General features: G+C 38.3%; 2 long non-coding RNA genes across 2 annotated transcripts; one reads left to right on the top strand and one right to left on the bottom strand.

The window, feature by feature from the left end:
* The first annotated feature begins 5,825 nt into the window (after positions 1-5,825).
* Positions 5,826-11,917, top strand: LOC138127758 (uncharacterized). Its single transcript, XR_011158392.1, has 2 exons — positions 5,826-9,149; positions 9,277-11,917. It is a non-coding gene; the product is annotated as an uncharacterized lncRNA (long non-coding RNA).
* A 28,396-nt stretch (positions 11,918-40,313) lies between these two features.
* On the bottom strand, positions 40,314-45,982 carry LOC138128715 (uncharacterized). Its single transcript, XR_011158872.1, has 4 exons — positions 42,844-45,982; positions 42,584-42,791; positions 42,171-42,529; positions 40,314-42,110 (listed from the first exon to the last, which is right to left on the bottom strand). It is a non-coding gene; the product is annotated as an uncharacterized lncRNA (long non-coding RNA).
* Positions 45,983-72,089: the final 26,107 nt, after the last annotated feature.

The raw sequence follows: 72,089 nt of genomic DNA, 5'->3' as shown, positions 1-72,089 counted from the left end.
AGGAAACATTAGCTATTTATGCACCAAGGGCGTTACAACGATGATTGCGCCCGGAGAACGATGAATCCAGCTCGAGGGCTTTAGCCCGAGAGATGGATATCGTTCACTATACGTGTTCTTAAAAAAAAAATGGCATCTTTGCAGTTATGAATTGATGAGGGCGTTATGAATTCATTACGCCCGCTTATTCTTATTACGCCCGGTTATTATTCCCCGGTTGTTATGTACATGTTTACGTATTTCGTATCCTAGGAGTTATCATGCAATTACACTAAAGTGAAAAATAAAAACATTTTCTAATTATTAAGAATAATTAATTACATTAAATGTTCGAAACGCCGACCATTTGCTTGTAGACAAGCATTCATTTCGGTTGTCAATTTCGGTTTGGTAAACTACCCATTTAATATGACCCCAAAAATAAAAATCCCATGGATTGAGGTCAGAAGACTTAGGTGACCACAAAGTATCTGCCAATCCATAGATTTTCAAATTCTGATTTAAGTAAATAGTAACATCACGATAACAATGAGGAGGTGCTCCACCTTGCATATACGATACATTTCTTCGGATTTGTAAAGGCAAGTCATCTAAAATATTAGTTATTTCATTTTCTAAAAAATTCAAATAGTCATTGCCGTTCAGTCTATTCGGCAAGATTAATGGACTCATTAGACTGTTACCAAAAATTCTGACCCATACATTGAGGGAAAACAAATGTTGGTTATGAATCACCCGAATGACATGAGGATTATTGGGTGCCCAGTAATGTATGTTTCTTAAATTTACCACTCGATTACGAGAAAAATTAGCTTCAACTGCAAAAAGTATTCTTTCAATGAATGTAAAATTTTGAGCATCAATTTCTAACAACCACGTACCAAAATTGAGTCTTCGTTCATAATCCCCTGACAGTGTGTAGTGGTAAGGATGCATGTTTTCGTTATGTAAGGTTCTCCAAATGGTGGTATTTGAAGTTCCAACAATGTGATTAAGTTGATTTTCTTGGATTTTCTTGCACAAGTTACAAAATTTCTTCATCACATTCGACATGGTCGTCATTTCGATTTCTTCCTCTATCCAAATTATTGATATTTAAATGCCCAAATTCCCTTAGCTTTTGGTCAGTTCTCCTATGTGGAATTTTTCTGTTTGAAAACATCTGTTGGTATCTTCGCCTTGCCGCCAAGCTGTTTTGGTGCACTTCACCATACACTTTGCGACATCAAAAGCACTTCGCTACGCGTCGTGCTCTTAAACTCGTCCTGCGTGCTTTAAAGGGTTCCTTATAAACTTGTATCATAATATTATTTCATATGGCATTTTGCTTTATGTTCAGAATATTTCATGTTAAGCAGTTTCTGTTTTAACCTCGTAAGAGGACGGTGTAGTTATATTAGCACTGTTATAAGAAACTGATGAATTTGTATCTTGATACTGAGTGGAGCAATACATCTTTTTTCTTCTATTAGTCATCTTATTTTAGGGATTGTATACACTGGCGAGCAAAACATTTTGGTCACATTGAAATTGTAATGATTTTTGGGATTTTCTTATTTTAAGCTTATATTTTCAAATTGTAAATTATTGTACTGTATTTTGTAGGGTAAATTTAATATTTAACATTGAATCGGAAAGCATATTTTTTGGTTTTTATGATTTAATCTGAAAAAGTAACAAATTCACATTTAAAACGAAGTTCAACTGATTGTTATTAGGAATTGAAAAAAATCAAGAAATTAATCATTAGTAACGTGTATTCCCTCCTCTTTCGTTAATGACTGTTTGAAGTGACGATCCATACTTTCAATTAAATTAAGGATAACATTATGGTCGATGTTATTCCACTCCTGCAATAGCAACTCTCTCAGCTCCTGGGCAATTCTTGGTGTTGGTGCGTGCCGTCGAATACGTCGTCCCAACTCATCCCAGACATGTTCGATGGGACCCATGTCTGGACTGAGTGCTGGCCAGTCAAATCGCCGAATTCCCACCTCATTCAGATATTCTCTGACAACACTAGCTGCATGAGGTCTAGCATTATCGTGCATTAAAATGCCATGTTCACCCATGTTCCGCAAACTTGCGGATCACCCGGATCCTGGTCTTCTTGATATCAGGCCAGTCTCCACATAGCCCCGGTACACATTTTGTGCAGCACAAAGGCTTTTACCAAAAATTCTTCCAGTTTCATGTTGTCCTCGACCATCTTGTATCAACGCTACAATTCTTGCCACAATAATAGGGTCTAAAGGCATCGCGACATGTAAAATAAGCACTGCAAACACTACACCGTGAGACCTATAGGTTTTACAATGGGTTTTTTGAGGGACTACTCTACTACTACTGCTACTGCTCCTGCTCCTGCTGTTGTTACTGCTACTACAGCTACTGCTACTCCTATTACTACTACTACTTTTTTCGCTGTCATAATGACAAAAACACCGCTGCTTATGGGATTTTTAGTGTATGAATTTAATTGTCTTCGAAAAAAATCAGGTTTAGTATGAAAACCAATGCTAAACACAATAACAATACCTTTTGAAGATTAAAAAAAAATAAAATATGAGAACGTGTAATAAATATTGCGTTTAGGATTGTTTCCCCATAGTATACCTGATATTTTCGAAGACAATTTAATTCATGTATAAAAAATCTCATAAGGCGCTGTGATTTTGTCACTTTGACAGCGGATAAAAGTTTGCCCTAACTTTTATCCGGCAAAAACACTCAGGTAACTTATACCTTTAGTTGCTAGGCATCTAATACCTTTAATACCAAATAAAGAAATTAAATTTGCATTGTTCATTCATTAAATTGTCTCGCCGAATTACACTCGAGGTTTCATTTAGTCAGGAAAAATATTTATTTGCAACTCAAACTAATTGCTTGACAATTAGACTCGAAAAATTGGCACGATAAAATCAACTCCGGCCTACGGCCGTCGTGCTTTTATCGTACCAATTTTTCTCGTCTAATTGCTAAGCAATACGTTTTCGTTGCAAAAAATATTTTTCCGACTAAATGAAACCTCTTGTGTAATTACAGTCGAAAAAATTTCCAATAATGCTATATTATTTATTTATTTTCGCGGTTACTGTTAATTGCATTCTAACATGTAGCATATCGTTGTATTCAGAAAATTAATCTCTTTCAAAATCGGAATAAAAAATATACCAAGCTATTTGAAAAAACAAAGTTGACTATCATCTGACCTTGAATGACTTTTTGAAAAAAAATTAATCTATGTTGTGCTTATAGTGTTCTTAAAGTGATTTATTCCAGTTTTTGTTTTATTTAAATCGAACCATAAATAACGGAGATATGGCTTGCGGCGTTTTTTAGGACACACCCTGTATTATAATATGATATTTTTTCGATATGTTTAGGACCATGCTGTCCAGTTTAACGGGTGTTACGTTCACAGTATTTACGCATATTTTGGGGCTATTAAACATTGTTTTACATGGAAATGAAAAAATTAACCAGAGTGATAAGTTATTAGTTATTACTATATTTAATGAGAATGAAGCTGGGTATTTCCTACTCTGCATTGGGGTTGTTATTTGGTGTCCATAGATCTACTGTTCAACGGATATTCAACTTAACATTGGAAGAACTATCACAGAAAATGCAAAAGTATGTTTTTTGGCCTGACAGACGAACTGTCTCACACAGTATGCCAGAATCGTTTAAGATAAATTACCCCAAATGTCGGGTCATCATTGACTGTTCGGAAATACGAATTCAGCAACCAGGATCTGTTGACAATCCCATTTTTACATATTCTCATTACAAAGGAACTTTCACTGCGAAGTTTTTGATTGGCATTGCCCCTTGCGGATTTGTGTCATTTATTTCTAAATGTTATGGTGGTCGTTCAAGTGACGGTTTTATAACTAACAATTGTGGAATATTAACGCTTTTGGAAAAAGACGATGTATGTTTAGCCGACAAAGGTTTCCCAGGGGTTAAATGTGAAGATGCTATAATTGTTATGCCGCCGTTTGTCCATGATGGACGACTAACTGAGGAGGAAGTGGAAAAAACTTACAGTGTTGCAAGTGTAATAATACATGTTGAGAGAGCGATTCAGCGAGTAAAAATACATGGTATTTTAAATAATTTTTCCAATGATATGTTACCTATCATTGATGATGTACTTTTTATGTGTTGTGTTCTTGCTAATCTTCAAACACCAATAATTAAAAATGTGAATATAGATTAACACATACATTAATGTCAAAGAAGTGTAACATTAATTTTCTCAACCAGTGCCATCATGTATCTAAATCAATTTTTTTTGTTTTTTTTTGTTTGTTGCCTTTCCCCTTTTACCCCTACGGGCCTATTGGGTACCTTGCCGTCGGCTTTTCTCATTTTTTCTCCCTTGAGGGTGCGGCGGGGCTCCGGGGTACTTTCACCGGCCACCCACGTCCACCCTCTCTATCTAAATCAATTATTACAAAATAAAACAATTAATAAAAAAGCTCTACCGGAACAAATTTCATTTATTTATTTTTTTCATTTTTTCATATATAGTACTTATCATTTTTGAAAAAAAGACATAAGAGAGCTTTGTTTCAAGTTTTTTAAAAAATTCAGAATCCTTTCCAATTTTGATAATTCTAAATGATTTATCTGCAGAGCAATACAACATGAAACTGCAAGTTTTCAAACCTAAAATAAATAAATTCATTTGTACTTGGGCATAGTACATATGTCTCTTTCTCAAAATATAATCGCCATTTGTTTGTTTCTTTATGTACTGTGGGCATTTTTTTTTCAAGTATCTCTGCTATTGACATTGAACGGCCTATAAAACAAAAAATATTACAGTGGTATTTATTAAGAAAAACAGCATTCTTACCAAGATGCGGATATTTTATTTCTAATAAAGTTTCTGGTGTGCCATCAGTATTAATAATTACGCCATCGGGTGAAGCAGCCAGCCAAGGCCTGGACTGATCTACGACAAGTCCCACCTGAAAAACTTTCACTTTGTGAACAACTTCAAATACAGTTCTGGCTTCTGCTTCAAATTTGAGTCCATGTTTGGTAGCTGGGTTTTCAAAAGGACGAGGATTTATAAAATTGTTCATTTTGTTACACCATTCCTGTTCACTCCTTTCTTTATTTTGCCCATATGTAAATAGGGCGTAGCACCTAAAGATATTGTTTAAAATATAATATGTCTACATTATTACTGACATCACCTAGAAGCTCTAATTCTGAACTTCCGTTCCTCCTTCCACAAAGTTTTATTTTTTCCCGTTTTCAAACACAGGTCACGTCCATCACATATGAAAACTTTTTTAAAGGTTTGCTCGCAACAATCAGAGGGAAATGTCAACTCAGGTTCCAAAAGTTCTGTATTAGATTTTTGCAATTCAAATATTTGGTTTATCAGGTCTTCAAGTTTTATATTGTGATCACTAAAAACAAAACAAAAAAGCAGCACAAACGAAAAAAAAAATTGCAAATACTTGACATCTTATATAAAATTGCTGGACATTGATATAATGTGGTCATAAATATTATTAATGTATACAACCTGTCATCAGAAACATTCTCATTTTCCACCGTGTTCCTGCGCCTTCAAAATAATTTGGAGCGCTGAGTTGGGGATGCTCTGCCTTGGTGGTAATTCCAGTGCCTGGTAAACGTTCTTCCTTGTGACAGGTGGATACATATCAGCAATTCTTTTGCCTTTCTTATATTTTGCACTACTTGCCTTTTTTGTCGATGCAACAGCCCCTTTCCATGCATTTTCATGGCTTGTTTTACTCAGAGTCATTATTGACAAATAAAACAAGGGCACTAATATGCTTGCATCCACCTGTCACACCGGCAATACAATTACATGTAGCTTTTACTACATTCCTCTCTCCCTTTATCTACAAAGATAGATCTTATTTTTTGACGTTATGTTGTTCGACAGACGACGTACTTCAATCTCTACCGAATAAGGAGGCACACTAACACTTGTCTGCCTTACAACACTACCCTGGAGAAAAGAAGAATCACCCACTTTTCTTTCAATTACGTTAAGAACATGACCTGCAGCTACCAAAGCTTCACCCTTTTTTTCGGATGCTGCTGACCGATGATCAAAATTGATACGTTCGTAACCAAAACGTATTTCTATTTCCATTGTTCACCGTGATAACAAATCCACAAAACACAAACATTTCTTATAATAGGGGAACATGGGGGAATTCTGCGCACCTAAGGAAAAAATACTCAAAAAAATATTTATAGCTGAACACAAACTTTGATATTTGTACTGCTTAATCTCGAAGGTATCGGGCACCTATTTAGCATAAAGAAATTGTCTAAAAAAGTACGATTTAAAATATACAGAGATATATTAAAATATTGTCTTTGCGCGGAATTTCCCCACGTATTGGGTAATACCGCGCGGACTATGGTGTAATTCTGCGCAGGGCTTAAAACAAACTCCAGAAGCTTGATATTTCTTATAAAGACTTTAATGCAGAAAAACATAATAATAACAAAAGAGATCTTCCCCAAGATATTAAAAAAAATCAGATTTTACATTCTGTTGGTTCATTTTTTTTGTATTTTGACACACATATCGCAGGTGTAACCAACTGGTGAATCCCAACCGCTACAATCTTCATGTGCCCATTTGGAACATATTACGCAACGGTACCAAATTTCATTGTCCTGACCGAATTCCCCACACACCAAGCACAGCTCACTGTCTTCAGTTATATCTACATCATCCAATTCATCGTCATCACATAACTGACTCTCATCCCAACTTTCCGACTCAGAATCATCTAGATGCAAGTGTCTGATCTTTGACTTCTTACTTAAATAACGTTTTTTTGCTTTAGCAGATGCTTGCTCTACTTTTTGTGCCTTTCTCTTTCCGGGCTTGACTCCAGATTTTTTCAAATTTTCATCTTGTTTTTTGCGGTTTCTTTTTTCTTCTCTTATTTCTAGTTCAGCCTTTATTGAAGTGGATGTGTAAATTTCGGAGTGTTGTTTTGGACGTGATTTAGTAGTCTTCGTTACAGCTGGACCTGGCAGCGGAGCTAATTTTTCAATAGACACTTTGGATGAAAACGAGGCCTGGTAAGGCACAGGTTCAGCACTTCTTGAAGTTCCAGGTTGTGGTTCAGCTCGCTGATTTGATTGTGATTCAGAATTTCTGGGAGGAGTTCTATGTCCGGCCTCAGTACATCTCGCAGATCCTGGTTCTTGTTCGGTCATTCCGTTTGATTTTTGCTTAGTATTGGTGGAATAATTCTTGTGTTTGATTTCATCAGTATTGATTCCAGTGCTATCATCGACGACATCTGTTAGACTGAAATCATTGTCAGAAAATTTATTTGGGTCTATGGGCCATATTCCAGCAGCGCGAAATCCAGAAATTCTCTTATCCATTGTTGCAGTCCTTTGATAAGCTTTATTAAAGAGCGAAGCAAGTTCATAATGGGTGATTTTTTCATGAGAGGTCCAAAAAAAGTCAAATCGAGCGGCTGTAATTTATGTGAGGTATGCGGAGGAAATGACACCATAACAATTCCGTGCCACCTGCAGTACATATAAATTTCCAAAGAAATGTGGCTCCCATGATTGTCTAATATCAGAAGAACTGGATCCTCCTCCGAAGATTTTACATGTTTTTGAAAATGTTTCAACCATTCAAAAAACAACACTTCGTTTATCCAGCCGTTTTTAGAACATCTGTATATCGCTCCAACTGGTCCGTCTCTCATTAATTGCGAATTCATACGTGCCCTTGGAAATATAAACATAGGGGAGATGAATTGTCCTACAGCACTAACTGCACATACTACAGTAACATTTTTTCCTCTTTCCCAAGATATTACTGATCCTACTTGTTTCTGCCCTTTTGGCGCTAAAATTTTTGCTGGTTTTTGAACCGTAGAGATGCCCGTTTCATCCACATTAAAGATTCGACTTTCAGGGAATTTGTTCTTTTCAATAACTGTGAGAAGATTGTTAAAAAATCTATCCACCTCTGTTTTATTGAATGCAGAAATACGGTTCTGGCTGGTACCTTCTGGCTTTCGGAGACTAATTTCTGGGTGACGCTTTAAAAACAGTTCCAGCCAATCATGACCAGCCATGTTCAATTCTTTGTCGAAACGGTGTTTAATATTATTTGCTTCAGCAAACTGGTATGCCAAGCGTCGAAGTTCAATTGGTGTGATGCCGAAAAACATATTCGCCAATTTAATAACATGACTTTTGATGACAGCCTCCTGCTCATTACTAAACACTGGCTTTCTTCCCAATTTTACTTTGGTATTAATATTGGTTTTTAGTTTATCACGTAAGGTGGCTTCTGGAATGTTGTAAGATCGACCTACTTCTCGAATTTTTCTCCCAGATTGTATGGCAGCGATTACAGTTTTTAAGTCCTCTTCTGTCCATTTAGACTTTTCGGTCTTCCGAATATAAGTACGGGGCATTTTGAATTCTGAAAGAAACGGCAAATAAATTTGTAGCAAAGATTTTCTCACGGGGAAATACCGCGCAGCGCGAAATTACCCCGTCAAAACTGCGCGCTATTCCCCCAAATTCAATCAGCTGACCTAAGTATTTCTTGGCTATGAACGACGTAGAATAATTAAATAACTATGTAAGGTAAATGACGTGCATATATGACGCAAAACACTCATGCATTAGTTTTGCTGCAAGTTAGTAAATAGATGTACTTACCACCTTTTCAAGATTGCACAAAAACTACATGAACATGTGGAAAAACAAACAATGGCCTATCACGTCTGACTCAATGCTACCACTGTGCTCAAATTCAGAGCGGATGTTACCAAGACTACTACGAGAGGGCGCCTTATACTTATATCTTGCAAGGCCATCTGAATCAAAAAGCTACGCTTATAAGGCCGTTTCAATTTTCGATTTTTCCATATAAACTTTGTTTCTGTGACATTTCGGGCGGCAGAACCTTTTTGCGCTCCATCTACCGACACTTTTTCCACTTTTTACTTTGAGGTTAAGTGCTTAAAACGTCAATTAAACATGAATGCAATAAAATATCCAAGATCCGAGCTTATTTTGGATACATTCTGGACTAGCAAAATACTAATAAATTCGAATTGCAAAAAAACATGAAATCACAACACAAGGTAGGTTAGAACAATTTATAACTTTAATATTTTTCTGCAAAGGATTTTGTTGTTCTGGATTGCACATTTCCTCTTTAATAAATCTGTTTTTTCTTGACAAATATGTATTATCTAAAACTGGTTTCAGCGTTGCAGTTGTTATCAGCTTGCAGTTCTGATTTTTATGTACTAGACAAGATGAAAGTACTGGATTTTCTAGCAAATGAGGGCCCATTATCTCAACCATTTGGTGGCATATACTGCGCAGAAATACTATTTACATACTTGAATTGATTTGGATGTCATTGGAACAGTTGGAATGATGAAAGACTCTACAGGACTTTGGGGTACAGAAATTTCAACCGGAGTTTCAGTGGGAAAAGCCTAAAAAACAAAAACATTAATAAGATGGCAGTAATTATGATTATGACTGTGAAAACTAATAAGTAATTAATCGAAAAATGAGAAGAGGAAGCTCATTTTGTTTTCTCATATGTCGTGGTTGACTTCGCTTCTACGTATATTTCATGTAGCAATAAACACCACAAGTCTTTTTTAATTATAGGTACTTACAAAAATAGAAGGACAAGGAACAGCATCTTTACATAAGCGTCGTCTTTTGGGGGTTGTAATGTAATTATAGAGACTTGTTGAAAATGCTGCTCACAAATTTCTGAGTAATCCGTAATTGTTGTAGTCTTTTATATTACAAATACAAATTAAAAGGTTGTGCTTATCATTGTCTCCATAAATTTGCTTACCGCAAAACGTTTCAAAAGCTTCGAACCATTTTCGTCTTTGTTTCATATTGCTGCGAATTTCAAATAAGCGAACATCTTTTGCCCCACAAATGAAACACGCTTTTACCATTTCATGTAAAATAGAAGGGTAATATTTTAAATTGCCGCCAATATTGTAGCTTTGATTCGTTAATCGGCCACCGAGGGCGCGCAATAAGGTTCTGTCTTCTTTTGTTTTATGGCCACTCTGCAGAAACAATTATTATGTACATTGAAACGGCCTTATAAGCGTAGCTTTTTGATTCAGATGGCCTTGATATCTTGTGATAATTTACAGTGACTTTACAACAACAATGCGCAATATTACCCCGTGCGCGGAATTCCCCCGTCCTCCCCTATACCAAAAATTGCGCCTGTCAACTGACTCGATTATAGACTGATTATATGCGAATAGTTTAATGGTCGTTGCTAGGGGGCGCTGTATTTAAAATATGCGCGTTGCCTATTCAAAGAAATATCTAAAAAGTTAAAATGTTTTATGGCATTATAATGGTTTTAGCCAAATTTTATGCTACCTTCTGTTTCCATCAAATTAATTTCTACGGTAGATTCCGAAACATCAGGATGCCCATTGATGAGAGTTGGACACATTAATTCTACAATAGTTGTCTCCACTGGCTCTAGTTGTTCTTCAGATGCTGCGCCACCACCAGTACCTTTCATATGCCTAGTAATTCTGGCGGACTTGGCTTTTACATTTTTTTTTTAATCTTGCCATGTTTACAATAGAAAAGTTTTACAATAGTACTTCGACTTTTCTTATCCAGTTACCTACTTTGCGCCACTGGTCCCAGCTTTTATTGTGACCGTTAAGAATTTCGTTCAACTGATACGCAATTTCCTCCCACAACTGTTTGGGCTTTCGATGGGTAAACGTTGAGGTGAATTTGCCCTTTAATAAATGAGAGTGATTTTGGAAAAAATTCTACCAATAATTCCTTTTGCCGCTTATTGATATTAGAGCCACGTTTTGTTTTCTTGTCTGTTTCTGCAAAATAGATGTAGACGGTGAATAAATGGTACAACATATTATGTAAATTAATATAGACAAATTAAAGTACTTAATTATTTTTTACTTACCCATTATAATATGAATAAACGCAGTTAAAATAAAATCAATTGTTTTTCACTTTTGACAGATGTCAATTATTTAATTTTTTTACCACGATTTTGTCCATGGAACATTCGATCACAAAAATTATCCCTGTGATTAGCTCATCGCATAAATTTACATATGGCAGCATCGAACACGGATTCTCTTATTTAGTTCACATCACAACTTTTCGAGAATGCGGAATTTTTGAACGTTAGAAAAAATATGAGATCGGATCATTCGCTCGCCTGATCTGAGGACGTTCCCATCGTGTGATTCAAGCATAAGCGTGCTGGTTAGCCCTGTCTCCTTTTCCTTCCAGAGGCCGGCTCTCTCCGTCGCCAGGAGATCCACGGGTGGAGCTCCCGCGATTACTTGTGCTGTCTCAGCCGAGATGGTCCTGTAGGCGGCGATCACCCTGATCAGCGCCGTCCTTTGTACCCCTATCAGGGTTCGCACGTCTTTTGCGTATTTGAGCTCGTCTGCTCATATCTCCGCTCCGTAAAGCAACATAGAGGTAGTGACCGTTTTTAGTTATAGATTGTCTAGAGCTCGAAGAGTTGTGGAAAACGCATTTGGCATTTTGGTTAATCGTTTCAGAGTTTTGCTAAATCCGATTTCGTTGGCTGTCGATAAAGTGCAACAAATAACACTAACATGTGTTTTACTGCACAACTACTTAGCCACGGAGAATGGTCAAACCTATACCGATATTTCAGCAGATTATCAGGAGCTACCGAAAGTTGGTGTGCAGGGCGGCAACAGGTACACAAACACCGCCAAAAACATACGTGAACAGTTCAGAACATTTTTTGTATCAACATTTGGATTTGTTTCATTGCAGGAAGAAGCAATTCGTAGATTCAATCATTAAATAAACAGTGTTTGTTAGGAAATGCCTTTTATTTATTTTGCTCCCTATCCTTTACAATACTTTGAAATATTAATTTATTTTTCCAGTTCCAAATCTTAGCCTGATATCTCTATCTGTAATTTGCTTCAGTTTGCTGACGATGTACTTAGCAAAAATTTCGTCGTCACTTTCATTTGGCGGTGGTGCAGCATGTTTCTGGGGTGTCTTCAATTTTGTTGCAATGCTCTTCAGCACACTTGTCGCCTCCTGTACAATGGTGTCATCCTCACGCCCCTTCTTTGCCCTTGGGTTTACATTTCTGTAGTGGGAAACAGAAGGTGTTGAGGTGGAGTTAGTGACACTGACTGGGACTGGGCTGAGGATTCCCTCCTCCAAAACATTAAACTCCTCAATCAAGTCACCTTAAGTTTGAATGGAGTCAAATTGAGACTCCATTTCTAATTCGGTCTCCTCTATGTGTCCGCTTGATGAGGACGACTGTGAGTCCTGCGAAGTAGTGGGCCTTCCTTTCGTTTGCTGGGACAAGGAGTCAAAGCCTTCCCGCACTTCAGCATGTTCCACGAGAAACAAAAGCCTTTCAAAGTACCAAAGAGTTGGCTTATACAGGGTGTTTTCGAAGTTGAGGTGTTCCTTTTAACTTGTGATAGTATGCGTTGTTCTAAAGAGTTTTAGCCAAAGTCACCTTAGTAAAATGTGTACGGCAATGAAGATACAATAAGTTAATTTTTTGGAAATTTTTGAAACCGGCTCAAATTTGCGCTGATTTGTTAGAAATTAGAATTGACAAAAAAAAATCAAATAAGCATGGACGTTAATCAAAAATACTATCAGAGTTGTCATCTAATTAGTCGGAATGGCTTTATCATTACGAAAATAATGAGCTCACAGATATGTTGCTAATGCATGGGCAATGTTATCACGTTATCAGAATGCAGCTGCGGTGTCCAGAGAGTATGCAGAGCGATTTCCAGAAAGACACCATCCTGGGCCACGTCAGTTATTAATCTAGGACAGCGGAGAAATAGACAGGACCGGACTCAAAATTTTAGAAAACAATAAAAATATACAATCAATTATCTCCCTTAATACAAACATTTTACTAAGAAGATTTAGGCTAAAATTCTTAAGAATAATGTATAGTATCTCGTGTTACAAGGAACCCCTCAACTTCGGAAACACCCTGTATATCTGCAAAATTTCACAGTCACATAATGTACCTTATTTTTTAACATTACTACTTTACCTCACTCTCTCCTGCTCCACTTACTTTGCTGTTTCTAACCTTTCTGCGTTCATTAAAAAAATTGTTTCGTAACCCGTTCCACTTTATTTTTATATCATGTTGTGATATAAAAGCCTCGAAGCCTCGATTGCTTCGAGTGATTTCTGGCGGACGTGTTTATTTTTATAATGCGGTGATTTCACTGCATATAAACACGGGTGCTTTTGATACTCATCTATGAGCATTTGGACCTGCTCTCTGGACCACGACATACTCGTAATTTTGTGCGAAATGTACTACACTGTAGGTGTGGGACTAGGTTATGTTATGTTGCCACAGAAAACCACTAGAACACACTAATATCGGTGTTACCACTACACACAAAAGTTACTAACTTAACCATCGCAGGTTTGTTAGCAAAAATTATATAAAATTTGTCACCATGTCATATACGCATTTAATTTCAAACAAAATAATGTGCAGAGGAATTTTGTACAAAAATTCATCATCGTCTGGTGCCGAAAAGTAATCAAAATCGGAATCGTTTTCATCTTCCAAAATCTGCAATAACTCATCGTCGGTGAGTGCTTTTCTTTCCCATCTTCTGTTTTTAGGTTTTGAAGACCCTGGAATTGCACCATCGTCCGCCATATTCTACTGGAGCCCACAAGAAACGTGCGAGAAAAAAAGCCCGAACCGCACCGTTAAAAATGTAAAACAATACGTCTGCTAAGTGCCTACACAACCACACGTATCAAACTTGTGTGCCCCACTACGTTATCTCTGGCCACACCAGTGTTGCCAACCTAGTAAAGCGACTTACCCCTAACAGAACTTTCAAAACCCCCTAAATTCCCCCAAAATTTTATTGGGAAATTTAAACAAACAAACAAAATTAACAAATATATATATTTAAGGGCGAGTTTCATAATACACTGTGGTCAATATCTTTGAAATCGTACATACGAACATTGAATTTTTTCAACATTTCTTCAGTTGGTTTAAAATTGACACAATTGATGGCATCAATTTTTAAGTAGTACCGAGTCATAAGAACTGCTTGGGTCATTTCTAGGGATAACTTGCCTATTAAATAAATAATTTTGAAAACGACTAAAAATAGAGCGAATGTCCCGAAAAAAACCCTAAAACATTTCCCCCCCTAAACGCTTGAAATACCCCTAAATCCGGGGGGAAAACCCCAAGGTTGGCAACACTGGGCCACACTGAAAAATTCCATCACAGTTCATAGCAACAGCGACTCTTAAAAGCGCCGGCGGCACATGCGCAAGTATCACTCCGGCTCTTATAAGCGCCAGTGGCAGTCAACGTGTTAAGCTTGTAACAGTAGGGCTCTTGGAACAGCGCAAGGTCAATATCCTTATTCTGGATTAAGTAGAGTTTCTGCTGTGACTGATTTTGAACGCTGCAGATTGGCTTGAATTATTTTTAGGTTAGTCTTCAAAGGAAATAGAGCTCAAATATTCCTAGAGTTTTCTTTTATAAATTGGACATCTCTCTGAATTTGTGTGATGGTTGTGTTCCCTGAATTTAGCCCTGATACAGTTAATACAACTGTGCTTTGGCGGATGGTTTTTGTGTGGACAGTCTTTCGTGTCATGCAGAAACCGCAGGATTCCTCCGAGTCGCAGTATTTTGCGACGTGCCCGTAACGCTGGCATTTAAAACATTTGGTCAATTTAACAAAGTTTTCCACTCGGCAGGAGTGCCAATCAATGTAAATATGTCCGTCGCTTGTCAGATTTTTCCAGACCGTTGGATGTACCTCTAAGACTCAACTGGTGTCTGGTGTTCTTTTGGTACTTATCGGGCCTGCATAGGCGCACCAGTTCTCTGGGAGCCTGATTTTCTTCTGTACTTGCTCTTCAATGCGTTCTCCTAGTTCTTCGGCGCTAACCGGGTTTGGGACATTGTGTATTACAAGTTTAGGCCATAAAGTCTTTGGTTTTCTAGCTTCAAGTCCAGCTTTCTTTAATGCCTCGTCTCCTATGAGCTTGTTTACTTCGTTTGTGGCGGACTCGATCATTACTCCATTGTTACGTATTTTTATTACCCGGTCCGGTTTTATACAGAGGTATTTAAGGTTGACAGCTTTTGTCAGGATTTCCTTTGTTTTTATTGAAGAGTCAATATTCTTTGCATCCTTGGCCGGGAAAATTAGTACTTTATGTCTTTTTGTAGTGCCGCTTGGTTGTCTGGTGACACGTCCGCCCGACTGGGAAGCGATATTTGCATATGTAGGTTTAGCGACAGGATTGTTTAAGGCCGTTTCAACGGAGTCTCTGACCGAATTCTGGACCTGTGTCAACATTTCTTCCTCGGTGTTACGGATACACACGTTTTTTGTGTACAGTCTGGACAGATCATTTAAGGCATTGTGCAGATTGCAGACCTCGGTGCAGGCTTGAGTACGCTTGAAAACCGGTTCCTTAGTAGAGCATACAAACTCTATAAATACTGTTACCGACTTGTTAACAGTATCTAAAATTCGTCGACAGGCTTTTTAACTGTTCTTCGGCCATTCTCCCGTGTTTGGGCGACAGAGGGCCCCGTCCCCCTTATCTGGAACTCCGGGAGAATTATATATGCACAGGATTGAAGCTTAACCCTTTGATGGCGCCAGATTTGATTTGGGGAACGTCGTATCGGAACAGTAAAAATATATATAAATCAGATTTTTCGTACTCACGACAATTCTTTGTGGCTTGTAGACAAAAGACTCACACAGGAATACTCACAGGGTTACCCAAGACAGGTCCTAACTGTTTTCCCGCGTGGATTGGATGGGCGAGTATAATCCCAACCGAAGATCTCCACGTGGTCGCGTCCAATTAAATTTTCTGTGACAGGGCTCGGGGCCGGGAAGGGAAAATATCCTGGCAGAAGTCACCAGGGGGACTTCACGAAGCTGCCCCAGAAGTTTCAACGTCAGATGTTGTCCGATGGGCCTCCTAAGATAATATCTAGGACCGAGTTGGCATCACCACACCCAATCACCGTACAACAAGTCACTACACAGGAAATAGTGCCAGTTACTCCATAGGCTGATAACTTTGAATTCACCACTTCCGAGCAAAAACACTCTGACAACCAATTATTAGTTAATAATAATGTTTTTTGAATGACCGTTGGTTGGATAAACTGGCAATGAATTGGATGCAACATTTACAAGGCAAATTAAAATGTGCCTCTTGCTGTTTTTTTCAATACCTTTGACTCAGAAAGGGGGCATTTTCCTGTTCGGTTTTCAGGGACCGTGCCAGTGGCTTTCAAGCCTCTGTTTTCAAGTTCACTCAAAAGAGGAAGTGAGGTGAAAAAATTGTCAAAATACAGATGAAATGGCATATTTTCCCAGCGACTCTGTAAAATATCTGCATATTGTACTTGATCCTAAACCCATATTTCATATTTATCGGGTAAAGTGGCAGACGCCCCTTGATAGAGATCGAACCAGATTATGTACCCTAAACGAGTAGTTGCAGTCCAAAATATACAGCCCCATTTTATGGGTTTTCGACGTATAAACTGCTTGCAGCTAGTTCTTCCACAATATGGAATCATAGACTCATCAATACTATGGTATTCTTCTAGCGGTGCAAATTCCATAAATTTCTTATTCATGCGGTTCATCAACGGTCGTACTTTCGCAGATTTGTCAGCTTTGTCAAGTTTGCTGTTATCACAACAATGTAAGTTTTTATTTTAAAATTGAAACGATCGCGTGAAATTGCAGATGTTATATGTTTGTTGTTTGAATCGGATACATTCTCCCAAAACATATGCCGTCCGTCGTGGTAGAACCACATATCCACTGAGAACCAACACTCTAATGAAACATCTAATTTCATCCATATTTATCACCATCATCATCATTCTTTTGAGCAGCATACATATTGGAATAATTCTGTATCAACGACAAAGTTGTTTCATCAAAGAGATGTTCAAATAATTGTAAAGGGGTTAGATTATTTGTTGGTCCAGAATTTTACGAAATTCTTGAAAGTTCTTTGGGCCAAGGTCTTGCATTTTCCACGAGATGGGTTTTTGTTTGGATTTTGTCACTTTTCAATCCACTTTTAATTTAAATTGATCTATTTAAAATGTCTTTAAGAAAATCTTTTTAAGATATCTGAAGGGGCTGAGCACTACTCATTTTTAATGTCTCATACTTCCACTCTGTGTCCTGCTCTGGCATTTTTTCGTTAAAATCTGTTTAAGTTTATTAAGGGCCATCTACTTACTGGTTTCAATGCCGGTATATAATATTAACCTGTAGATACCATATTTTAAGTAAAATATTCAAGACTAGTTTACTTTCCTTCATTGCGAAACCCGATTAGAGATTTCTCAAAAATGACAATTATCGTACATTATAACCTTTTAAAAATACACATAACCTGAATGTGAGACATTGCATTTACAATAAGAAAAAGTTGTATCCTATTACACCACAAAAGTTACTAAAATCACAAGATTTAGTAGTGTATATTGAAAATAGATGAACTGTAATATAAAACTGAATAAAAAAAATAAATAAAATCAATGACACATAAGCGTTTTAATGACAAACCCCTGAACTGGGAACTGGTACAAATTATAATCTAATCATTTTGATTGTGACCACTCCCTAGTAACTTTTCAGTTGCTATGTTACGGATAGGGAATTTTAGATAACACTAAATCCAGTCGCAGTTGGCAACTCTCGGAGGCGCCATTTTGACAGAAACGTCACGCACACAGAAGACAGAACGGAGAACGACTTGCGCAAACGTTTTTCGACGTACACTGTGCGCATATCTATAAAATTGAGTTTTGGTACAAAATTTTAGAATTCAAAAAGAAAATGCCACGTCGTCTTCTCAAAGTTGGGATCAAAGGGTTAATATTGACTTGTTTCGAGACATTTATTGAAGCCAACGGGAAAATAACTCATAAAGACTAACATCACTAATAAAGTTAACTCTATTTGTGCTTTTTTGTTGTACATTTTGGCTAATAAGTGTTGTAGTTTGATACCTTCTGCCTTTTCATCCCCTGTAAATCATTTTTTTGTACTTTCTGTTTGATTAGTTTTTATCTGAAAATATTTGTATTAATCAATGTTAGTTGAAAGTTCTGATTACTTTTAGTAGGTAATCCCCAGGCATTTTTCGCGTTTGTTTTACTGCCAAATGACCAATGACCATTTCCTTCGTTCTTCATTAATATCGAGAATTGCATGAGGTGATTTCGAAGTTTTTACGCTAAATAATCTGTACCTGGATATAACCCCACTTTTCTACAGACGTGATCATAGAATTAGACAGACGTTTTTAGTTTCTCCTACTTCAAATATTGATTTCCGTTATTAATATTGATAAATACATTAAAATCATTGCTTTACTACCATGGTCAAGTTTTGACAATTTTGACATTTTCACATCATGTTCGCACCACACAAATATTTAGTATAAAACGTATGCAGCACACAGCTAAACAGCGCCTACTATGTTTTTCGTTGTGGTCACAATCAAAGTGAATAGATATTAAAAACAAATCTGGCATATGACGTGGTTTAGTTAGTATTACTGTAAATTCATTTTTGTAATGACGAACTAGCTTTAACTTTTTTTTTGTTAGATTTTTTTTTAATATAATAATGATGAATTTTCAAAATGGAGTAGAGCATCAATAAGCAGGCAGACGAAGCAGCACATTTTAAAGGCAAAATAAAAGAAATTACTCATGGAGATAATGGAAACGTAATGAAAAAGTACAAAATTGTAGAAGCAAATGACGTGACCCATAACCTACTTTTTAAAAGCCCAAATTTGCGGTAAAAAGGTGTTCACAAAACAAAAGTTAGTAAATTTAGTAACTAGTTCGTCATTACAAAAATGAATTTACTATATCTACTTAGCAGATTTGACGTGTGACATAACAATAAGGTGACCAGATTTTTGAGATGCCAAAGCAGTACATTATAAATAATGCCAATATCACTACGAGTGAATAATTCTAGGGGGTCTATAAAAAACATTTACTAAAATTTAAATTTAATAACAATACATAATTACTTCAAAAACGAATATTTTTCATTTGAATGATTTTTTTTTGTTAATACTTCGTGGATGTCTCCAGGGCACATATATGAATCGATTGTTGACAATAAGCCTACCCAGTAGCGGCTCGTGACTTTAGGACTTGGCAGTGCTGCAATTAAAGAGTACGGCGCAAGATGAAAATTTTCTATACTTCTTGCTGGAATAAATACACTGAGTTCAGTTTTCAATCTTTGTTTTTCTAGCATTGGATAACACTTGGTTGTTTCTTTAAAGTAGGTAGTCTTGGGGAAAAGTCAAATCGTACCATTCAAATTTTTCGCAAATGAATAAATTTGCCGCATTTAGCTGTTTAGTATATTGAAAACGGTCGTCCGCGACGTTATTATCACATGACACACTTCAACTGCTGATGCTTTCCAATGTTCTTTATTTAGTCTTCTTCTTTTTGACTTCAACAGTCTTGGCTTCTGTCATAATATCATAAATTTTCCTGTTTCTAATAATAATTGTAACATTTTCTCTAAATTTTTCCAAACACCTTCTTATTTCTACTGAATCTATTACGCGCTTTTGAAGTTCGTTAAAAAGAATATCTACATGAGGCATAATGTGGTGAAATAGTGTAAGCCAAAACACAAATTAATTCTCCTGGAGCAATCTTCTAATACCACCTGTCTGGTTCTTTGTCGTCGTATTTATACCAGGGCTTTCCTCAATTTCCTCCATGCACTCAATTAGTTCTTCCCTATACTCATAAACAACATTGACGGTACGACTTTTAAAATTCCATCTTGTCGGAGCGGAATTTGCGGAACTTTGCGGCCGAGAACTCTATCAAGAAAAGAAACGCGTTGACTTGAATTGGAAAAAAATATTGGTATTTCCGACAGGTTACCAAAAAGAGGCGAACATCGTTATTTTGGGAAGCTGCCTGGGCCATTATCAAATTTAATTTATGTGCGTAACAGTGAACGAAATGAGCTAACGGATATTTTTCTTAGCCTGAACTCCCCCACTCATGACTGCTGCACCGTCATAAGACTGCAATTAATTTATTTGGTTTTGTCCCCACTAAGGGCTCCAGTTCTGTTAAAACTGAGAGCTTCAGCTGTTTGTTGAGTACTTGTAAAAAAAAACCAAAAACGTTCAACTGGTTTACCATCTTTAACATACCGGAACGCAAGGACAGTTTGTAGCTTTGAAGAAACGTCGGTTGTTTCATCTGCTATGACCCCCAGGAAATCAGCATTGTTTATTTCTACAGACACTACGTCCTGGTAAACCCCAAAAATACAATCTAGTAGGTCTTTTTGAATTTCTTTCGAAGTTCCCTTAAAAACAGTTGTAGATTGTAAATGTTCTTTTAAGGCACTATCAAGTTCAGGGGTGTAATTAACAAGACCTTGAAATATTCCTGGATTTTCAGAATTCTCACTTTCATCGTGTCCTCTAAGTGCCAGTTCAAATTTTCCACAAAATATTACAGCGTCTATACGTTTTGAAAGTATCAATCTGTTTTTCGCTACTTTTTCGTTGTGAGCGGCGATGTTACGCCAATACGCACTGTCAAATTGTTCCTGTATGTTTATCTTACCCAACAAAGTAAATTGCATTTCGTTCATTAGATGTTGCTTGGAGTTTCCATGGAATTTGGCTTTCTTACTTAAATGCACTAAGTCATTAATACCACTATTTGTCCAATGTAAATCACCCCCATAAAGTATGCAAGTAAAGCAAAATAAGCTTTTTTTAAATTCACAGCCACAAATCGATTTGTATTTGTTGTAGATGTTCATGTTAAATTTTCGGACGTAAGTTTTTCCGCGACTTTTTGAGGAGCATTCGATAATTAACTCAGGTTTAGGACCTCCATTTCGTTTTATTTACAGTTTTTCGTCAAAACTTAGACGGGAAAAGTTTTGATATTTAGATAAAATATCCATTTTTATTATTTAATCCACTGTAAATTAGGAAGCGGCGCAAAATCAATCCTAAATAAACGAGCCGTTGACTTGTTCATTTACTAATACGCGTCACACTATCTGGCTGCGCGACTTGCAGCTCAGAGCCCATGCAAAACTTGCATATTATACTTGACGTTCATTGGTCAACTCAAGGCCAAGTATGACATTCAAGCTCTGAAATGACGATTTTGACGCGTTTATGTCGGCTGCAACGGATAGCTGACGTCACGAGGCTGGACGCGGAATATCGAATGTATTGTGAATTGCCGATATAATACAAAATAGTGAATGTTGATAGATGTAGCCGAGTCTGACGAGTGAATGAAAAATGCTCGGAAAAATGCAAATATTATTTCGTTTTGGCAAATCTTGAATTAAAAAAATACAATAATAACATAAATTGTTTCTTCAAATTAAGAGCCGGTGCTGCAGCTCTGCAGCCCTTATTGAAAAACCGCCACTGAGCCTACCTAAGCGAAGAGCTATGTTACCGGATTCGCGATTCAATAAATTCAAAAACGACTTACCGCTGGGGCCGGACGTCTGAATTTTGTTGATGTCTCCGTACGCGGCTGAACTCACTTTGTGTTCGAGATGTTACTTGTTTGATAGTTACCGACGAACTCTCTGAGACGAACTGTTTTATTCTTCTTTGGGCCTCCCCGAGAGGGAGGGTTTTATTGTCGTTTTCGAACAGACGAATCGTGAATCGAAAAACGCGCTAATGACACACGATAGTAGAGTGCAACAACCACTATCACACCCTATCAGCAGTTTTATGAAAAATAGAAGCTTGACTGTGAACGAAATATAATGTAATTTCTAACAAGTCGTTTAGGAAGAAATCTTTTAATACTTTTGGACATTTATTGATGCTCAAAAAATAAGAACATAAAGGTTCTAACAAGTGAATGATGCGTTCAATTACTGGTGTAAGTGACAACCATCTTACGTTTAAATATCTAAAAAGTTTTCTATACTCTATCTCTACCTCTTCGCAAAATTGTTTGAAGCTGGCCACTCTCACTGTAAATCTGTGGAAATATAGATAAATTTGAGAGATGATTACTTATACATCAATATTCATCAAACTGGATGCAATATTTATTGCGCTTGATAAAATATGAGCGTTACAGCCAATTCCAATTATATTTTTGTTCAGAACCTGCATTAATCGTTTGTGCAAGTTATTTTGACCTTTCCTACTAAGTCCGCCAAAATTTGTATTAGTGTTGTCAGCGGATAGCGCAAGTGGGAATTTCTTTTCTCTTGAATCTAGGTAGATAAAAGTTCTGATGTTTCTCCGGCTATAGATTCCAGGCTCAAAAGTTTCGTATGTATTCCAGTTTCGAAGCTAAAATATCGTATTAAAATAGGATACATTTTTATTTCGTTATGATTTGAAGCATCACACAGAATTGTAACAAATGTTAACTTATTTACTAAAAATGGACAAAAACACCCAATTTTCTAACTTCACTTTATTTTCGTTCCCAGTACATCACTCTCCTTGCTTCGTCCTTTTCCAACTGTCTCCCCTCCGTGGTTCTTATCGCTATCTTTGTCTCGTCCTCTCGTTCGCACTCCGCCCGGTGGATCCCCGTGCTGACACGGCCTTTCCTGACATTTGGAGTGTCCTCACTCGTGTTCCGGACCAGTACGACTTTTCTCTAAAAACGATCAGTTCAATTAGTACTTGATAGCTCTACGGAGGGTATAAATAAAAATTCTGGAAAGTGACTGCCGCTGCTCTGCTGGCTAAAATAATGGCTGCGGAACTATCGTACATAACAATTCACGAGGCAAATAAAAAAACAAATTAAGCGATCGCAGTATTTAAAGCTAACTTATGAACTAGGGTTAGGGGCCCCTGGCGCAACCTTGGCTAAAAGTACCAGACAATCTGCAATTGATCAACCTTTGCCTCGGCTTCAACTAAACCAAAAGTACCAGCTATCTGCAGTTAGCCAAGCCAGAGACTAAAAGTACCAGAACAGTTAACCATCTGCAATTAGTTTCCTTGCCGAAACTTTTTTTTTCGGGAGGGGAAAATACGTTACGTACAAATCGCCGTTAGGCATTCCTTCCGAGCTGAGCCGATATTTCCATTCATCTTCTCTCCAGCTGCCTCTCGAGCTTTTCTTTTCCTTTGAGGATATTTCTGATGCTCTGTGCCGCTTCCTCCCACTTTGAATCGTTCTCCAGCATGGCCGCGATGAGCTCCCTCGGATCCGACGAAGCGTTCTTTGGAAAGGTTTTCCTTTCGTCTTCCCATTTCGGGCAAACGAACACCGTATGCTCCGCGTCATCATTTGCCTCCGCAAAGTACCAGCACGCAGGTGTGTCCGCCTTGCCTATCCTATGCAGGTATGCACCAAAGCATCCGTGTCCCGTCAAAGCTTGCGTTAAGTGGAAGTCCATCTGCCCGTGTTTCCGCGTTAGCCATGGTTCTATTTGTGGGATCAGTTTCCGTGTCCACCCACCCTTCGTGGAGTTGCTCCATCTTTCCTGCCATTTCTTCCTGATCCGTCGTGTGTTCTCACTTTTGGCCTGCTTGCCTTCGAGGATGTTTGTCCGCTCCTGCACCATTAGGTCGATGGGGACGCTCGACGCTAGAACCTGCAGGGCCTCCGTGGAGACTGTTCTATATGCACTGACCACTCGCAGGGTGATCCGCCTCTGGACTCTCATCAATGCGTTGGTATTGTTCTTCCGTTGTAGCGCCTCGGCCCACACGTTTGACGCGTATAGAAGCGTGGAGTACGCCACCGTCCCTAGAATTTTTCTTTTTGCGCTGGACGTGCCTCCTACGTTCGGCATGAGGCGACCCAGCATCGTCACTATCTTCCCGGCTTTCTCAGATGTCCTCAGAATGTGTGGTCGGAAGGTCATCCCTCGGTCGACCCACACCCCGAGGTACTTGATGCACGTCGTGGGGACGATTGTCTCTCCTCCCAGGCAGAAGCTTACTTCCCCGGGTCTCCTTTGGCCCACCAGGAGCACGGACTCCGTTTTCTGTGAGCCTAGTTCCAGGCCTGCCCTCTCCATCCATTCTTGGATCTTTTTCAGTGCCTCGTTCGTTATGTGCATCAGTTCTTCCTCCTTCCTCGCCATGGTCACGAGGGCGAGGTCGTCAGCAAAGGCTATGGTCCTCGCACCCACGGGGAGCTCGATTCTTAGGACGGCATCGTACATGACGTTCCACAGCGCGGGCCCCAGGACCGACCCCTGAGGGACGCCGCACGTCACGTCGACAACCCTGCCCTCGCCTACAATGATTTTTCTGTCCGAGAGGTAGCTCTTGACCACGTCCACCAGGTATTTCGAGATTTCTTTTTCTTCTAGGGCTTCAATGATTTCCCTCCACGATGCCGTATTGAAGGCGTTTCGCACGTCCAAGGTTGTCAGGGCGCAGAAATTTTTCCGTCCCCAAGAGCCTCCGTTTGCGAACTTTGCCATCTTCCATACCTCTTTTATGGCATCCGACGTCGATCGCCCCTTCCGGAAGCCATATTGGTCATCCGAGAGCCCTCCTTTCTCATCTAGTTCTTCTGTGAGCCTGGTCTTAATAAACTGTTCATACAACTTTCCCATTGAGTCTAACAGGCATATCGGACGAAATTTCCTTGTCCCGTCCGGGGAGGCCTTACCTTTCGGTATCAGTACGAGCCTGGCTCTCTTCCATTCCCCTGGGAATTCTCTCGCTCGCAGGAGGCCGTTCATTACGCCTAGGACAGCCTGCGGGGCCGCACTCGATGCCGCCTTTACTATCTCCGGACCGGCAGCCTTCCCTGCGCGGATTTTCCTCGTTTTTGCGACTTCGCTGTCGGTTATTTTATGGAGGTTGCCTCCTCGCGAGTCGGCCGGTTAAGGCAAGCCCCCCGGCCGCGAGTCCTCACACGACGTACCCCTGCCACGCTAGCAAGGGTTGTTGAGGTGTGAGCCGCGGTTACGGTGTGTGACGGTTGATCCGCGTTCGACCAATCCGTAGCTCGGATCTCCCCCGGGTTCGCCAGTTCCCGTGCCACAACTTTCGTGGTGGATCCTGAGGGTTGAGCCGTCCTTTGTTTTTCGCCGGTCTAAACTAAACCGAACTAAACTAAGCCGAAACTAAAAGTACCAGATTCCGTCTGCAATTAGTCCCTCTCTCGAAACTAAAGTAACTGACAAACTTTTGCCAGCAGTAGTTCCGATCCTACCAGCAAAGTACCAGACTAACGTCTGCATTGCTCCGTATCCTATTACCTAAATACCTTACTTATCCTAAAACTATGGGCTGACAGCCACAATGATACTTGCTCCAGCCACCTTCCTTTAGGACCCGTCATGTTCTAAATGGATCTAAGGTCGCATATTCTCGATCCCGGCAATCCCCCTATACGCTTTCTCAAGATTACAATGACAGACAATCTAATTCCCTAAATGAATATTACGCACCTCGGACTCTCAGCTTTTCGTGCTAGCACATGGTTTCCGATCGCGGAGTTAACCTAGTTCACGCCCCCCAGTCTTCTAATTTCTACCCTAGTAACGTCGGGTCGTCCACGTCCCTGCGACATCTAACTCGTTATGGGTACAGTGCCCCGGCTTGTGTCCTCCGAAACACCCTTGCGGATCCCACACCAGATGAAACAGAGGCTTCCACCAAGGGCGTGAGAAGCTCCATGGCCAAGATCACACGTCATAAAAAAGCCGGATCCCACGTGGGCAATCTCACGTCGGCTCTTTTAATATGCTCTCGTTTTTCATTGCAACGTGGAAAATCTGCCCCACGCGTCGAGACCCCTAACTTCGGCCAAACACGTGCCCCGGTTTCCCTTGGAGCAAATGGATGGCCGTTCCCTCTTTACATGGCTGACGCAACATCGTCTGTTAACAGTTCCTACCTTCCTAGCCCTACTTTAAAAATGGACTCGTCCAACGGATTTTAACTGTCGGATAACTTTATTGCGACATTCCCCCAAGAATTTCCCCACACTCTCAATTCCCCACTTCTCCCGAGCTTATCGGAATAACAAAACGAAATAACATACCTGCTAGACACTATTTGTTGTGGGTAAGATCATACTACCTGAATTTCAACGCGCAAAACGTCGGTGACACACAAGGTTCGCACCTGTAAGCCACCAACATGCGATTGGTGAATTTTTACGCAGCAGGGCTCTGATTACATTGTGACAATACACAAGCAAATGCACGACTCGGGATTCATTATTTATTATGTTTAAAGGCAGAAAATATTGGCGTCAAACTTGTCGCTGACAAATTGTAAATCAGGTCAGTACTGTCGGCTTCTGTCGCAGTATTAATTATAGACATAAATAAAGGTGCCGTGAGACATACTTGTTGTTCTTGCAATGGTGCTGTTAATTTTGCTACATCATCTGCTTCACAATTTTTGTTTTGTCCCAAATCGCTTGGTGAAAGTTTACCCAAAATGTACCATTTTAAGCGATGTTTAAATTCTATGGGAGTGGGGTTTTCATTAGTTCCACCCATCGCCCGAATGTATGAATTTTTTTTTTCAAAATATCCTGATTTAGTCTTCCAGTTAAAATATACTCTAAATCATAATGTTCATGCAAAAACTCATAAAGCCCTTTTAGCGATTTGTTGTTGATTAATATTCCTTTCCGAAAAGGTAATAATGTAGATCTTCCCTATAACGTAGGTCATTTCATCCAAAGTTTTGTTTTGTGTTAAGTCAATACCATAACTGCTTTTTCCTTTTTCAAATTTTTGTGACATGTTGAAAATGTCAATTCTATAAATTGGGATAACTTTTCATCATACGGGTTGTTAATCAGTTTATTTTCTCCACAAAATTTTATCACTTTGGCAGTTGTATGAGATAATAAATTTGCCTCCGTTTTAACTTTCTGTGTTTGAGAACCCTTCACATCTAAAAGGTTTCTTGTTAATTTATGCCCAATTCTCAATTCTGAAGTTTTAACAATTTGCAAACATTTTTCACTGCAGTCCTTGGTCAAAATTTTATCAAAAATAGTGAAACCTTCGTCTAAAAAAATGGTTTCCTAACAATTTTAGCAAGTGTGAAACATCAGCAAAAACGAGTATTAATTTATTCTCATCAGAAGTATGTTTGAATGTGTTTGTGTTTATATCAATGCCCAATTCATTGCAAAGTTTAATATTTGTTGACCCCATGTCGCTAACAATCGCCACAACAGATGTAAACTATTGTAAAGTCCTCGTCGAAAAATAATCAATTTTGACTTAAATTCTAAATCATTTTACAATAGGAGTGAAAATACCATAAATAATTCCATTATACCCTCTAATTTTATTGCCCCTTTGTTGTGCAGTACCAACTCAAGGAAGGGCAAACATCAGGTAAACTAACAACCCCTCCTTATTTATGGAATTATTTATGGTAGTTATGACAATTTTCTCTCCTATTGTAAAAAAAATTACAATCTGAGTCAAAATTGACTATTTTTCGACGAGGACTTTACTTTAACGTGACTCTGGCTGATCAAGCAATAAAAACATAAAATTCAAATTAAGAGGTCTTGAGATACTGTGTAATATCGTATTGCAAATGCATCTCTAAGTTATCGTAACGTAAGGGCTATTTCTCGTTAAGATTTATTCTTACGAGCTTTTTGTATCTGCTACGTTTGAAACAAAAATAATTTTAGTGATCAAAACGTTAAGATATATTTTAGGATACAGGGTAGGTGTCCCGATTACCAGATGTTCGGTTTCTTATTCACGAAGCGGCTTTAGTAAAATGCGAACTCTGTCGTATTACTCAACAGTTCAACATAAAGTAAGGCGAAACAGCCGCTTCGGTGATTTTGTGATTAGTACTCTTTAATTACGCTACCCGCCAGAATCACGTTAATAGTTATTTATTTAACGAGTTCGTGTGTAATTTTGGCTTTTTTTGGCATGAGTGGACCAGTTTAAAACTCGAGTGAAACGAGAGTTTTAAAGGTCCACGAGTGCCAAAAAAAGCCCAAATTACACAAGAACGAGTTGAATACAACGTTTTTTTGTTCGACGAGCCCGTTAAAGGCTCCAAATCGCTAAAAATCTTTAAAATTAGCTTGACGTTTCGATTTGACAAGTTGTCAAATTTATCAAAATCCGTTCACACAGGAGAAAATTCTCAAATTCTGACAGTGTCGAACAAAAAAATACTATATTAATTACGTTTTCTAATATACTTTTTGTTACAGCTTGGTCAAAGTTGTCGTATGTGGGTTGTTTCCAGTTGCAACATAAACCTCGAACCATCATAACCTGGACTGCAACTCACTTGCTCACTTTTTTGATCGAAACATATCTGCATATTTTAAAAACATCTCATCAAAGCTCAAGAACAGATACATTTAACGTAGTTACGTTTTGTAGGGGACCTGGTTCGATTCTGAATATAGCAGCCCAAAGCCTCAGAGTCAGTGGCGGCTCGTGGTATTTCTTATCAAGTGGGCACACAGAAAGAAAAAAATATAATTCAAGTAAAACCAAATGGCTTAAAATAAAACGAATGAGTTTCAATTGCCACTATTTCATTTTTAAAGCATGTTTTACTAAAAGTGATTTTTATAGACTTGCAAAAAATAAAGTACTTATTTCATTTGTACATGACGTCTATTCTCCCATCCTTAACAACAGAAAACGTTTCAATAACTTTATTGTCAAAATCTGGTATGGACCGAATGAATGTGTTTTTCGATAGATAACACTGCCAGCGCATTTAGTCTGTCTTCTGTCATTGTACTTCTCAAAAAGGTCTTTATCCGTTTCAAAGTGGAAAAGCAACGTTCACATTCACTTGTAGACATAGGCATCGTACAAATAATGTTCACCAGGTTGAAAGTTTCTGTTAACACGGTTTTTAAATTATTATCAATTATGAACACCAATAGCGCCAAAATCCCGTTTAGCCTAAGCATATCCTCCCTCTCGTAAATTGCGGAAAGTTCACGTTTCAATTTGACACTATCTAAGATAGAGTAGGATTTCACTTTGCATCAAAATAGTCTTGGGGGAATTTCTGCCGTTAATAATCCTTGAAGTTTACAAAGTCAAATAATTTTGCTGCACTTAGACGGTCTTTAAAATCAAACCTCTCCTTAATTTGTGATAAAATATTATCACACACCTCTTTTGCTACACTTCTCCTATCTCCAGCTGATGTGGTTTTCTGTCTTTTTTTTGGGGGGGGGGGGGGTTCTTCTTCCTCTCCAGATTCCATATATTCAGTTGAAGACCTGATGCGAACAATTTGCTGTTCAAATTGTTCTACAGCATCTGTATTTGCAAACCATTAATTATTATTATTTAGTTGAGCTTGCCAACAGGTAATGACCCAATTACAGGCAAGCTATCATTAGTTAAGGCAGTAAGTGGAATGAGTAGCAGCAGGATACTACTCTCCCATTTGGAATCACATTTACTGCCAGCTTATTTATATTCTTACTATACTAAGTGTGCCCATTCACTTAACAGTTTATCTGCAGGCACTTGCCTGCAGGCCATGGGACTGTAGTCCCTTTTGTCCACTGACACACAGATTGCAGACAGGTCGAAACCTGCAGTTTTCATAAACTGACCGATAACTGTGTGTGTGTGTGTGTGCAAAAACAGTTTATTTGCAGGCAAATGCTTGCAGGCCATTGGACTACAGTCCCTTCTGTCCACAGACACACAGATTGCTAAGTGTGCCCATTCACTTAACAGTTTATCTGCAGGCAGAGGACTGACAGTCTGGACTGGCAGTCTAGACTCTTGTAGGCCATACATTTCCTTACTTGAAATCTACAGTCGTGCCTTCAGTTAAGGGACTGACAAATGTTAACCTGCAGGCCGTCTGTAATTTCGACATACACGTTCAGTTTTCAGTTGTCTTTGAGACTGTAGATTGATGAATCCCTAGCTTTTCACCAATTCCAGATTCAAATCCAGGGTCCGCCAAATACCTCAAGAATGTTTTCATTTTAAGCTCGGGTGAAAGAGCTCCTCCTCTTGTCTCTTCATGGTGACCCAAAAAATGGTTTGCTAACCACTGTAAATTTTCCTCTTGAAAACGATAAAACGTTTTATAGTCCGGACCAAGAGCCCTTCTCCTTGGTTTGTAAATTTTTTCATTCCTTAATATTGTAAACTGAGCCATGTTTGACAGCGCGAACGCAAATGTGATTCTACTATTTAGTAGATGCATTCATCTGTGAGTAAATGCTCAACAAAATGAGCAAATCATAGTGATTATTCATACAGATTTCTCAAGACTGAGCATATGGATATTTCACATGGAGCAGATACTCACTTTGGAAATTGAGCAAGGAGCATTGCCTTTCGTTTCAAATTGTTATTCATAAAATACTAAGCATTTACTCAAAAAAACTGTAGTAAAAGCATATGCTCTCTTTTATTCATACGGCCCAAAGTGCCAGAAAGTATGTCTTCAAATCGTAAAAATTGTTGTTATATGTGTAATTTTACTTCCAACATTTCGAAAGAAAAAAGCAAGAAAACGGTACTGGGTAAAAAAGATTGGCTGATTAAACGGAAGACATTGTCACATATAACTCAAGTAAAAGAATTAAGAATATCTGCACATCGCAAATTATTAATTTTTCTTTTTATAGTGTCTATTGTTGCACTGTTGTGAAAAGTTTGGTAAAATTGTAATAATTTCGAATATCCTTCTCCTTTTAACTTTTTGTTTGCATAAGTTTTCGATTTAATTTTCCAGAAAGCAGGATACTGTCTAGATATTTATGAATTCCTCAATAAATTCAGTCGAATTGTCACTCATTTTTGTATGGTTTAGTGACCGATCAGTCGATCACACAAGAATCTTTAAACCTATTGAAAGATTTGTCTTCAGGCGACAACTGCAGATATTTGCACACAGACACAGTTATCGGTCAGTTTATGAAAACTGCAAGAGCTTGAACCTTGATGCCGTATCTGGCAGGTTTATTTGGCATGTACTGCAGAAACGAGCATTTACCCCTAAATGCCTCCAATTTTTCGTCTATCGTCAAATATTGGCCCGGCGTATAGGCATTTTTGCAATTCTCAATGAATTTGTCGACCATGCCTCTAATAGCGGCCAGTTTGTCAATTTCACGCCTCTGTGCACGATTTTCTTTATTGTCAAATCGCAAACATGTCACCAAGAATTCGAACCGCCTTTGGGCCATCGTTACACGGAATATCTCGAAACCTGTACCGTCAGTTTTCCAAAAATCTTTTGTCAAACGATGGTTATTCCTGAATACTCATGCCAAATACAGCAGACCAATTAGAGCTTTTAGCTCTACATTACTCGTTGGTTGATAATAAAGAGACTCTTCCCATTCCCTTGTTTTTTTCTCAATTCTTTGATTCGTCCATGTTACCATGTATTCTATCATTTCTTCATTTATGAAAAAAAGAAAACACTCCAGAGGGCTTTTCGAATTTCGAGCGAATACCTTGACTCCAGGCAAATAGCTGATAATATTCTCAGCTCTGGTTCTCACATTTTTGTTGTATTGAACTTTTCTCGCACCTGGAGCCGTTTTTATCTAGATAGTACATGTTGTGTTCTTGAATATTCTCAGGCCCATTTTTGAAGTCATTATTTTCTTCCTCGTTTATATCAATGCTTACGGCGGCTGCACCTCTATCTTCAACTGGGTCGTTTTCTCGTTCTTCAAAATCATTTGCTACTTGTTCGACATCCGGGTAGTCACTATTTATGCTCACATCGTCTACCTCACTTCCGTCATCTGCATCTGATTCAATTATTTCTTCATCGTCGATTTGTACTGCGTCCCATAGAGACTGTAGACGACGCATTTCTTTCTCATACTCCCCCATAACCATGGGGGAGATCTGATGATTTAAATAGCTGGAGACTAATATAAGATGCCATATAAACTTGATATTACCTCAAAATTGGAAGCAAAGCCAGATAAACACTAGTTTAAGCAACGCACGATTTCGTTACACTATCTGACACGTAGGGTGTGGTGAACCCCAAGCAAACCAAACAAGTCACGAATCTCAACTGTGAAAATCTCTCATCAAGCCAATGAGATAGGCTCAAAGAAACGACTATTGCCGAAAGCTACCGAGAATGGCAGTCATGTTAGACCGCTATTTTTGAATATTTGGCGGTTTAATTAAAATTTCTATACGTTGTGTTTCTGTTAAATGAGTCATTTTCGAAAACGTTTTGTAAAACAAATACATAACACCTACGAGTGAAATTGACAGTAACATTTGACAATTTGAATTACCTACTTGATATTTGGACTTGTTTTTGTTCGTTATAAAATTTATTTTTTCCAACTTTATTATTTTTTTTTTCTCAAAAATTTCCTTATGTAAGATAACAAAATTTTTATACTGTAATTTAGACAATTAAAAGGGCTATCAGAATCAAGAAAAAAAATTGGGGGTTTCCATTTAAAATCACTCGAAAATACATGACTGCTTGGAATTTTCTTTGGTACTAATACATGTATTTTTATAAACTAAAATTGACCTGTCAAAAGATTTTTTTGAAAAAAATTGTGTTTAATTTTTAAGGAATTTATTCCATACTTTTGCCGCTCACTGTATAAAGTCTATTGGGTGATTCAAAATGATTGTGGCCAAGTATGGCAATTATGTACGAAAATGTATGTGGCAACTGTGTGGATGAGGTAGAGTTGTCATTTGTATGACATTTCATATAAGCGTGCATTTGATTTTTTTGATATCATTACACATTGATTTGACAGTTTTCAAAATTGCGCGACTATGAACTGTCAAAGAAATATTAACTCTACCCTACCCACACAGTTGCCACATACATTTTCGTACATAGTTGCCATACTTGGCCACAATCATTTTGAATCACCAATATATACGTCCTCTGCTGGAATATGCGAATGTGATATGGTCCCCTCACTTACAACGTGATATTGACACCCTTGAGAAAATTCAAAGAAGGGCTACTAAACGAGTCGCTGGACTGGATCGATTCCGTACGCAACTAGACTGCAAATATTAGACTTGCCAACTCTCCAACTCCGCAGAAGACGGGGTGATCTCATATGGACCTCTAAAATATTGACCAACAATGAATCTGACGAATTACTTAATCTATTTGAATTCAACACAAACATCCATCTGCGCGGCCATCGACTTAAACTGCAAATTCAAAATTTTAAGACAAGTGTCAGAAGCCATTTCCTTCCGAATCTGGTTTTTAGCGACTGGAACGGCTCGAGTGACGAAATTGTAAACGGATCCAACCCCAACATCTTTAACCCGTCGTCTGACATATGGGGTGTGACAAACCCCAAAGGATTTTTTGTACTCATAGCCTTCAAAGCAACGCTTCCAACATCCAACGCTCGCTCCGAAACGAGTGCTTCCCGGTCGACTCGAATGTAAAAATTGCAAAAAACACTGGCCCTTTGAGGCATTCAAAAAAAAATCTGTCTTGATAATAATAAAATTTAGGTCATAAAATACAACTTCCCTGGGTTTTCCTCCATTAAAAAATTACGGTAAGATTTATAATCGTTGAAAATTGTTCCTACAAAATTCACAAATTATTGCAAAAATTGAAATATCAAGTGAAGCAATTGTTTCCAACAACCAAAGATCACTGCCTACTTGGTTTTATGTTCGTTTATGTTTAATGTATTAAAACAAAAAAATTTAATTTAATTTTCGTACAAAAAATATTGTACGAACCACTTGCGTGAAGACATCTTCCGTTCATTCGCGCTTTAATTAAAGGCACTCGCTCCTTCGTCGCTCGTGCTTTAAAAAATGCGCTCATGCGGGAACATCGTCTTCCCGCACTTGGTTCGTAAATAACTATTTTGATTGGGTGCTGGGATAAAACTAAAACAGGGGGAATTTCTTCATAAACTTGCTTATTGCCAACAAGGTAGGGGATGGCAATTCAAACATTTAATTCCATAATTTTAAGTACATACTAACACAGTTTTTGACTTGTTTTTGTTCGTTATAAAATTTATTTTTTCCAACTTTTTTTTTTCTCAAAAATTTCCTTATGGCAGGTAGGGGCATTCAAAAGAAAAGCTGAGGACATCCGACAGAAATTTGATTTTAGCAAAATCCCATCTACTCGCCAATGAGTGAAGCTGAACACATTCTAAGAGAGTTTCCTGTTGAAGTCCCCTAGGTGGGTATTGACCAGTTTCATTAAATACTAAACATTTAGCAAAATGTCTTTGAATCTTCTTCAAGGCCCAGGTGTGGTTATTGTATATTGGTGACCAAACAATACCAGCATATTCCAATTTGCATCGCACATGAGCCTTATAAAGTGATTGCACAACACGATATGTGCACATGTTTGCCAAAACAATATCTACCGCTTTCACAATATTTGCACCGCTATCGGTGACAACTGCCGTTACACTTTTGCGCCAAATATTCTGCCGCGTGTCGTTCTTCTAAATCATACACACCTAAGGTAAATGAAGTCAGGTTTAGTCCGTCAATAAAATGAATTGTGACACGTAGAAAGCTACGTGCTTGCATAATGTCACTCCAAACATCTGTGGTTATGGTGACATATTTAATTGACACCAACTTTTCTTTTATTTTAATAGAAACTAAGTCATATTTGGCATCTAATTTTCGAGAGAAGAAGTCTCTGCCCGGCAATTTATACAAAGGACTTGTAGTCTTCATTAAGTGTCGAAAGCCCTCATTTTCGACTAGGCGAAATGGTTGCATGTCCTTGCATATCATAAATAAAATTGAGTCACTTGTGGCATAATTTTTTTTTTCCAACGTCAAGTCTGAAAATGACATTTTCATCACTCAATTTAGAGATGAAAGTAGGCGTTTGCATCACATGTGAGGAAAGTAAATCACTTCCCTCACTAGTGGGGAAAGTAAAAAAAAAATTTGATCCCCATTTAGGTATGTATGTACATACTTTCTTTAAAATAACGTTCAAATATACATACATATACATTTGTAAGAATTCTTTATTAACAAATAGCACTTTCAAAGATACTTAACTTTTTTATCAGTATTATAGAAACTAAATGTACAATTTTTTACACGAATTAAAACTCCAAATGTTCCTGATTTTTTTTCCTAAATAACGTGCCGGTACAGAGCTTGACGTTGACGCCAAACTAGCGCTTCTTACTACTTGTCTCCACCTCAGTAACGCATTGTATTCCTTTCCGTAGCGTGCTCGAGATTTTATAGGTAATAATTCCAAAGATACCTAGTTCGCTGCTTCTTTAATTTCTGTATTTGGTAAATTTACAACACCATCTTCTACTTCCATCACTAGTTGTTTAATAAATTCTGATTAATTTTCAAGTTTTGGTAAAAACACGACTTGACATTCATTAATTAAATTTTATTGTTTACTGTGAGCATGGAAACGTGATTTTCAAATTTTACTTGTATGTTGATTTGTATAAAATAATAAATTGATAATACCTATGCAAGATAAACCGAAAGCTCTTGACGTTGGAAAAAATAGTATCTTATATACGTGAGGAAAGGTCCATTGCTAAACTTGAATGATTAGATCAACTCGCTATCGCTCGTGATCCAATTGTCATTCTCGTTTAGCAATGCATCCCTTTCCTCACTTATATAACAATATACTATTCCACCTCCATGAAAAGATCCTATATTCTCAAGGCTTTCTTTAATTTGTGGTTGATTAAATGAATTACACAAAGTGATAGTTGAACAAGAGCCATAGCCATAATAATCTTCATTACCTTGATTTTGTGTGGCGTTGGGGAAGTGGTTCGTTGTTGCGACGTGCTTGGTCCTGAAGAAGCCACATCCATGGATGGTTTTTCGCTGATGTCTTCTTTTTTAGATTCCTTATTTTCGCCAATTTCGCCTTCCTTTTGAACTAGCACTTTGTGGCTTATCAAGTTCGTCGTATTGCCAGACGTTTTTAGCTTTTTCTTGCAAAAACGGCGTGTAGCCGTACCATCATTGCCTTTGGAAAAATGTTTCCAAACACTGCTTTTACGCGTCGGAGTCATCGTTTTTGTCACTGTTTTCAGCTATTCCTACTCCTCGACTAGGTACACTAACAGGTAAGTCTAATTCAACGAATAACGAAAAACAAGCTAAAAGTTTCTGGGAATTTGAATTACTAAAAGTACAAGCATAAACGCGTATACACTACACTGCTGTTGCTTCGGAATTTCAATAATAACGGCGAGAATAATCATGAAATAATCGAAGTGGATTAAAAAAGCTGACATTGCGTCTGCCACAGAAAACAAAAGCAAATAAAATACGTGGCCTTTCTGTGCGTGAAAGAATTCACTTTGCTGACAAATGCGGAAAAAATATCGCATAAAGAATCGTTAAAAAATATCGATTCTCACGCCTTGTTCTTACCGATTATATCGAAAAAAATTAAATCGATGTAAATATCGTTTCGGTGAAATGCGAATATCGATATCTTAACAATATCGATACATCGTCCGCATCCCTACGATATTGAACAAACTGAACCCTTTCCTGAAGATATGACTCGGTGAGCAAAATCAACCCAATTCCACGCTTTTGAGTTTGATTGAAAAATATTTCAACACGTGGCATGATGTAGTAGAATAGATTCAGCCAGTAGAGAAATTCTGGGCATGTAAGATGGTTTAAGAGGGCACATGCTTCACTTATTGTCTTTGCGTCTACTCGTTCTCCATCTAGAATTTTTTGAAACATTCAATAAAAAAATCTTTATATTCGAATAAGGTGTTGACTGTCCGGCTTTTGAAATGCCAACGAGTAGGAACCGCATGAGGTAATCTTCGTTTCACCATTTCATCAAGAATTGCGGTACGTTTAGGAGAACGAGAAAAAAAAGCTTGAGAATGTAAAAAGATTTGCAAAACATATTTTCACCTTTTTATGGCACTGTGCTGCTTGTTCCATGATCAAATTGAACTGGTGCGCGTAACAATGTATCTGGGATATAGTTTAAGAAAACAAGATTTGTAACAACTTTATAATGACAAATTGTAACGTCCCTGTCATACAACGTCAAAAAAAACTCCTCTCCGCCCACTATTCATTTCCTACAACTCGGCCATCCTGAAATTCGTTCGACACGAACGAATCGAGATCTTCTTGACACCAGGGCTTCATCATCTCAGCGCATGATTTGGTTGTTCTCGGACCGTCATGTGTGCCGATCTTCTTAACATCATAGCGGTCATTTCCAATTTTCTTGATTACTTTGTGACGATCACTTCCGGGGGTGACGTCACGGGATTGCGATTTGACGCCGGTCGGTCGCGGTATGCCTCGAGCGCCAGTCCCTTTTTTCGGCTGTGGTGGGACGCCACACGGCCGGGGTAGCTCTGCGGAGTGACGGCGTCCAGGGGTCAGCTGTCAGGGCGCGGGGTAAGGGGGAAACAAACAAACAGTCGTCGCAAAACCTTTATTTACACTATGTACAATGGGGACCACCTGGTGAAGGCGAGATCCTCCGGAGATGATGCCCGTGACCTGGGGGGGGGGGGGGGGATATCCTCGGCGGCAAGGAAGATAAGGGGGTGTTCGTACTTACGTCGATCGGCCCTGGAACTTCCTCTTGGCGGCGTAGCGAGAGAACCGGTCGGGGTGTGACGGAGTTGCGGGGGTGTGACGGGATCCGGGGGGGATTGGGGGAGGCCTGGTTCGCTCACTAGAGGAGCGAACGGGCCGGAGACAAGGGATGAGCGGGATGACCTGGTTCGCTCACTAGGGGAGCGAACGGGCCGGAAACAGGGGATGTGCGGGATGACCTGGTTGAATTGAAACGGCGGTTTACAAAATTAAAACATCTATTCTTCAGGTACAAATCAGTCTTCTCGGTTTCTTAAAATAAAAAGGCGGTTTCTCAAAAGTAAAAGGTTTCTTAAAAATTATACTAAGGACGGTTTCTTGAAAATAGAAAAAGAAAAAAATCAAAACGGTAAAAAAAGATTAAATAAAAGGGCGGTCTCTCGAAAATTAAAACGGTTTCTTGGAAAATAAAATGGCTCCTTGAAGAACTAAAAGGGCGGTTTCTTGAAAAAATCTTGTTAAATTAAAGGTGTCTTGTTGCCGGTGGTGTCCGGGCTCAACGGCGGTGGGCGGAGGGTTCCGGGTTCGCGGTCGTGCTTCCGGCTGCCAGTGGCGTCCCATCGGGCCGGACATACCGGAGCACGCGTTCCCCCGTGGGCGCTCGCCTCATCCTTCGGCGGCGGGGCTGTCGGGGATGCGTCCCTCGGGGACACGGTGGGTATCTTCGGCGGTCCTCCGGTGTCGGCAGGGGCGGGGCGGCGGGTTGGCAGTTCGCCTGTGTTGGCAACGCCGTGATGCCGACTACAGTGGTTGCAGCTGGGGCGGCGGTGGCCCAGGTTGAGTGCCACAGGGGCGTCCAGGTCGACGGGGTTGCGGTCGGCGGGAGCGAGGAGGCTTCCCCGCTGGCAGTTAAGCCCACTGGCGTCGGGTCCGGCTGTGGCGGAGCAGGCGTGCTCCGGACGTTCCGGGTGGTCCGGGTCTCCGTCCTCCCTTCCTGGGGATTCCGCGGTGCTCGTCGGAACCGCTCCCGGATCTTGAGGGCGGCCTGGCCGGCCAGTCTTCGGCTTAGCTGCTGGCGGACACTCGGCAGACCGCTTGGCGGCGGTGGCAACCGTTGATTTGGCATCCTGCAAAATGTTGGCAATATCAGCTGGAGGGTCGGGCAGTTGGTATGGCTTCAGGTCTTTTATGTGAGCTCGGAGGATCTTCTGTCCGGATGGGGATTGAAGGTTGAACACCACTGGAGAGAGGACTTTCGTGATGGTGTATGGGCCGGAGTATTTTGGGGCTAGTTTCGCCGCGAAACCTTTTGGCACCGGATGACAGAGGGTGGTCCCGTTTGAGAACGCGGTCTCCTAGGTGACAACGCCACTCCCGGTGACGAAGGTTGTAATACTTGCTCTGTTTCGCAAAAGCGCGTGCTAAGTTCACCCGGACGAGCTCGAAGGTGTCCTTCAGCAAGCGAAGCCTCTCGGAGTGGTGAACGGCGTCGTCGGTTTCTTTGACCTCGTCGTCGGCGGGCGGATCGGCGGCGGCATTTCCGGGTGCAGGGCGGTGGACGGCGTTGGGTACCACAAGTTCGCAGCCAAAGTTCAGCCGTGCTGGCGTGTACTTGGTCGACTCGTGGCGTGAGGTGTTGAGGGCGAACATCAGCTCCGGAAGACGGGCGTCCCATTTCTTTTGATCGGCCTCGCAGAACTGGGCCACCATGGTCTTCAGCGTTTTGTTCGTCCTCTCCACGGGGTTCGCCTGGGGCGTGTATGGCGGTCTCAGCCGATGTGCAATTCCTGGAGGAGGGTGCGAAACGTTGCGCCTGAGTACTGTGTCCCATTGTCTCATTCTGTCGCGACCACTCGAACCGTGCGGACGCATCTACCTGCGCTCCGCTTCGACCTCGTGTCCAGAGTGAAATTTAATCAATTGTGCAAACAGTGATCCGGGAATAACTACACAGTGTGTCCGTGTGGTATTCCAGAGAGTGGCTGTGATTAATTAACTGTGAGTTGAATCAGAATGGCCAGAGATAAGTGAGAAAAGGTGCGCACACGGTAACCTCGTGGTGGCCGCATGCCCGGTGCTCTCGCCATCAAAACTGTATCAATTTGTTAGTTAGGAGTTGTGTTAGTTATTAGTAAAGTGTAATTTCATTTCAAATCAGTGCAAAACTTTAAGGAGTGCAAATAAAGTGAGTGTGAGTTAGGCCTGAAGCCGACGCCATCTTGGCCGATTGGGTGCGGTCGCGTCTACAGCGTGGGCAAGGTTGGTAGAACTGACTAATTTGTATAATAGGTTGCCTCGTTGAAAATTGGGGGGCGGGGGGGAAAGTAACTCGTGACGTAAAATCAACCCAGAAATTTTGTGTGTTCGAATAGAACCCAAGGTTTATAAGCTCCGTGGAGTTTATTGGGTGGCTTTTTGGGCTTTATTCTAGCGAGGGAACACCTAATGCATGATCGACAGACTCTGTCGTAAAAGTTTAGTACACTGTGACGTCACGAGTAACTTTTGCGGGGGGAAAAAATTCAAACTATTGCTTTAAATGGCAACGAGGCAACCTATTATACAAATTAGTCAGTCCTACCAACCTTGAGCGTGGCATGGCCTACTAAATCTGAACTGCGCTGTGCTTATTACGGCCGTAACAAACTATAGTATAGTTCAGAATAAGTGGCATCGCGGTAGGCGTTGATTCTCTAAAGTGAGCTTTATGTTATGTCAAAAAAATTTGTAAACATGTGAAACCGTCATTACTTTATTCTGAGGTTATGCGTTACATAATTTTGACATGATTTTCACCCACAGCAGAGATAACTCCCAGACAAATAATACACTTTTCATAAATGAAACAAGGAAATTCCAAATACTTATAACAAGAAAATAAACACAAAACGATTCCAATGATAATGTCAAGGCCAAATTAAAAGCGAAGGTTACCAACAGCATCGAAACTAGGGTATTATTAGCAAGGGTCTTGCTGCCAACGTAAATTTGAGTTTCCAACGCCTACCGTGATGCCACTTATTCTGAATTACAATATAGCTGAATAATTGATTCGGCTAACCTCAAAAAATCTACCATAGAGAAAATAAAATACTATAGAATGAAAAGTCCCTAATAAATTTTTGGAAAATCGTTTAGCGCACCCTCACCACACCGCAAGAGGGCGCAAATGTTTTAAAAAGTCAAAACTTTAAAATCAAAGTAATCTCAATAATCTAAAAATCAGTCAAAGCAGTGTCAATCTTTATGTCACTATCTTGTAATTCAAAATGAGTCTGTGTCACGTTCACAAATAATGTAGTACCGCTACTAAGATTGCTAAATTTGTTGTTGAGAGAATCAAGCAAAATTTATATAAAAAACAATCAACAAATTGAAAGAAAAATAATACTTCAAGACCAAGAGATTACACCATTATTTGATACACCTCATCTTATTAAAGGAATTAGAAATTATAGGATAACAAAAGATTTGGTTTGGGAAGTAAACGAAGAAATTTTAAGTGTGAAATTGGACCATATAGTGAAGGTTTATCTTTATGATTCAGCGTGGGGCGAATTAAGAGCCCTCCACAAAATTATGGACATGCAGAAAAGATCCAAAAGATGTCCTATGCAACTCTAAGTTTTGAGTCGTCATAATGATGATTAATTCAACTATCACGCTATTAGTTAACTGTGGTAATTTCTAATAACTAGGGCCCGGATTTTAGGCAATTAAAAAGTCGGAAATAGGTGCCTAAAATAGTCCCTTAAACTACTGCAAATAGTCCCTTAAAAACTGAAAATAAGCCATACTAGGTCCTTAAAGTTGTGGTTAATTAAATTAAAAAATGTGTTTTTAAAGTTTTAAGTAGGTACACACAACAAGATATTTACTAATTATTTTTTATTAATTAATATACAATACTACAAGTTTGTTAGTTATTTACATTGTTACGTGTTTACATTGCATACAAGATATTGCTCTAAATTTTCTACTTTAAAACATTGTCGGTTATCCACCAAAATGGACTTATATTTTGAAAAACTTCTTTCTACCTCGCAAGAGGTAATGGGCGCAAATTTGTAATAAATTTCTTCCATTTTGGTGTCATGTTCCGGCACATCTTCACCTCTAAAAATTCTTGCCAATTCTAGAAGAAATTTGTATCCAGGATTTTTTTCAGTAACATCTTCAAGTTTTTTTAATGCTACTGCTGCTACAGGGCCTGGAGATTTTTTTAGGGAGGTAAATACGTTTTCAACAATTTTGATTGAATCGGTTAAAGGTAACCCATTTTTTTCCAATTGAGTAATACTTTCGCAGATTATTTTAAAATTACTGCGAACATAAATTAATTGGTTTTTTATTCCGGGTTTCTTCATTATAGACTGTGCTTTTTTGAATAGCAACAGCAGAACTTCCATCAAAGGACATGACAACCTGTGAGTAGTTAAAAACAGTTTAACAATCAATTAATTTGCTTATCTTTTATATACTTACTTCTTTAATGGAATCAAAGTGTTCGCTGTAAAACATAGCAGCCTGAAGCCATGTTCCCCATCGTGTTAAAATTGGCTGTGGAGGCAGTGGCATTTCTTTTAGTTTTTCTTTGTACATTTCAACTCTCAAAGGTGCCTTAACGAAAATTTTTTTCACGTTCGAAATTAAATTATCCACATCTTCATATTGATAGCGAATTTTTTCAGCCACTAGATTTAAAGCATGCGCTAAGCATGTGACATGCACAATTTTTGGATAAAACACCTTAAGGTGTCTACCAGATTTTATCATATATGGTGCTCCATCCGTTACAAACAAAAGAAACTTTTCAGCAACAACTCTGGTACTCCACAAGATTTCTACGCATAGAAATTTTAAATCAAAATAAATTTAAAAAAGTGAAAAACCCTTACCTAAAGATTGATTTACGAATCTAGCTATTGTCTCATGATTTGTTCTTTCTAATTGTTTAGACGCCAAAAGATAAGATTTTCCAGGTTCATCTTCTGAAAGTTTCCCAACCAGACAATTCGCCACATATCGCCCAAGTGCATCTGTTGTTTCGTCAACTGAAACCCATATGTTAAAAGGATCCAGCTCATTCCGAATGCGGTCAATAGTCTAAAAGTGAAAATAATTTTAAATTAAATATTAAAAGATAGTATGTTCATACATCTTTGTAGCATTTTGGTAAATAATTTTTCCGTAAAGTAGACTCATCCGGAATTTTTCTACCACAATATTTTGTCAGAAAATTCTGAAACGCAGGATTTTGTAGTTTGTGCCATGGTATATTGGCAGCTAAAAAGACGTTACAAAGTTCCATATTGAATGTACTATTTGCCGATTCCTCCAAGTTCTGTGTCAGCAACGTTTGCCGAAGCGGTGTCATAATGTTCTCTTTATGGATGGCCGTTTGCTCATGCTGTTGCAAGTGACATTTTTTTTCGCATATAAACTACAAAAAATAAAATTTTCAAATAAGTAAAAAATATAAAATGACATATTTTTAATTATGCTTAACTTACCAGTTTACCACAAGCTTTACAAAACATTTCTCGGGTTGATTTTATTTCATATAAATCTTTCTTGCTTGTCCACTGTAATATTTTTTCGCGTAAACTAATTTTTTGTTTCGGCATTATGTTCACTTTAAACAGGTTCACAAGAAACACGACCACTGCACGGAGATAAAGTAAACGAGAAATGACAAATTTGTAATGCTTATATTTACGTCTCCCACCAAATTTCAGAGGAGATGGTTAATTTTATATTTCTTAAATTTTTAGAAAATGACACCCTTAAGGTTTCTCTTATTGTTTCACTTCGGGATTTTAATTTTCGTTTTTATGGCAAGGACCATTTTATAAACGTTAAAGCTTCTAACAATACCTAAGTATCAGAAAACATTAGACCGCGTATACCTGCACCCCTTCGAACAGAGGCAAACAGATAAACTCTGTAATTTATGCCAGTCCAGTCTAATGGTTTGTGGTACTTAGGTATTGTCGGAGTATTTACCGCTGACATCATGGTCCCAACCGTAAAAGCGAAAAAGTAATTCCTGTATTGTACTGCACTTTGTACATTTCAGTAATTACATCTCCTTAAATTTTAAAATCATAAAGCATTGTAAATTTTATTGAGGTACCACTTTTACATTTTCAATACCGTAAACTTCCCAGAATTCGAAAATTGGGAAAAAACCGCAAAAATTAAATTGATTTTTGGTCATTTTAGGCATGTTCAGGCAGTTAAAAGGTAAAATAGGTATTTAAAGGGCATTTTAGGCCGAATAGGCAGAATCAAATATGGCTCTAATTACTCTAATTAAGCCAGAAATCATTTATAGACAAGTTTCATACATGTGCCTTAAAAAATAAAAATAGTCCATTTTGCCTAAAATCCGGGCCCTACAACATTGTTGTTAATAATCTAATATATATTTTAACTAACAGGTAGAACAAACCTAAATGATGAAGAATTGGGAACTGCAAAAACAATACTTTTTTTAACAAACTCTTTGATAATAATCTGGAGGGAGGGACATTTCGCCCACGTTGCGAGAAATCTCTTGCTTGTGGACATAATTCTAGTATGAATGGTATGGAATTTCAAGTAAATGTTTGGGCAACTGTGAAGATTTTGACAACGTCAAGTTATAATTTGATTCGAAATTGTCAAACTTCGTATTGAAATCATGTATACAGCTGCAGTGTATGCCGAAATGCTAATAATTTATGGATAGTGCCGGCGCAATGCACGTGAGGATGCAAGGGAATATGCAATACGTTTTCCACGACGTTTGCCACATCCAAATTATAACGTATTTCTAAGGTTGGTGTACCGTGCTCGAGACACTGGGTCCTTGGTGCCTACCTGACAAGAAATTGGTGGTCCCCAGCGAGAAGTTAGAACGCCAGAGACTGAAGATGCTGTTCTTCAGTCCTTTGATGACGACGGTAGAAGAAGTATATTTTAAGAACTATATTTACCGCGAACCTATCAATATTTTAGAAAAACTAAATGACCAAATTCACGAAACACTGGCTACTGTTATTTCTAATATGCTTAGAGTGGCAAGGGAAAATTTAATAAAACGAGCTCGCCTATTACTTCAGATGAAAGGTGGTCATTTTGAATACTTGTTATAAATTATTCTTTTTATTTTGCATGTTTTTTATTTCATTTGTTGCATTCTACATCATTTAGTTATAAAATTCGACCTTAAATTTTTACTAATAATGATGCTAAAATAAATAGGTTAGTTCAATCCAGTTTTGTCTTCTTTCTTTCAGAACTGCCACTATGCTTGATTTGTTGTTCAAAACCTACGTGTAACTCCAGCTTTTTTTGCAATGTCAAGAATGCTCCTAAAAGTCTTTTCTTTCATTTCGACGATGAAAAGTCCCGCTCGTGTAGCTGCACTAATACGTTGCAGATGCAGAATGTATGCACAGGAGTCAGGATAAATTTCTTGTGATTCCGAATCACTTCACAGGCCCTGCATATTTCACTTTTTACTAAAGGTAGTTATTACTCACTTGACGCTACGTCGCCATTTTACCTTCCATCAACAAAGGTTCAATTTTCAATTCATCATATCCCTCCCGTCAATTTGCCATACCCCTCAAGGTTACAATTGCTCTGGAAATTTTCACTTATAACAAACCATATTTTATTCACTGCCGGAAGAAGAAACTTCTTGCGTTCTCTGATTTGGATTTTATACATTTGTTCACCTGCCTTTGGCGAATTTTCCCATTTTTGGTTATTTCAAAAGTAGTTGTCACTTTTGACGTCTGTTTCGACAAGTTGACCAGACAAATATTGAAAATAATTTTATTATTCATCGAATTATACGTTGCTTAGCAATTGAGGAAAGGTACTCAATTTTCTCATAAAGGGAAAATTAGATCGAGCTCTATTGGTCAATTTGATTAATTCATAACTAAAAAGCTGTTGCACCCTGAATATTTTTCTAAACGTTTTTTACCTTCATTACCATCAAGGAATATACAGTTTCAATTTGATCCGCGAGTTCTGGGACAGCCTGTATATTTTAACTAACAGGTGGAACAAACTTAAATCATGAAGCAATGGGAACTGCAAAAATAGTAAATTTTTTTGACAAACTCTTTGATAGTGTGAATGGGGGGACACTTCATCCACGCTGCGGGAAACCTCTTTCTGGTGGGGTTTACAAAAATTCGGGCCATACAAAATTTTGGCAGGAAGCAGTCCAACATTTATGGAATATGTACTTTATAGACAATTTTGGAAAAAAAAAAACAGTACCTCCTTCCTTAAAAAATTGGATCAAAACATTAGAAGGATTTTTGGATTTATACAAAATTTTAGTAGAAGGTGGCAAGTGTAAGTTTTTTTTACCTCGCGCTCTAAATCAGGATGTTATCGAAAATTATTTTGGAAAAGTTAGAAATCAGAGGAGCCGAGCTGTAAATCCAACAGCTATACAATTTCGAGAAACTTTTAAATCACTGATGATTCGAAATTTTTGTGGAACAAAATCAATAGGGACAAACTGCGAAAAAACAAATATTCCAGATTTATTCAATATACGTGGATTAGTAGACAAAATGAACAGTAATGATTACCAAAATAGTGAATTGTCATACGAAATTTTCAATGTAAATAAGTATATCTCAAATCTTTCGGCATTAGAATTAGAAAAAAAAACTACATCAAAGTATTATAGGCTACGTATCAGGATGGATTACTAAAACATTAAAACATTTAAATTGTCAAGATTGTAAATCTCAAATTATTAGTAACTATTCAGAAAATGAACAATGTTACAAATTAACTAATGAACGAGAGTATAATGCTGAAAATCGAAAGTTAAAATATTGCAATTTAGAGTTTATAAAAAATATTAATAAGATTTATAATATTTCCAAAATTATATTGAGTAACATAACTTCGGCCGACAACATTAAAAGCAAAATTTCAACAGTAATTCAACATCATGTTAACTTTTCGTTCACTTGTGAACATAAAAATAAAATTGAAGATGAAATCATTGGCAAAATTATTAATATAACCATATTTACTTATATTAAGGGATTAAATTTAATTTTAAGCGGTAAAGATACAAGAAAGATAGATTTTAGAAATAATATTTATAAAAATGCAGCTGAACTGTATAAAAAACGGTTGAAAATAAAAAATCGAAAGTATTGCTAGCGTTTTAATTTGTTGTGAAAATTTGCAATGATAAAAAAAAAATCAAAGGAAAGGTAAACTCATCCAGTAGGCTGTGATTTTGCACCGTCACCAGGATAATAGATGGCGGTAAACGCTTTGTGCCCAAAAAATGTATAGGGAGTTTGCGTTCTATATGTTCTTATTTTCTCTATGTGGATAGTCATAGAGAAAATAAAGACAAATAGAATGAAAAGAGGCCTATCAATTTTGTGCAACAGAATCCATGGTAATGGTTTATCGCACCGTCCACAAGCCAAGAGATGGCGCAAATTTGGAAGGGAGATTTAAACTTTTGAAATCAAAGTTGTCTCAATTCATTTCATTGTCACGAAGTACAGTTGGCTTCAAAAAAAACGGGAAATAAAAATTTAAATACGACAATTCGTGTTCGTGGCTAAAACTGTAATACTATGAAGCTATGTAGTGTTCAAAAGTGCTAGCACCCTACACATGTTCCCCAATCCTTTAAAATATTCTGCGCGGTTTCGGGAATGGTTACGAGGAATGGGCAATGTTTATCTCTTCGAAATCGATCAAATGCAAGTTTACAATGGATATACGGTTTGTGCATCCACATTTCAGACTTTCCGATTACGAAGCTTACAAATTCCAATGGGTAAAATGAAAACTATTTAGAATCAAAATTCTATAATAATCACTTTCAAACTTTTTAGAAAATGAGGATGATCCAACAAGGATTATTATTCATGGAAATTACGAAAAAAGAATTCCCGAATTGACTTCTTACAATTCCTTACCAGATATCCGGTAACCAAATACAAACTTCAAAAGAAAGTAACCAGTTTTCTGTTGAAAAAATCAAATGCCGTGTGAAATTATTCTCAAAATTTGAAATGAAGTTAAAAGGTAAAGTTTTGGGGGATGATGCAATACATTTTTGTTTGGCACAATCGAAAAAAAGAGATGTTAAACTAAAAGGGCGCAAATACACTACAGAAAATAAAATCTTAGCATTGGTGTTTTACAAACAATCTAGGAGAGCTTATTCAAAATTAAGAGAATTTTTTGCACTTCCTACGCTGTAGAAAGAAGATGTTGAAAATAAAAAATATTAAAATAAACCTGTTTTTTATGGCTCAGCCAAGAATTAGCGCCGCACAAAATGGCGCTATCAAAAAAAGCGCTCCGAAACAGCGTTAGGACAAAATGGCGCTGTCAAAAAAAGCGCAATTCAAAATAGCACCGGACAAAATAACTCACAGACTAAAGTGAGCTGGACGAAACGCCTTAAGAACTCAAGAGCGTCGGTCAAAATCAAGTCGAGACACAATAACTTTATCGATATATTAAAAAAAGGAGTTAACATGATTTGAAAAAGAAATCATTAAATAACAGTCTTGTTTAAAGAGATAAATTGAACGCAATGGATTTTAAATATTGGTAAACTCTAGGAAACGAATACGTTGCCACAAGAGTCTTCAACCGCTTATTCTTTTGTACATATTTACTATTGGGTGTATCTTTTTTCCTGAAACCGGCACGATGTCTGCTTATGAAAATTTCGACAGAGTTTTGTTCCTTCTTCAGTTGGTTCAATAATTTATATATATGTGGATGTTGACAGTTCAGACTACGCTGTAATGAATGATGCCATGCTTCCAAAGAGTTATTCGTTTTTGGCAGATCACTGTTTACACGTTCAAATGCGTTCCACGTCGATATGTCAAACCTGGCTTTTATGTTGTTCATTCTTCTACCGACATAATTATCTTCCCAATATTGAAAAATCGGTTTCAGTTGAGCAGGAACTTCCTGGGAAATTATTTCCATCGCAAACTGGACGTCCCTTTCCGGTACGTAACTTAACCCAAGTAACATTTTACACAGAAGTCGAATTTCTTCGTTATCTTTATACAACTGAGTTAAACCGTTTCGTTGAATTCTTCTCCACAAGTTCTGTGCGAGGTGGAAAGCACAGCCGACGATTCTAGAATTGGGAAAAACATGCATTATCGCGTTTATGGAAGCTTGCTCAAAATCAACGATTACGCTGACAGGTTCCAACGCTTGATCCAAAGTTTTTAGTGATTCGAACAGTTCAACGTAGGTATTTTGTAGCTTGTTTGGAAGCAACGCATACAACATCGGTAACGCCTTTGAATCGATTAAAGCATGTATCACAAATAATTGATAGAAAACCTCCGGACAAGCTTTAAATGTTCCATCTACGGACCAGTGTGTAAATTCTTTCAGCAAGTCTAGATTATTTCGCGTTCCAAAAATTAATATTCTGTTCTTATTATTGCTGCCGGAATCGTACAACAAAAAATCTTCGTTTCTATCGGTTTTCGCATACTGTCCCTCTATTCTTACTTCAGCGGTGCTGTTAAAGATAGAAGATTTTTTGAATTCCTTGTTTCTTATTCTTTGGATAGTTTTTCGCGACGCTTCATAACTGGGAAGATTTACAGCCGCCTCTTCAGAAGATATGCTATTACTACAAGCTTGCTATACGATCGCACGAGGATTCGCGACAGTGGTGCGAGCCAGCTCTCTTATATTTTCCTTCACTGAAGATATAACTTTGTCCACATGGTCAGGAGCGTGATTATGTCCGGTAGTTCTATTCGGAGTGTCCTTGCCTGTGATGACCATCAACCTCCCCTTACAAGTAGATCTGCTGCATCGCCAGGTTGTATAGCCTTCTCGTTTTTTATCTACCCGGTATTTGAAGCCGTCGTAGAACAGAATATTTTCACCCTTTTGAGACTTCCCAAACTCCATTATCTTCTTCGTAATTTCAAGTGAAAGAAACGATTGATGGCACTTAAAATTATTACAGTTGAAGTCAGCAATTTTGATTTTTGTCCGACGCTATTTTGTCGCAATTTATTATTTTTCGGCGCTATTTTGTAAAAGAATTATTGTGACCGACGCTATTTAGTCCGGCGCGTTTTCATATCAGCGTTATTTTGAATCAGTGCTATTATGGCGAGCGCTATATTGTCGCACTGTTTAATGGATGGCGCCATTTTGTGCGGCGCTAATTCTTGGCTGAGCCGTTTTTTATTATCTTTTTTTAATCATATTCAACATTCAATAATAAAAGAAAATTTAGAAAAACAATTTTATTTAAGAATTAAATCTATTCTAAAATCAAAATTAAACGGTAATCATTTAATTAAAGCAGTTAATACATATGCTGTTCCATTGTTGACCTATTCTTTTGGTGTTATAAAATGGTCCAAAACTAATTTACAGAATATAAATATTCAAACTAGAGTTCTCTTTACAAAATTTTGTAAACATCACCCCAAATCTGCTGTTGAAAGATTTAATTTACCACGCGAAAATGGTGGTAGGGGTTTTTCAAATCTAGAAATTCTACAACACAATCAAATTGCTTCACTAAAAAATTATTTTCTCAATAGAGCTCGTGATAACACTTTTTTTAATGCTTTGGTTTCAGCGGATAAAGGTTACACACCTTTAAATTTAAGTGATAATGTAATTTCAGATATTGTTGAGCCAAATATACCTGACACTATAGCAAATATAAAACAAAAGTCTTTACATGGGAGATATTTTAAAGAGCTAGAACAGCCAGAAATTAATATTCAAGCTTCTCATGCATGGCTTAAAAAATCAAATATTCATCCTGAGACTGAGGGTTTTATATTTGCAATACAAGATCGTGTTATAAATACAAGAAATTATAAAAAACACATATGCGGTTTACAATCGATCATCGATAAATGTAGGATTTGCGGAACTGAAGGGGAAACCATTGAACACATCATTTCTTCTTGCACCGTTTTGGCTCAAAGCGAATATAAAAAACGTCATGATATATTCGCAAAAATTATACACATGAATTTAGCAGTTAAATTCAATGTATTAAAGGATACACAACCACATTACATTTATAAACCAGAAAGTTGTTTAGAAAATGACAATTACAAATTATATTTTGATCGCACAGTTTTAACTGATATTCACATTCAGCATAACAGACCAGACATTATTATTTTAAATAAACAACAAAAGCAAGCATATCTTTTAGATATATCTGTTCCAAATTCACACAATATAACATAGACATATAATACAAAAATTAATAAATATTTAGAACTATCCGTTGCTATGAGAAATCTTTGGTGTTTAGAAAAAATTTCGATTTTACCATTTATAATTTCAGCAACAGGAATAGTACCGCAATCTCTTCTTAAAAATTTAAAAATTTTGGACTTAGAGAACACATTGGTGGTTGAAATTCAAAAAGGTATATTATTATACTCATGTCACATCGTGAGGAAATTCCTTAACATTGACACAGAACATAAAACACAAAAAAGTCAAAATGCGGAGGCGAGACGCCGGTAATTATGTTGATAAGCACTGCACTATTACTTTATAGTATTATCCGTAATAGTGTATGTACTCCGGCAAAATTGCCGTGCCGCCGGGTGGAGGTGGGATACGAAATGGAAAACATCCAGTAGGCCATAGAATATTGCACCGTCCACAACTCAACAGATGACGCCACATTTGCTGCTCAAAAAAAAATCAAGGGACTTTGCATTCTATTTATCTTTATTTTATCTATGTGGATAGTCATGACCAACTTCATTAAACTATGTTATGGCCATTCCAATTCCATTAAAATGGGCTTCGTATGAAGTATGTCATGGATAGCGTGGAGGGAGAAAAGACTGGAGATGGCACTAATTCAAATAAGTGTACCGGCCCGCGAAAACTACTGAGTCATAAAAGGTTTCTGAATATAGACGCTAGGCCAATGGCTTCCTTCGCCTTCCTTCCAGGCGCATTGTGCTTCTTTATCTAGCGCATTGTGGACTGGGTCATAAAAGGTTGTTGCACGTGCTTTTAGAGGGTACGGATTTTTAACATGGGAAGCATAGGAAATGCCATCTCCAGTCTTTTCTCCCTCCACGATGGATAGTGATGAAGTGGTGCCATCTGTTTGTTAGACCTCAAGGTAAAATTGCCGTCAAATTTGAAATTTTGTCAATCAAAAAACTCTGAAAATGCTCATTAAATGCATTATTTGTGGCAATTCTGAAAAACCTTTATTTCAATTTCCCAGCGACAGTGGAGTTAGAGCTAAATCGTTTGAGGTTCTTCGGGAAATTTGTGGTACTAGAAAAGAAATTCGTTAACATAGTTTAATGAAGTTGGTCATGTGATGGAGATGAATTGGCGATATCTAGTGAAATTTAGAATAACCACACATTAAAAAAGTTAAATATCAGGTTATGTTATATGCCATTTCATTGTCAAGAACTGTCAGTTTATACTTTTATGGCACTATGGCAGGAACATGAAAAATTAGTTAGCGTCTTAGAACCTCGAATTCTGTAATTCTTGCATCGTTTTACTCCGAAATGATCAAGTTCCACGACGAAATTCCCATTCGGAGTGGTTTTGCTGTGATCTTTCATACTTGCTTGTGTAAAAACCTATTTAGAGGAAAGTTGGCGTCTTAAAACCTCGATTTCTGTAATTCTTGCATCGTTTTACTCCGGAATGTTCAAGTTCCACGACGAAATTCCGATTCGGCGTTAGTTTGCTGTGATTAGTCTATGGCTGTGATCCTTTACACTTGCGTGCGTAAAAACGCATTTAGAGGAAAGTTAGCGTCTTAGAACCTCGAATTCTGTAATGCTTGCATCGTTTTACTCCGAAATGATCAAGTTCCACGACGAAAACGTATGAACTGACAGTTTTTGACAATGAAATAGCATATAACATAACCTGATATTTAACTTTTTAAATGTGTGGTTATTCTAAATTTCACTAGATATCGCCACTTCATCTCCATCATCATAGACAACACAGTAAACCTATAGAACGCAAACTCCCATAGTTTTTTGTGTCCCGACGCCATCTACTGGCTTGTGGTAGGTGCAAAATAAGACACAGCCAGCTGGATATCCTGGCTTTTTTATTTATTTTAATTTTCAAAATAATTTATTTATGAAATTAAAAGACTACATTTATTTTGAAGCTTTATTTTCAATTTTTTTCGATACATTTCCATTGCATTTTTATAAATTTTGATCTGGTGTTTCTTTTCCTCAATTGCGACAAACAGAGATTTATGGCTTCCTCACCTTCAAAATTTTGCTCTTTATTTTGACATCGAATTTTGCATGTAACGTTTTCGGTACATTGCAGCCCGAATTTTGGATTAACATTCTGGCTTTTTATAATTTTGATTATGCTCAGCTGTTCTTATTTTCTTTTTGAAACTTTCACAAGAATTTATATCTTCATTACTACATAAAACAGGATTTATACAATTTACTTATAGCGTCTTCAGTAGAAATATCGTAGATCAGTAGATCGGATGAAAATTCTGTAAAAAATAGTTTTCAGTTAAAATATAATTATCAGTATTTTTTTACTATTACTGGAAGTAAGTCTGGACTGGAAAAGGAGGGAAGTTGTATTGAGTCGAGGGTACGGCCACATTCAGCAATCTATTGTTCGTGCCGAAGTATTTGCTGGTAAAATGAAGTCCACACACAGTGTAGCTGTTATACCTACACTTTAATAGGCTACAAAGTTGATAACTGCTTGTTACCCGTGTTTTTAATCCATTCCATAAAATGCCCAGGATATTTAATTGGATTTGAAAATCTATGGCGAGTTCCACATGGTTTAAATACCTTTGCACTCTGCAAATTCTCATAACAGTAGATTTATTATTTATGACTTAATATGTCAAAATATATATTTTTTTTTTCAATTTTGGCATAAGTTGCCGCGATTTTTATTTTTATTAGACGGCAGCGTCCCCTGACGGCTTGTGGTGGGTGCGTTTCCAAAAAAACCGATAAAATGCATAGGAGTTTGCGTTCTATAGGTTTACTGTGTTGTCTATGTCCATCATCGACTTGTCATTTGGTTTACTTTTTTTCGACATTTGGGATGGCCATAACATAGTTTAATGGAGTTGGTCATGGGATAGTTAAAGTCCCTAGATATATGTGTAAAAACCTATTTAGAGGAAAGTTAGCGTCTTAAAACCTCGATTTCTGTAATTCTTGCATCGTTTTACTCCGGAATGTTCAAGTTCCACGACGAAATTCCGATTCGGCGTTAGTTTGCTGTGATTAGTCTATGGCTGTGATCCTTTACACTTGCGTGCGTAAAAACGCATTTAGAGGAAAGTTAGCGTCTTAGAACCTCGAATTCTGTAATTCTTGCATCCTTTTACTCCGAAATGATCAAGTTCCACGACGAAAACGTATAAACTGACAGTTTTTGACAATGAAATGGCATATAACATAACCTGATATTTAACTTTTTAACTGTGTGGTTATTCTAAATTCCACTAGATATCGCCACTTCATCTCCATCATCGACTTGTCATTTGGTTTATTTTTTTTCGACATTTAGGATGGCCACATACATGGATTTATTAGTACTGGATACGGCGTACAGCCATTATAGTTGAACAAGACGTACCATCTATTTCTGTCGCTCTCAACGCATTATCTGGGTATTAGCACTATCCTTTAGCGAGTCCCCCGACTCTGATTGGTTTAAATTCTCAATCTATCAATTATTTATTACTCTCCTGTCATTCGTGTCATCTTTTTTCTAATCTGTTTCTCTGAAGTTTGCATAGTTCGAGAGTATTTGAACCGTTAACTCTATCAAGTATTATTGTTTTAGAAATGAACATATTAAGAATGACTAATTCGTCTAAAGCCAGGTATTTTTCACTCTAATGTGAAACACTGACAATGCTGTTGGTAAAGATTTCACAAAAGGAAATCCAGGTTTGGACTACAAAGATGAAGAGAGTTATCTGCCTTCAACAACTACCTATATTTTTGTGAACCACTTAACTTTAATTTGTACGTAAATTCAAACTCACAAGTATCCATGAAACTTACAAAAAAACACCAAAATAAATATTAGTCGTAACAGATTCTTATATTTATTCGTTATTAAATAATACAACCTTGTTAAGTTTACTTCTTATCTTGTTTTTGTTTAGAGCTTTCGCAGTTTTCTTACATTCGTAGTGTATTTCCCTTTGCTCGTCAACATGTTGGATCATATTTACATGTCGTTTTGCTTTTCGAGGGCTACTAAAATGCTCTACTGTTACATCTGCATTATATCTCGAATCTACTGATTGAATAGCCGTAGTTTTATTTTCTAACAATTTTTAAAATAGGTAAGTAAGTTATGAAAGAGAAATTAAATATTTAAGTTTTATACGCTCTACCTTTGTTGCCACTACAATGTTCTTCTGCGAAATTGAGATTAAAGGGGGCATTACGTGTGGTAGGAAAATTCAGGTATTGTGAAGATACCTATACAGGTTAGAATGAAATGGGGGAAGGTACCGAAGTCTGTGATATGTTTTTTCAAAGTCGACCTACGTTTATAGGGTATTGCCGTATCCAGTACTAATAAATCCATGGCCACATATGATGGCCATAACATAGTTTAATGAAGTTGGTCATGGGAGTGCAGTCAACTAGCCCCCTCTACATAATTTCACAAAAACAACAATTAACCGCTAACTTTCAAAAATTTGTCAAGCTAACATTTTCACTTAGTTTTGAGTTTAAAATGAGCAAAAAGAAGTGTTTTGTTTGTGGAAACATTAATAAACCATTATTCGAGATTCCAAGTAATCCGCAAATTCGTACCAAATGGTTTGAAGCGTTGGATGGAGTTATTGGTAATTTAAAACAAAAACATGTTGCTCAAAAATGATGAATAACGTAAACGTTTTCCATTATATTGCAGATGCTACTAGGACTTCCGAAAGTTCGTTGATTTTTAAAAGCCATTTTGAACAGAAATATCTAAATCAATGCAGTAAATTATGCCGTCTCACTAAAGACTGTGCTTTCTGTATTTGTAAGCTTTGTAGTAATCATGTACTAAATATTTTTTAACAATTTTTCGTATCCTGCAGAATTATTTTGATGTTGACATCCAGAATCGTCACGAACCATATTTATTAGGAACCAATTCAAAATCTGTTAAAGCCGAGACAGTATCAGCCAACGAAGTCCAAAACTTACGATATCACTGTAAAGTGCTGACGCTTAAGTTAAAACGAGCAAACAACAAAAATTTGAGTTTTATCAAAATTAAAAGATTTAGGGGCCAGTTTAGAGAAGCGAAATGAAGTTAATTGTAATCAAATGCAAAATTAACTGAACACGTAATCAGATTGAACAAACTGAAGTTTCGGATTCATGGGTTAATCCCGGATTAAAATTTAATTCGAATTAAATATTTAATTCTCTTTCTATAAACTGGCCCTTAGAACATCAAGTCAGCAAAGAATCGGAAAATTTAAAAGTTACAAAGAAAATTACTGCGAAAGCTGAGGACTCTGACGAAAAAGCCACTTTTTTGATGGATCTTTTAACAAATTATGAGAAAAAAGTTCCTCGGTGGTCCGAACGGACTGTGCAAATGTGTACAATATGGAGGTTCTGTTCACCAAAAGGTTATGAATACTGCCGTTCGCATTTAGTTAAATTGCCATCTAAATCAACAATATCTCGGTACCTAGGTGGATATAATGGGCCAAATGAATTGATCAAACAGCGTTTTTGTGTGCAGAAATTTCACGTCTAAAAGTACCTGTGGAACGACTCTGTTCGCTCATCATTGATGGCATGTCCATAAAAGAAAAAATGCAAGACAATAGAGCGGAGGATCATATTTACGAACTTGATAATTGCTCTGGTGCAGTTGTTGGTGAAAAACAAAAAGTTGCTAACAAAATGCTTTTTTATGTCATCCATGGTCTATCAACTAGATATACCATACCGGCTGGGTACTTTTTTCATTCCTCATTAACGACAGAAAATTTTCATTTCATTTCATTCACTTACTTTAAATGTCTTAAAACTCTTGACGGAATGCGGCTTCATAACTTTAAGACTTGTAACAGATAATTTAAATTAATGTGGCTCTTTTCAAGAAATTTTCAAATTCAAGTGGACCTCCAAAAAACTGTATTGATCATCCAATTTTGCAACAATTGCCTTTATTTTTAAGTTTTGATTTTTTCCATGCTTTGAAAAATGCATGTAGTCTATTTTTGGATCATAACATTCATTCTTCAGAAGGAATTATTTCGTCTTCGTATTTGAAGGAATGCGGCAGAAAATATAAATTTCATCAGCTCTGCAAGAATACAAAATTTAATTAGTAGAAACAGAGCCAATAACTTTGAAGATTTGTTTAATATTTTTTTTAGAATTTCACCTTTTATCAAGAAGACAAACAAATTGATGAGTATATTCCAGTATCGAAAGTGGTGAGATTTACATTTAACTTAAGCAGGCAAAACTGCAAGTCTTATTTTAAATGTCCTTTAGGAAATAACTATACCGGAAATAACAAAAAATCTGTGAGAGTTTCAATGAATCAGCAATACAGGATCAGCGAACACGAAATTCTTTATTATGACAACTGAAAAGTACAAATATTTGTTATTATATGCCAACTATGTAATACAACACATGGCAACACCAAAGGGTAAAATTGCCAAACTCTAACACCCCCCCTCAAGTTACAGCTGAGGTGTTGTCGGATTGAAGTCCCAATCCAAGAATACATCTGTCATGATTTTCTTTGGGTAAGGCTTTCGTTAGTACATCTGCTATCATTTTCTCGGTCGGTAGGTACAGGATCTTGATGGGATGTTTCTTCACTGCGTCCCGAATAAAATGGTATCTAATGTATCTATATGTTTCGATCTTGCATGATAGACGGAATTTTCGGTTAATTTTCCAGCACCTTGATTATCGTTAAAAATCACAACGTTGGCTAGTGATTGAAATCCCAATTCCTTGAGGTAACCAATTAGAAAAACTGCTTCCTTGGATGCATCACAGAGTGCCATATATTCGGCTTCGGTAGACGATAATGCGACGGTTCTTTGCTTTCTGGATTCCCAGGAGAAAGCAGTGCCGGAGAGTATGAAAGTTGATCCCGTGTAAGATCTTCTGTCAATCTCGCAGTTCGCCCAGTCTGCGTCTACGTAGCAGGTTAAATTATCCTGATTCTTCCTGTAGATGAGTTTCTTGTCGATGGTTCCTTTCAGATATCTAAGAACTCTCTTAGCCGCTGTGCAATGTTTCTTGTGATAACAATTGCTGAATTGACTTAGGACGCTCACAGCATGTGATATATCTGGACGAGTCCCCACTGCAACATACATAAGCGCTCCTATTAGCTCTCTAAAAGGAAAATTTGTGTCTTCGTTGTCATCTTCAGAATGAAGTTCAGAAAGTTTAGATCCAACTGCAAGCGGTGTCAAAACGGGCTTACAATTTTCCATACGATATCTCTTCAAGATTTCCCGGATATATCCTACTTGAGACAGGCATATTTCATTTTCATTTTGCTCTATTTGAATGCCCAGACAGTATTTTGCTAGACCAAAATCTTTGATACGAAAAGTTTTGGAAAGAAAGTCTTTGATTTGCCTTTCTCTTTCCTGATTTCCGGACATAATTAATATATCGTCCACATAGATCAAAACAAATGTTCTCGTGTTTTTGTCAACGTACACACACGGATCTGCATTTGTTGGAACAAGTCCTGCTCTTTTCATCGTTTTATCTATTTCGTAGTTCCATTGTCGACCTGCCTGTCGCAACCCGTACAGAGCCTTACGAAGTCTGCAGATTTTATTTTCACCTTGAAGATCTCTCAACATAACTCTTGCTTTTTTCACAAGTGTATGATCATCTTCTTCTTCATTGATGATTCGTTGGAGCATTTCTTGGAGCAATGCGGGTTTTTCCATAAAAACTTCCGTGTCTATTTTGCCGTTTAAATATGCGCTTGTTACATCTAGCTGCGATATTTTCAAATTGTATTTAGCTGCTAGGGCCACCAACAACCTCAATGAGCTTAAACGAGCAACTGGCGCAAACGTGTCATGAAAGTCAATCCCGGGTCTCTGAGTAAATCCCTTTGCCACTACTCTCGCCTTACGTCGGTCTAAGGTTCCATCAGCTGCATACTTGTTGCGGAGAACTGTCCTGCAACCCACTACTTTGGCGTGATCTGGCTTGTCGACAACATCCCATGTGTCGTTGATGACTAGACTCTTAATCTCAGATAGGATGGCATCCTTCCATTCGTCCTTATCTGCACCGTGGATAGCTTCTGAAAAAGGAATTTCAGATGCTGCCATGACAAAGTCTATCTCTTCGTATCGTGGATCTTCTTCCGAAGTTGGTTCAATGTTCGATCTGTCGACTACAACAGGAAGATTTTGATTGTAGATCATGTGATACTGTTTCTTCGGTCTTCCAACTTTTCCAGTTAAAATCTTGCGAGGTCTTCCGGGACCCCTCTTGGTTTTGATTGAGTCATCCATTTTCTCGATCTCTTCGTCTGGAGTGACTATCTCACCTGCGATTTCGTCTTCTTCGAAATCTTGCATCAATGGAATTTCTTGCATATTGACAGTTGGAGCCTTCGTCTCTTCTAGACTGTTTTCCCCCCCACAAATGTCAATATCGACTCTTCCGCTAGGATCCCTATTGCCCAATAGATCGGAGAGCTTAAACCTTCCATTTAAAGTTTCACTTGAGATTATATCTTCATGTTCATTGCTTTCGAATTCTTCTAAAAATTTGACATTCTCGAAATTCGAATTTTTTGCTCTGACGGTATCCACACTCGATACCCTTTTGGATAATCTGAATAACCAACAAATATTCCTTCAACAGTTTTCGAGTCAAACTTCCCTCGATTAGTTGATTTATCCAAAACATAAGCTTTGCAACCAAATATTTGTAGATGACTAACATCTGGAGACTTCCCAGTCCAACGTTTATAGGGAATATCTCCGTCAATACTTTTGGAGATGCATCTGTTTCGAACGTGATTTGCTGTCATTATGGCTTCTCCCCAAAATGATGCAGGAAGACCAGATTCTAATAACATACATCTGGCAGCCTCTACCAGCGTTCTATTCTTGCGTTCTGCCAAACCGTTTTGTTGAGGACTGTAGATCGTAGTCAAACGACGTTGAATACCAAAGTCTCGGAAAAACTTGTCCATTTCCTTGTTGCAATATTCTTTTCCATTATCTGATTGAACTGCTTTCATTTTTCTTTCCAATTGTGTTTCCACAAAGTTCTTGTACTCTCTGAATTTTGATGCTACTTCGGATTTCTTCCGAATCAGATACGTCTGAGTCCAGCGACTGTAATCGTCTGTAAAAGTAACAAAATAACGAGCACCACCCTTAGACTCAATTCTCATAGGCCCGCATACATCTGTATGTACGATGTCCAGCAGATTTGAGGATCGATTAGGGCGTCTTGGAAACGGGGCGGTAGCAAACTTGCCAGAGATGCAAATTTTGCATGGGTTATTGGTACTCACAGCGCCTTTTAATTTCGCACCAGTAACGAGATATAGGCTTTTCGCCGGATACATATGACCAAGTATCATTCTTGATTAGGAGGGCTTCTACCTGGATCTTCCATGTATCATAATTGCTTTTATTTAACATTTCAAATCTTGTTGAATTTGTGAAACTCATTTCCACTAAATTGCGTTAGATTTTGCGCGATAGCAGTCTTCAAATTTCAATTAATCGTGAACCTGTTTGTACTGGGCCCATAACCTGTGAGAGTTTCAATGAATCAGCAATACAGGATCAGCGAACACGAAATTCTTTGTTATGACAACTGAAAAGTACAAATGTTTGTTATTATATGCCAACTATGTAATACAACACATGGCAACACCAAAGGGTAAAATTGCCAAACTCTAACAAAATCCAAAGTGTTAAAATATTTGGAGAGATTAAACGAAAGTGACGAGACACAACTAACTAACAATAAGGAAAGAGAATTGCAAGAAAAAACAGAAATAATACATGATTTAGTAGGTGCAAATCCAGAACAAGGACGTACTGAAACGGAAACAGAAGAATTTATTGGAAGAACAAACTGCAGCATGTCATAAAATAGTAAGTACCACTCGTATCAAATTGTAACGTAAGTAACGACTTGTGCAGTGCCTCTTTTTAATCATATTCTGTTTCAATTTAAGGATTATAAGCAGCAGTATTTAAAAAAACCGTCTGCAAGAGAACGACCAACTATTTGTCCCATCTGTTACACTGATGTAACGACACATTTTGCAAAGCATTTATTTAGGCATCATCCAGACAATGAACACGTGACGAAGATCAAGAATCTACCCCAAAAGGTAAAGAACGTTTAGCCTTAGTTTCAGCATTAAGAAAACAAGGATACTTCGTTCTAAAAACCGAAAAAAATGGTTTCCATCCGATTCGGACTTCCATAAAACCCGAGACCCAGTATATTGTCTGCACTTATCGCCTTGGACAATATACCAAGAAACTCCTATTACAATCATGTGAAAATACAAGTATGTAAACAGAAACCTGCCAGTGAAAAAGAACCTGGGAAGTATTGTCTAACCAAAAGCCAGAAATGTTTGGCTACAATTACTTCAAAAAATCAAAGCTTTTTAAGATCAGATGGAATTAAAAAGGAAGTTTTCTCCATAATGCGAGATGATGAAATAAGCTATGCGGCAAAAAGCGATCCGCTAATTTGTATGTACGGTGAAGTTTAAATAAGCACAAACGGCAACAGATTGCAACAGTAATTTCAAACAAAATTAGAGAAATGGGTAGACTACTGATAGCGTTACGGACTATTAACAATTCTGTTGATGTATTATTCGATGCAATGAAACCAGGCTACCAAATAAATAAGTGGATATAATCCTAAGAATAAATGTTTTAAATCCCCTTTTGTAGTTCTACATATGGGTACAAATTTAAATATTATGATATTGCCCTGAAGGTCGTTATATAAAAAAGCAATTACCTAATATGAAGTGGGAGAATAGGGACATAAAAAAACAAGAGATTAAAGATACAAAAAGACTAATACAGGGAACTGGTGCAATGAAATTTCTAGCGTGACTCTTAAAGTAAAGGGCGATCAAATTAATTTGTAACCTATTTTGGTAAACTGGTGATGAACAATATAATTTTATATCTTCCTGTATCACATTAGAGGATGTGAAACGAAGAGTTGGAGGAAGAACTGATGCCACATCGCGCAGAAAGTGTACATTCACGTACAATGTACAGCATGTGGGGAAAAGGATGCGTGTTTGTCTCAAATCTTTGTGCAGTTACCTTGGCATTACCCCAGGAGTTGTTCAAACGGTGAAAAATAAAATGAAATCAGATGCCCCAATGAATAAAATGCAAGGAATACATTTTAATCGACCGCATCGTATACCTGATAGCACAACAGCATAATATAAAGTGATTTCCATCACAAGAGAGTCATTACAGCCGACATAGTTCTAAAAAGCAATGCCTTTCACAAGATCTCTCTGTTAAGAAAATGTTTGTTTTGTTGAAGGAAGCACATCCAAATGTGGCATGCAAATTACACTTGTACCGTGACGTATTTAGATCGTCGTTCAATCTAAGATTTGGTTTCCCTAGATCCGACACATGCCAAAAATGTGATAGCTATTACGTAAAACTACTTAATGCTGCTGACGAAACATAAAGAAATAAAATACTTATTGAAAGCGAGTTACACCACAGAAAAGCTGAAAAATCGTACTCGACCTTGAAGGAAGATTCTGAGCTTGCTAAAAATAATAGTAATTTGATTGTATTAACGACGGATCTTCAGCAGGTGTTATTTACCCCTTCACTAACACACTCGAACGTATTTTATCAAAGGCAATATTCCTGCTACAACTACGGCGTTCATGATGCTGCAAATGGTAATGCCACCATGCACTTATGGCATGAAACGGTGGCCAAACGTGGTTCAGCCGAAATTGCATCATGGCTGTTGCTATATACATATTGTGAGTACATTTCTACCCCTTGCACCAGGTGAGCATAGAAAGCTTGTAGTTTGGTCGGACCGATGCGTGGGTCAAAATAATAACTTTAAAATGGTAATATTGCTAAAGAATTTAGTTTCTTGGAAATACTTTACCGAAGCAGATCAAAATTTTTTTTGTAGCGGGCATAGTTTCCTGCCCTGCGACAGGGAATTTGCTTTAATAGAAAGACAGAAAAAACATTAATGGTGTATGTTCCTTTCGATTGGGTCACAGTTATTGCAAATGCCCGTCCAAGTAAGCCGTTTCATGTAAGGTACACGACACAAAAAGATTACAAGAACTTTGACGCCTTAGAAAAGTCTGTGGGAAAGCCGAAGGACCTGAAAATAACGGAAGCCATGTGGATTCATTTCACAGCCGATGGCCCAACCAGAGTGTACGATGTACGATGGTGTTCTCAGCATCGAAATGCCGCTGGGTACGAAGCTAATAGCCTTTGCCGAAGATCTTGCCATCCTCACCATGGGGAGGACAGAGGAGGACCTCATCCGCACGACGGAGGGTACCCTGAACAACGTGGCGAACTGGATGCAGGAAAATTCCCTGCGACTGGAGTCTTCGAAGACGAAGCCGTGCTCCTGATCGGGGGAAGAAGGTCAGGCCCTATCACCTTCCGATTGGGGAATGAGATAGTTCAGCCGCAGAGCGAGCTGAGATACCTGAGAGTCAGTCGTGTTGGACCGGCAAATGACCTTTTCCAGACACGTTTTGTAAGCGGCCGCGAAAGCGGAAAGGATTGCGGCAATGCTGGCGAGGCTGATGTCCAACTTGGGAGGATCCTCCTCTGCCAGACGACTTCTGCTGATAACGGCCAGTACCTCGGTCCTGCTTTACGGAGCGGAGATATGGGCGGATGACCTCAAGTACGCAAAGGACGTGCGAACCAGATAGGAGTACAAAGGAGGGCGCTCATCAGGGTGATTGTCGCCTACAGGACCATATCGGCGGAAGCGGCGCAAGTAATCGCGGGAGCCCCACCCGTGGATCTGCTGGCTTTCCTTTGGAAAGGAAGGGAGACAGGGCTAACCAGGGCGGAGGCAAGGAGAAGAACTGAAGCAGAATGGCAGCGGAGATGGGCCAACGGGGAAAAGGCGGCTTGGACGCTGTCCAAAATGAGACGACAACAAACTGCTGGCAATGAGGAGGACAGCTCAGTGGCCAGAAAAGGAAAACCTCATCGAAGTAATAGTTGAGTCCAAAGAGGGCTGGGAAGCCAATGCGAAGATGGTAAGGCACATAATGAACGCGAAGGAAGCGGACGATAAGAGGCTCGAGGCCGGGCTCAGTCTGGAATGGACGAGAAGTAGAGGAATCGCCACCCCGGGGTAATACCTGATGGGCGAAAGACCGAGGCGGGGTATAAAAAAAAGTGACCAGGACCAAAGTCGCTGACGTTGCTGATGCAAGAACGTGCGGGCCATGCACTCAACGACAACGACGGGAGGACTCGCCCCAGGGCATCGACTTCCTTCCAGGCCCCAACAACCGAATACCGGCAGGTCCGAACGACGAAAATTCTACGCCCCTTGCCCCCAAGTCCGACTCCGTCGAAGGTTTTCTGCAGTTTCCTTTCGAAATCAGCGCGAATGCGGGAGCCCTAACCGAAGCCGGCTGCAGACGCACCCACAGACCCACAGACCCCACTTGGATGTCACAGCTCCCAGCAGCCTTGGCAGATGATCGCATTGGACTACGTGGGCCCATATTAGTATAGCCCGGATGGCAACCGCTAGCTGCTGGTCGTAACAGATTTACCTTCCAGGTGGGTCGAGGGTTTCCAGGTTAAAGCGACGACCGGCCGTGCGACGACCACCATCCTCGAGAAAAAAATGTTCAGCAGTCTGTCATTTCAGCAACCACAGCCAATTTAGGAGCGGCGTCGTCAGACGGGCCTGTCACCGCTGGCAGGTTAAGCACTGGCCGACCGCTAATTACCATCCCCGGCCAACCCAACAGAGAGGAGAAACCAGGAGATCAAGAAGATCCTACGCATAGCCTGCCAGACGTTTCCTGATTTACCGTGGGATCGCCGGCTGACTAAAGGTCCCTTCAACCTTCGATCACGACGCAACGCTGCCACCGGTCAAACACCTTACTCACTTACTCTTGGGCTTCCACCTTCGCGGTCCTGGCGAGTGGGAATGGGACGATGCTCCCGTCCAAGAGCTGGCCAGCGAGCGACACCAGCAGGCCCTGAACCAACAACGACGGTACCAGGCTCGTCCGTCACGAAGCTCCAACCAGGGGACCTGGTGCTCGTACGGCATCATACGAGGCGCGGGCTCGAACCTAAATGGGTGGGTCCCGTGGGAATAATCGCCCACGCTCATGGTAATTGTTACTGGGCCGAGCGTGGGGCCTACGCGATACGAGAAGACCCAACAACCTTTGACTCGCTCCCGGACAAACAACCCCCGACGATGACACGCCGCAAGAGCCCGACGAAGCCGGGAACGAAGAGGGAGCCCAGGAACCCGCCACTGTGGGACGACTCCTACCGGACCAACCTACTCCTGAGCAGCAGGAGTTGCACAAACATCGACGCCGACAGTTCGTGCGTCGACGAAGTAGGCAATCCCTCCAGCCAATGCCCCGAAGTTATCGTCTTCAGCTGGAACCGATTCTGATGGCCAACAATTCGGAGTCAAGAGGCCGATCGCAGCGTCTCGGATCTACCAGGGGATATAGAGTCCGAAGACGCTCAAGAACAGGAGCAGACCCTGCGTTGAATGTATTTCGTATGTCACGTATTTTGCATCGTTAAAATCCCGAGCGGTTAAATGGAGGACCGGGGACGCCATCGTACTGGAACCAGTCAGAACCAACCTCACATAAATGCAGATGTAGCTCCACAAAAGTACAACGGGACGGAAGGACTTCTTCAGGAAAACGCTCGCCGTATGGTCGACTTGCCGGTCTTGAATTACCACGTGTTTCGCCATAGAGTAAATACAAATCGGCGTATTCTTGTTTTGTGAATTTCATAATTTTCTGAAGGATTCGCAAATTTAAAATTAAACTTGACAAATGTCATAGGTGTTACAGGTACCGTTACTAAAGAAATTGCAGCCAAGTAACGAGAATTACCTTTTTAAAACCGATTAACTCATTAGCGTACAGCAAATTTTGACCAAATTTTCAATTATTTTTATCTCGAAAACGAAAAGACTTTTATTAGAAACATTTTTTATGTATGAGTTCTACTCGTCGTCACCCATTACTGGATTTCTTCTGGCAGGTTATATCGGGACCACCCTGTATAGACATATACAGGGTCTCTGTAAATGATTGTCTGGTCAAGCCAGCCTTGGAAAAAAAAAATACTGTTCCGCTTTTTTGAAACCGATGCCAAATTCTAGTTTGTTTTCACGGTCACTTCTGACATTAGTGAACGACGTTTCGTTTGCGCTTGTCAGTCGAGTTTTGGTTCCTTATATTCGTTTTATCGCAGTTAATTACAGTTAATATACACCAAAAATCTGTATTTTTCAATAAAAATTGCAAGTACGTCCGCTTTTAGAGGTAAATACACTGGCAAAATTTGTGAGGTTATGCTTTAATGTTTTATGTTTTATTTTAGCTTTATTTTCTTTGGTTTATTCTGTTGAACAGAATACGTTCATTGTTGTTTTTTGCTTTCGAAATGGAAGGTTTAGTAATGGGGAATTATCTGTTTGTAAAAATGAATTCCAGCAAAATATCTGAACAACATTCAAGATGATTGTTAACTCACATTAAGCGAATTGTGAACAGATTTTTAACAATCAGAACAATTAGCAAGGGTAAATCATTAGGACGACCACCAGTATCTGATGAAATACACCAGGATTTGAAAGAAATGGTGGAAAAGACTCTACAAATATCCATAGCCTGTTTATCTCAACAATCTGGTGTACCACGAAGCACTTGTCACAAAATCATTAAAATAGGCTACAACTGCATCTTTATAAAATTCGTGTTGTACAAGAGCTCCAACCTGCAGACTATCAAAGTTGTGTTTAATAATGTAATCAGTTTGAAAATCACCTCAGTTTCATAATTTGGAGTGCTGAAAATCCACACCAATTTGTAGAGACTCCTTTACATGTTTTGAAAATTGGTGTGTGGAACTGTGGATAGCAGTGTTGCTGTACCCTTAACTAAGAAATGCTGCAAAATATTTTTGGAAATAAATGAAAAATTGTCAAGTGTTTAGAACTTAATGGGGGACATTTTCAATCTATTTTATAAAAAAATACCTATTTGTTATCATTATTTAGTGTTGTAAATTATGTTGTTGAATACATTTGATTTTATTGAAAAACCAGTAAGACTTATTTGAAAAACACTGTTATTTATATTGGAAGAAAAAATGGGAGTCAATACCATATTCGACAATTCAGTCTAGGTCGTATTTACCACTAGCATAAAACAAGAAATGTGAAAGCACTAAAGCAGACAAAAAGGCAGTATCAAGTATTGTATTGTGGTATACGGGGACAAGGTGTTCTCAATATTTATCTGTTTGGATTTGTTCTCATACCAATTCCTGTACAGTGTGTGGCGGTACGATGGGGGCAATAATTATTCCCCTGTTGATGTTGATATTAAATAATAAATACATTAATGTTAGCAAGAGTAAAGCACAGTTGAAACTTGTCTCTGGTTAAAAGCCAACAACCTAACCTGAAAATGTGACTAACTCATCCCGGAGCCGATGGGTTAGTCCGAGTCGTTACAGTTCGGACCGCCAACTCGGAATGTCGCCGGCCAATTACGAAATTGAGTCCCTTTCCTCTGGAGCCTGCTCCCACGGTGGGCAGCAACCACTTCCGGCCCCCTAAGGAGTTTCCGGAGAAGCCTTCTTCCGCGGTCGCGTCAATGAATGTCCGATCGCATCTTATTATTGTACTTAGTTTTAGGAACTTGCTGTCCGTAGTGTCTTAGTTTTCTCATCGTCATTCGAATGTGGGCAGTATGTTTTGGTTATTGGAGCCAATTTGGTTCGCTTCCGTGATTGTAATGTAATGCACGTACGAGTGAGGTCACTGTTTTCCCATAATTCACATTGTTAATCGAATCGCGCAGATCCTCCTCAATGAGATATCCGCATCCGCCATTAGTCAGTCATTTACCATCTACCGTAGAGATCGGGTGACTCTCGCACGTGGGTGGCACACCTTTGTCCACCATCTTTTCACTCTGAATGATCACATTCGAGAAAGCTCATCTACCGTTCCAACTATATTAAACTTATCGTTCACATTTCGTTAAACCAACCAGTGTATTTAGTTTCGTTGTTTTTATGTGTTAAAGCGAGTAAACGCCATTTAAGTTCAACTGACCGTCGCATTAATGAACCCACGCCGCGTCACATACCTACACCCAACATCCATAGATCTAACACAAAACACTTTCTTTTTGCAACAAATTTCACAAAATTTCTGACAGTATTTTTGTTGTTTACCTCAACACCATGACGACGTAGGTATAACTACCCCACCGCCTTTCATTACAAAATTTTTATAAACATAAATAACAATTAAAAAACGAAATTTAAAGGCTGAAGGTGGAAATAAAAGTTTGTATGCAACTCGCTTAGCAATTAATCTTTACAGGGCTTACTGGCTTATGGAGACTCGTTCCTTACGTGACTCATCCCACAAGTGCCAGCGCGCCCGTAAAGATTAATTTACTAAGCGCGTCACATAAATAACTATTATGAATATCACCCAATGTATCTTCTAAGATACAGGATAATCAATTTTTTTGAGCGTTTCCAGAACCACCTGTCGCGCAAGTGATACACTGTGTCAATAAAGGAAACTATCTATTTGTTATTGCTCGAAATTAGGAATCTGTAATGATTTTAATGCGCTTGGTGCAACATGGCTGCCAAAAAACCGTAAAGTGCAAGTCGTCGGTAAGTAATTTTCTCTATATCATTATGTATTTTTTATTTTACTACAGTAATTTTGCTGAAAATCGTTACTTCATATTTACAAAAAAAATTAGAGTCACTCCAAAAATCATGTATCTTGTGGTTCACATTGCCAGGCCGATAGAAAACAAGTTTGTATCTTCAAAGATACATTGCCAGACACACAGAAATATCACAATGTATCTTTCGATATACGTTATCTAGTAATTCATTTTGTATTTTGTTCTTCAAGGTAAAATTGATGCTAAAATGGAATTTTCCGATAGAACAAGAAAAATTGTAGAACTAGCTCATCGCCATCATTTTGACACTATAATTCTCTATACTGGCATAGATTCAGAGTTTGAAAGCGTTGACGAAAATAATGAAGTATATGACGATGAATCTAATCTAATATCATTGCCAAAACCTACTCCCATTTCTGCACAAAATGCCTTTGAAGAATCAGAACCATGCTCAAGTTTTATAACATTGCAACCGTCACCGCAAAACGAAGCGTATATGTAGTACAAATGCATATACTTATAGTCGAAACTCAAGAATCTTTAGTCGAAACTGAAGTGGAGGAACAGGAGGATTCTATTGGCATGGAAATCATAGAACAAATTGATGTAATTGACAAACCAGTGAATCTCTCAACGAGCAGAGAAAGATCACCTACTCGTACCTTGTCCGCCATCAGAAGGACAAACAAAAACAAAAATCTATTTCTAAAGTGAATTTTGAATGGGATGAAGTTCCATTTGAATTCCCGGTGACCCCTGCAGAAGAAGAATTTACGAAGTCAGCCAATAATACTTTAAATACTTTAAGAAATTTTTTGACGACGATCTCATAATGCTAATCGTTCAACAAACGCACTTGTATTATGGACTTTCTCGCAATAGAGCTATTGATGGGGCTTGTTCAAATGCATGCATACACCGATTATTGCAGCGCCAAGTTCAGATAAGAGAAAATTGCAAGTATTATGTCTCTCAAGAGATATCAACAAATTAGAAGGTGCATGCATTTTGCTGATAATACTCTTGAAAGCAACGACCGCTACCTACTATAAAATTAGGCCCGTTGCCGAACATATACGACAGAATTGTTTAAAAATCGAACATTAGAAAAGAATGTCTGTGGATGAAATGATGGTGCCTTATAAAGGAACCAGAGAGGGTTTACGACGACAATATATGAAGGCTAAACCCAAGAAATGGGGCTTAAGAATATTTGTAAGATGTGGAGTTTCTGGTATTGTTTATGACTTTTACTTATATGGTGGTGACAACACATTCCGAGATGTGGTATTCTCAGATAGAGAAGAGTCTTTTGGGCTAAGTGGAAAAGTTGTTATTGCTCTAAGCATGTCAATTCCCCGTCCTGTATCGTCTCCGGCAAATTCCTCGAATGCAGTTGCTCGAAATCAAATGCTCGAAATCAATTGCTCGAAAATGAAATTGCTCGATTGTAACTTTTCTCGAAATACAAGTTCCTCGAACTGCAATTTCTCGAAAATGTTTTGCTCGAATTTATACGGTCGAAAATGTGTAATTGGAGTGTAATTAGTAATTATTAGTAATTACGGACTAGTCGTAATAATGACATTAATGGCCTGAAAATATTCCTGTAAAAAAATTTCTCGATTCTGTTATTATAATGCACTAACTAACCTTACATCCCAATTGCATATTGCATAAACTTATTGTTTTATAAAAAAAAAAAACTGTTGCGGCCTTGGAGAAAATAATGGAATCTCAAATGCCTGCACCCGAAGATCTGTAACGGCCTTACCGCCTTACCGCAATTACAAATCCCACATCATAAATAAAACCAGTCTTCAGATTTTTAATATCGTTTGATTTAAAATCTAATTCATATTTTATTTTTCTTTGGTAATTTCGTTTATAAATTTTAGAAATGAATTCTCTTATCAGTGTAAAAATCAGAAGTTAAAAATTTTGTGTAAAACAGTTTTTTTTTTTAATTTATTAAATGCAATACGGATGTGGCCTTTGTAATAACAATCACCGCATTATCCTGTGTATGATAATTACTTTCGAGCAAAACATTTTCGAGAAACTGCCGTTCGAGGAACTTGCAATTCGAGCAAAGTCATATTCGAGCAATTGACTTTCGCGCAGCTGATTTCGAGCAATTCGTCTTCGAGCAATTGCATTCGAGCAATTTACCTAGATTCGTCCTGTATGTACCGTCTTGTACTTTGACAAAAAAATTTGTTCTCCAGATCTTCACTAATTGCGTCATGAAAAAGGCATTTTGTCTTTAGGAACTTTACGTGTAAATAGACTGAGAGGTTGTATTTTAGAAACGGGCAAAAATCTCCAACGTAACGGTCGAGGAGCATTTAGAGAGAGAATTGGTTGATAACTTTGGATGAAATGTTATTTGCATTTCGAGATCGTTGCTGTTTTTGTGTACACATCCCATCAAAACCTGATCGATATGAAATAAAGGGATATGCACTTGTGCGTACAACTTATGTGGTAAAATTGGAATTCGAGCAACTGGTCAACAACCTGATATCCATTCAAGTTTTCCCAAAAGACTTTGGATTTAGTTGAAGGAATGTGTTCCCCAGTTTACAATACAGGACGTAACGTTACGATGGACAACTATTTTACTAGTTTAGAAGTAGTGAATAAAATGTTGCACAGTAATAAACTTACCATGGTTGGCACCATCAGGAAAAACAAACGCGAGATTCCAGAATTGTTCAAAAATTCACAAATACGTCCTGTCAATTCATCCATTTTTGGCTTTCAAGAAAACGTCACTTTGCTGTCTTACGCCCGAGAAAAACCAAAATAGTCTTACTTTTGTCATCAATGCATCATGCTGGCATAAATAGCCACATTCTGTATAGGGGAGGGTGTTCCACAATCAGACATGTTGCACAATCGGACAAACGGTCTTATCTTGAAATATGCGGGTGAATTTGAACGGATTCGTTACCCGAGATCCTTTATAGCAATGTCCACGTGTTGCTGAAGTGTTGTCCCTGAGAAAGACAGTTGAAAATTTATGCCTAATTAAATTTGTTTTCAAGTAAGTTATTTCTTTTATATTTGTCTAAAGATGATGCTGTTGATGCTTTCATGCGAAATTTCTATAACTTTCAGTATTATCAGCTGTTATAACCTCAATTTGTCTGTAACGTAAATGTGTTTAAATGACATCATAACCTTTAGTTTTTCGTTAATGTCGAAAATAGCATTAGTGTGCATTTGGTCCACAATCAGACAGCTAAGTTGTTCCACTTTCAGACGCGTCTGATTGTGGAACATTTACAAAAATATATTTAAGTACAAAAGAATACGTTTCTGTATTTAGAATAAATCGGA

The sequence above is a fragment of the Tenebrio molitor genome, chromosome 4, assembly GCF_963966145.1.
Source record: "Tenebrio molitor chromosome 4, icTenMoli1.1, whole genome shotgun sequence".
NCBI classification, from domain to species: Eukaryota; Metazoa; Arthropoda; class Insecta; order Coleoptera; family Tenebrionidae; genus Tenebrio; species Tenebrio molitor.
Note: the sequence above shows the minus strand (reverse complement) of the source record. Positions and strands in the feature narration are given on the sequence as shown.